Source organism: Megalops cyprinoides, chromosome 16 (assembly GCF_013368585.1).
Source record: "Megalops cyprinoides isolate fMegCyp1 chromosome 16, fMegCyp1.pri, whole genome shotgun sequence".
In the NCBI taxonomy this organism is placed as follows: Eukaryota; Metazoa; Chordata; class Actinopteri; order Elopiformes; family Megalopidae; genus Megalops; species Megalops cyprinoides.
This window is the reverse complement of record NC_050598.1, coordinates 12,265,164-12,337,252: the sequence shown is the minus strand read 5'-3', so window position 1 is coordinate 12,337,252 and position 72,089 is coordinate 12,265,164. Positions and strand designations below refer to the sequence as shown.

At 40.9% G+C, this 72,089-nt stretch overlaps 1 protein-coding gene across 1 annotated transcript; it reads left to right on the top strand.

Moving 5' to 3' along the window:
- Window positions 1–35,840: 35,840 nt before the first annotated feature.
- LOC118790561 (melanin-concentrating hormone receptor 1) lies at window positions 35,841–50,671 on the top strand. Its single transcript, XM_036547507.1, has 2 exons — window positions 35,841–36,244; window positions 49,991–50,671. The coding sequence occupies exons 1-2, from the start codon at window positions 35,841–35,843 to the stop codon at window positions 50,634–50,636; spliced, it is 1,050 nt and encodes a 349-aa protein (XP_036403400.1). The 3' UTR covers window positions 50,637–50,671.
- Window positions 50,672–72,089: the final 21,418 nt, after the last annotated feature.

Genomic DNA, 72,089 nt, shown 5'->3' with positions numbered 1-72,089 from the left:
TTCAGTCCGCATCTATCCAGATGCGCTGAGACCGCACACCCGCAAGGAGGATTGTAATTTTCCCAGGACAGCGGCGCGCACCAAAGCAAAACAAGTAATTCCGCTACTGTCCAAGGACCCACCTGCTTCCATTGGATGTGCTGCTGTTGGCCATGCTGTCAGTCTCCAGTGGAGTGCAATCAAAACACCAGAATGATGTCGTATCTCAGAGGTTGTTTTTTGATTACATAAGGGTGATATAACAGCAATAAACAGCAATGGAAATATCAAGGGGGGAGGCAATAAAGCAATGCTCTGACATTGTCCCTATAGCTCTTCATTGAAGCTGTGGATGGAAAAGCTCCAGCAAGACTGGTCTCCATGCACATCAGCGCAGATTCAATGCCCTGCTCTGACATCTACATCAGTCATCTCATCTTATGAAGTCACGCTCAGAATCAAGGGACATGCATGTACTATATATTTATGTGCCATGTGTGTCTATCAATAATTTGAATTTGATCCCCTTTAGATTCAAGGTTTGATCATAGCTCTTGTAGAATGCTTATATTGTGAGGCATTTAAATTGTGGGGTTTTCTGTAAATAAGTCCACTTTGTGAAAGAAACAATTATTGCCACCGTTATTTATAGAATGAGTCACCTGTATTTCTGTGAGAATTAGTCAGTTAGTCATTAGTCAGCCTACACACTGTGCATCCTTGCTGTTCACAGAGAAGTTGCACCTTTAGCAAATAAACAGGGTCGCATATCTGCCCACATGTTTGTTCTGCATGTACTATTTTCCACAACAAGAACTGCAGCCAGCCATCCAAATATTATTGATACCAAAAAGAAACTGCACAACAGTATCTCAAATGTTCTGGGTTCACGTACTGTCTAAGTTTTGCCCAAGTTTTTGTGAATAGGATGAGGAAAATCCTTCATGAGAATGATTCCCCAATTTTAGCTAAAATCACACATTTGTTAATCTGTCCGGTAAGTCAGAGATAGTACATTACATGGCATTGCATCAATTTAGTCAGACGCTCTTATCCAGACCAACTTCTATCACATAAACATATAAGTGTATCCATTCAAGCTGAATGAGCAACAGTGTCAGACCAGGATAACAACATTCCCATACCAGTGAGTGTGAGCTTAACACCATTCAAGCCCAACCACAAGTTAAATTGTGCAACCTAAGTATACGACCACGAATCAGTCACTAGAGCAGAGTCGCGGCAGCCAGGGCCCAGAGGCTGGTGGGAGGGCCTCAGACCTGAGTGTGCGCACATTGCCGTCTCCTGTAGGTCAGTCACAAAACAGATAGAGGAAGAAGGGGGAGGATGCAAGAACAAAAAGTGCAGAGTAGCAAGCAGATTATATTGATTAGGTTAATTGATTTGGTGGAAAACTTTTCTCGGGAGCTTGGGTATTTCCTTCCCCCAAAACTTTTTGTCTTTTTTTTTAAATAAATAAACTCCATTAAGAGAAAAAAAGGAAGGCACCATCAATTCTTTTCATTAACTTCAATTTGTGATAAACAAATGGTCTTTGTCAATGTCTGGTCTCGAGCTTTGCCAACGGAGGGAGCAGCGATGCAGACTTTGCTCCTCTTGTAATGGCCGCGAAAAGACAGCTATACTGTTTGTTTTCAGCATGCCATCTGTAATGCCGTGCATTATTTATACCAAGAAAATGCAATTTGCCGACTGCAGGTTCTATATACATCAACTCGACTGAGGATAAATGTGTTTTTAAAAGAGGCACGACAAGCAGTGAAGGCACCTGCTGTCCTGCTCGCTGAGTATCTCGGCGAGTCCCGGGGGCTCTCTCCACGTCTCATCTTCGGGATCATTAATTTTGTAGAACGCACACCGACACAGGTTGTCATGGATGGATCGGCCCATAAGTGGGAGGAAACTCCGTCCAAACTGTGCAGCTGGGCTGGTTTTACAGCGCCGAATAAACACATCCCAGACAAACGCGGCAAGCACAGGGGAAGGTCTGTCAGTCAGGCTCTTCTCTCCCCTGCTCCCTCTGTCTGAAACATGCTCGCAAACGGCTCGCTGATCACTTCATTTGACGTCAAACCTATCCTGTTTCATACTCTTATTTTCAAAGGCAAACAATGTTGGGCATACAGTTTAATCAAATATGAGAGCTGTACTAACACAAACCTGCCTTTTTAACTGTTGGGAGGATTCCAGCTGATGCTACACTGCCTCACCCAGGCTTTCCGATGCCTAGATATCCAAATGGACTTTACGGTCTGGCAAGGAAATTTTGGAGAGCCAGCCCATGGTTCCAAACGCTCTGTCATCAGATGACTGAATACCAATGAGAAATTTAATGAACAGTCGTGTGGGGGCCAAGTGTTTGTGTTTGAGCTTAATGGAGTGGGGAGGCAATAAACAGGGGTTATAGGATGGGCCAGATGTATTAAAAATAAACACACACAACACACATATAATGGCCTCGCAAAAGAAGGATGACTGTATAGAAGGGAGCGTGCTGTCTCCCTCACAATATGTTGTTTTTCCCACTAGACGGCCTGCTTTTTTTTTACTACACAATATGGCCCATCCTCATTTTCTCTTTATGGCGGCATAAAAAAGAGAGGTAAACTGACAGCTGTGACAATTTAGCTCTCAAAAATGTCTCTTCTCCATGGGACTTGAGAATCATTGTGATATTCAATAAAATCAGCTATAAGCCGCTGTGCTTTGGAGGGAAAATAAATACAGAAATGTGTCAAAAACGCAGGAGTCAGGAGGTCGTAATACCAGTTACATACAAGGAGGAAATTGCTCAGAGAACCGAGACAATGATCTGAAGTCAGCAGCCGTAGGCTGGGGAGTACATTAACAACAATGACTTTTCTTTTTGTGGCCGTCTGGAAAAAAACGTGGCACAATTAACTGGCTGTTGGAGACCCTGATTAAGACCTTGCAATGGTTCGGAGAAAATCTACAACATGTGACTTAAATGAGAATGATGTACTTTGGAAAATTATACACGCAGGGTTGTTAATTTAGCTGGGTGACAGTAACTGTAACAAGATAGAGTCTGATATTTTTAATATATTGAAGATTGTACAGTGTGTTCCAAAAGTCTATTAAAAATCGGAGGTTGTTTTTTTCTTTTTCCATTTTTATCACTCCAATCACCTCAGTTGTGTTGATAGGCTACATCACCCCCATCATGTTCCTCTTCGTTGTAGTCACAGTATCCTCCAATCAAAGGCTCCCTGCCTGCTTCCCCATCGGCATTTCTGATTGGATACTATATGCATCACGTTTCAGACACAGCAGCTGTTACACCTTTTTTTTTAAGATGGAACAGATTTGAATGTGTTCAACAAATATGTCATCCATAGGCTACCTCCCCTTCCCAAGGTCTGAGGACAAAGTGGCTTCTAAGAGAAATGATACAGCCACCTGATGTCTGGGTGAGTAACTGAAACCATTTCAGTCTGGTTGTAGAGGGAGGCACAGCAGTCAGCCTGCCCTTGTGAGAGTGACTAATGGTTTCCAGCTGTCCGCATATGCTGTCCCAATGTCCTCCTACTCTTAGACCCCCCTCTGGTGCCTTTTGCTTTAGCAGATAATATATAATTTCATATTCTTCCCTTCTACTTCCTCTACTGCTTCTCAGAAGCAGGATGAGGACATCTGTCTCATCGGATGAAAGATGAAGATTGCAGCAATAGGTTTATAATTGAAAATAATGAACTTTCCCAGCAAACTAATGACAGTTTACTGAGATGTGTCACTGTGGAGCCAGCTTCCGCTGGAACGGTTAGAGAGGGATTACTCATTCCTCTTTCACTCAGTTCCACTAGAGGATGGCCCTAAAGCCCAGCGTACATCAAGCCAATGACTGCCGACTAATGGAATCCTGACGGTCTGCCAGTTCATTGGGACAGATTAGCATTTTTAGTATCTTTCAGCACAGCTTACATCTACCTCCGCAGTCCCAAATGGCTCTCCCCACTAAGTTTGTGTTGAAGAGTGAAATAGAAAAAGTTCAAGAGGTGGATATTGTTTTCAAATATAGGTAGCAGTTTCTTCCCTTCATCTCTGGCCAGCACACACATGACAAATATAATTACCACTAATTTTCTTTCTTTGGATAACTTTGCTTTGCAGTATGTTCTACCAATCTAACACTGGGGTTTCAGACAGGGTCTCGGTCTAGTCATTTTTGCAGTGTTGCAAAGTGGTAAGGGGTGTGGCATAATGGCAGCGGTGCAGCATAGTGGTAAGAAGTCAGGCTCGTAACTGAAAGGTTGCTGGTTCGGTCCCCTCTGGGGCACCGCTGTTGTACCTTCGGACAAGGTTCTTAACCCACAACTGCTTCAGTAAATATCCAGCTGTATAAATGGATAATACTACAAAACGGTAACCTATGTAAGCTGCTCTGGATAAGAGAGTCTGCTTAATGTAATATGTTGCTTTTTATGCTGAGGCCAAGCAGGTCAGCCATCTCTTCTTCCTGGTCATCACTACAAATGTTTGCCTTTTTCTTTCACAAAACTGTACCAAGTCAAACTAAGGACTTGGTACAGAGAATTCCTCAATATGGTGCTGCTGTACTGTATGCTGCGTTGACAGTTTCACCAACAAAAACATTATTGGTTCCCCACGTGTCCCTCGCATTTATGATTGGCACAGAGGTGATTGACAAGTTTTCAGGATTCTGCATGTAGAATCTGGGATCTGGCAAGATTAGTCTCCTGATGTCTCATTGGAAGGCAGTGTAACATGTGGTGGTTAAGGAGCAGCACTTGTATCTGAAAGGTTGTCGGTTTGATTCCCCACTGGGGCACTGCTGATGGATTCTTGGTATGTCCAACATTCTGCCTTCCCTGGGTTACTTTTTTTTTCTCACATACCTTTGATGACTTCATTTATTTTTGTCTGATGGGTGTACCATGGTGTGATGTGAATAATTCTACAACATAAGCAAAATTAAGATCTCTTTAACCATGAACATATAAACAAATCTTCTAGGGTTGTAGGGGTTACATAGACTGCTTGTTATGCAGTGGGAGTCTTTGTCATGTCTTTGTCACGAATGTCTCCCAAGGTGAATGTGTGTGTATGTGTGTGTGTCTCCGCCACGCCCAGCTGACTCATTCCCGCGGCCCCGCTGAGACCGGTGATGTGATCGCAGACAGGCCGTTATCAGCATGACGTACTCATTTGCATTGCTACAGCAACTCCGGGTGAGTCAGCTGGGTGTTTCACAGCGCGAACAGTCCAATGGGAGCGTGTCTCAGCACGTGCAGAGGGCTGCTGTGAATGGACTCCGCTCTGTCCATTACAGCGCATTCACGGCCGCTTCACACCATTCGGCTTCTTTAAAAAAGCGTAAACTACCATTTGCCAGGCAAAAAAATTGTGTGATTCATTACGTTTTTATTGATTTGTTAGGGGATTGCAGATCTGTATCGTCTCCCCCGCCCGCGTCCGGCCAACCACAAAAGGGGAACAATGACAAGACAAAGTCGCAATTCAGCGAGGGAGGTGACAGTAATGGCATTCGTGGATTGGTTGTGGTGGGCTCCACTGCCAAATCTCTGTGAATCTCTCTGACCTTTTACACTGACTCCCACCACTAATGCCTGCACAGCTAATAAATTTACACACGATTTGCTGATCGCCACCTGGTGGCTTGAGTGTGTAATCGCCAACGAAGCGCTTGATTATAAAAAACTTACCACCCTCTCCATCAGTCACTATATTTTTATTTAGAAATTAAATGGACATTAAATAAGATGTCTTGTGGAAAATGTCAATGCTGCAAAGTGCAATTTAATAAATACTTTTATTATATAATCAAATTATCATTATTTGTTTAGCAGACATCCACGGCAGCTTAAACAGCTTACATCTCCATAGATGTACATTTAGTAAGCAGCTGTGGTTACGTGCACTGTTCAAGCATCCACCAATCAAAACTGTAACCTTAGTCTTAGTAGCTAGCAGAGTAGTTAGTCTTAGTATTAGCACTGTCAGTCTGGTCCTTTTCCTGCTATGTCCTACTATTACCCCAGAGTTCTTGATGCCAGTGAGTGAAGGAATTGCATTACCACAGACAAGAACCTTACAGAAACCTCCCCTAACAGATCAGGATATGTCTGATTTAGTGCGGCGCTGCAGCTTGTTTGTAACCATCTCTCTTATCACAGCTACCTCAGGCAAGCGGCTGCCTGGCAGTCATATCTTCACTACAGCTCTGAATTTATACTCTGTTCGTGTCAACCCATTTACTGTAACATCGTCAAAGAATATATGAAATTTCCCATGGGACAGAGTTTGGCCGAGCTCTGCCATGTTTATTAAGGGGGAAAGTGTCTCTTTCTCTCAAAGCAAGGACACCTTGATTAATTACACATTGTTAATTCAAAGACATCTGTTATCTGCTACTCTCATTTTCTGCTCTCATTTAGAGCTCCGTCATCGGGATCGTGCGGCGCGAGGCGTGTGCCAATGACTAAAGCACAGTCCTCTGGCGCAGTTTAAACTGGCTGTGTGTGAGCCGGCCTCCCTGAAAGTTAATGCTCGGCTGTGAGGCCCTGCTGGTTTTAACAGGGCACGTTTGATGGCTTTGTGCCTGCAGGAGTGTTCCGTGTAAAGCCTTGATGGGACATTCTGTTACATCTCACCTTCCCTCCTATTTCAAACCCTGTTGGTTTATTTGTTGCCTTGTGTACTCCGCCGCCCTCTCTCCTCCCAGCAAACGCAATTATCCTCCGGTTCAAAACATCAATATGCTCCAGAGCTGTAATGTAGCCACCTGGTCAGCCATGTTTATTTCATTCTGTGCCGGGAATCGCAGACAGAGGATTGTCCCGGGTCCCTCAAGGTTGGACACAGCGAGCAGCTGTTCGTCTCACAAAGAAAATAGACAGAGAACAGAATGAACTTTCAAAATGTTTTCTGTAACTCAGACTAAATTCACATACAGTACATTGCTGCCATGGCCCTAAACAAACAAACCTTGGCCCAGCACAGGCACAGTAAATAATAACACACAGAACAATTATACCATACTGGCATTAATAGTTGCACCATACAAAACACATAAACTTAACACAACAAGAGTCATACCTGTACTGTGTAGTCTGAATCCAGTCCAGGACTTCCACCTCCACCTCTTTTTACAAGAGAAGAAAAATGAGCCTGTGTGGCAAAGCTGGAGTCTGCGTGACCCTCTCGATCAATGACAACTGTAGTTTTGTGTTTGCACAATACCCACTGTGCTGTTCAGTTACAGCTATCCTTCAGAACTATATTCAAGAGAATATAGCCTTCGCTGAACATCGTTTTGTGTAGCTGGGTTTCTCGTGTTTCGATTGTTTCACTAACAATCCCTGCTCAAGGAAATGATTTAGAAATGGTATGAGGGGAAGGGGAAGTGAGTCACTGCGGTCCTTTCTGCTCCAGCACGTTGCGTTAGACGGTGAGAGAATTATCCGGCTGCTTTTTTTGACGCATTACCGAACTCCTGAGGAGTGAAGACCTGTAGGAGTGTTCTGCTGTGACTCTGACCTGGAGGGCATCAGCACTTAAGATTTCTTCTGTTACCTGTGAAATAATAAAAGACAGAAGATTGGGAGATAAGAAGGAGATCAGAGTGTCTTAATGTGTGGCAGTGAAGCATCCTGTTAAAATGTTTTTGTTTTGTTTTTTTTTTTTTTGTTTTGATATCGTGCACTGTAATAGATTAATTTTCTACAAATGTGTCAGATGAATGCAACAGAAATGAAACTCGAAAAGTGAAGAGAGACATGAATCAAATAATTCTATTAGATTACGCTGTTATTTCTCAGTGCTAGTCCTTGGTGCAGAGGGAGAGAGGCGGAAAGCGTATCAGACTTCATCCTGTTTCCCTCCTTCAACAATGGCAATCAGTGGGCTTCAAAAACAAAGTATGCAAAATGAAATTGTGTCAAAAGGCATTTAGCATTTTGATTCTTTATGTATACACCGATATAAGGTACATATACCAATCATCTAATACATGATCGCCTCAAACAACGTGCTCACAGTGGAAGAATACCAGGATGTCTCTGTCCTCAGTGGTCACAGCATTGTTAAAAAAAGAATCATTAGAGAAGTACAGAGAAGGGCAACTTGTTTTCCAGATTTTAAAATGATGTCTTATGAGGGGAGACAAAAGTCACATAATGTTTTTAATATCAGTAAAAGAAGGCTGAAGGGGATCATTGGATTGAAGTATATACAATATGTACTTGTACAATACATAATCTCTCACAGAAGGGTAATAATGGGACTGTGGACTGGAGATTATTCCAAAAAATACAGAACAGAACAGGAGGGCATGAGTGAAAGTTGGTTAAAAAGGTAAATGTCAAACTGATACAACAAATTACTACTTCACACAGAGAGTTAAGTACATGGAACATCTTGTTAGGAACTGTTGTCAGGTGAAAGGCTCTGGGATCCTTCAGTTCCAAATTCAATGCAGTGAAAGTGGGGCTGGCTGGCCCATTCTCATAAGTAGGTTTCTCTTGAAGCCCTGTGTCTCTGTCCCTGTAGGTTACAGAACAGCACAGGTGCAAAAGGGCTGGACGGCAGGGTTAAGAATTGAGATATGGCGGTGAGTTACACCCTGACCAGATAACTATAAATGCCCAGTCACTTCTATGGCTGACAGTGTTAGACAATTCAGCGGTGTTTGATGGTTAGCTATCTCCTCCATCATCCTGGTGTGACCACTTTTTAATACACTGTCAAGTGTGGTTTACAATGTTCTATTTTAACCTGACAGCCTTACAATAAGGAGAAACTCCTCCTCGCTCAGGCAATCGAAATCTGCTGAGGACGCTGGATACAGAGGAAACTCAGGGAGGGGGAAATCAGGGACGTGAAGATTAATTGAATTCCATACGTGTAAAATATGTAAATATGATTTTGAATGCTTGGACATGGTATCATTATCTCCTACCATGACTATAATTACCATGGTTACACTTACCCTGGTTTTTATTCTTAGAGGTAAAATAATACAGCAGTTAGAAAAAAAAATCATATAATTTTATTAGCCAGCAGCCACACCGCCCCATAGCCTCATACCAAACAGCTGAGGATAAGCGCGATAGAGCTTCACCAGTATTAGGATGGACGGCCTCCTGGGGAAAGCAGGCTGCTGTTGGAAATTGGTGTGCCAACAGGGAGCACTTGTCTCACACAATGCCCCAGTGTACTGTAGAAGGTGCCATCCTTTAGGCGAGGTGTTAATCCAAGGTCCTGACCCGCTGTTGGCCATTCAAGATTCCATGACACAGAAGAAGGGATGTTAACCTTGATGTCCTGAGCCAATTCCCAGACTGGCCGTCTTCTTCTAGCCTCCAAATATTTGGCGGTAAGGAGCAGCGCTCATAACTGAAACGTTGCTGGTTTGATTCCCCCCTGGGGCACTGCTCTTGTACCCTTGGGCAAGGTACTTAACCCAGAGTTGCCTCAATATATATCCAGCTGTATAAATGGATAACATGTAAAAATGGTAACCTATGTAAGTCACTCTGAATAAGAGCATCTGCTAAATGACAGTGGTGTAATACAATTGAATATTTCCCCTGCATTTCATTTGTTATGCCATCACATGCATTCCCTATGTGCCTTGATTCCTTGGCTCATCACTGCAAAGCAGAATTGAGTTCTCCCTTGGTCATCCTTAAACATATTCTCTCTGAAACAGGCAACCAGATTTCTACCACAGACACAGCCATATAATTTTATTTGCAGCATTAATATTATTGTTATTATTGTGTTGTTATTATTATCAGTAGTAACGCTAGTAGTAGTAGCAGTACTCATAGTATCATCAAGCAACAGCAGTGATAATCACATATTATTTTGATTGTGTAAAGTCATGCTGTACCAGTCTCAGGGGCCTCAGAAAATGACTGCACCACAGAAGATTGTGAGTCAAACTCTGCCATCTATTGGTACATGTACAGTATGACATCATTCTAAACTACAGAATCCAAAATTATATAAATGTTCTTATCAAGGCCAAAGGCAGGCTAAAATTTGACTTATAATTTTAAAATGTGTATCAGATACACTTATATGCACAATTTAGCATACTGTGATGCATCCAGTGAAACCTAGAACTCGTCCCATTCCGTAAAACTTTAAGCTCAATTTAAAAAAAACGGACGTTGCGTTTTTTTGACCGGAGTTCACCTCGAGGAAAATCTGTTAAATCAACCATCTTTAACAGCGATTGTCCAGCAGAAGAAAAGAAGTACCTCACATTGTTTCTGAGAGCCCTGCACCTTTTCTGCTCTCCCGCAGGCCTCTGATTTAACCTGAGTCCTACAGAAAAGCCAATTAACTCTGCTCAACCTTGAATGTTAACAACTTTTAGGTATGCAAAGAAACTCAGCGCAATAATGAAGTGTAATTTAAATTACATGCTTTCATTAAATTTTATTGGATTTGCAAGAACATTTAATCGCACTTAAAACACAATTATTAAAAATGCACATCCAAAACCGTATCGGGAAGAATTGATTCCCACCTGTCAATTCTCATTTGCCAAAATTGAATTTCGTCCAATCCATAAAAATACAAATATGGAATGATAAAAGGTTACCAGAACTAATCACTCTTGCACGCTACCGCTGAGAAATAAATAGCAGCAGACACCTTCTCTACTGGGAGAAAGACCGTTGCACATTCTCCACAAAGATCAAAGAGTAAATTTAATTAAGGTCCATTGTGACCTTGATTTAAAAGAAGAAACACATGGAAACTAATTTTACATTTCCAAAATGTACATTGAACCAAAATGGAATCACCAGAGTTCCAGGGCCAGGCAGCCATCCACACAAGTTGGTTTACATAGCCTCTTTATATTTATTTACAGATTGAAATTTATCAGTCATTAGAAAGTAGTTGTCTACAGGTCAGGAAACATGTTGAATGCCAGCCTTACTGTGCAGGGCAAAAACATGGCACGCAGTCCTATCAAAGATTAGGCAAGGACACGTGAGACTGAAGATTCTGTTATGCAAATGCAGGTACATCTTTATACAAAACCTTGCAATATTTAACTGTAATCTCTCATCATTTTGTTCACTAACCAGCATAAGTTGAACATATCACATTGCTTTTTAATAGCATCACCCTAGGTGATTCCTTCCGTGTTTCCTTTGCATGATTGTTCTTTTTCAATCCGCACGCTGGTGTATCTGTTGTACTGCGCTTTGTCTGTCTTCAGCGCACTCTGTGAAGCGTCTGTGAAGCGTCTGTGACAGGTCCTTTGTTGAGAGCACTGTAATAAATAATACCCGATTGATCTGTTGCATTTGGGAGACGTGTTTGCAGAGCGCCTCAAGCGCGTGAGAGTTTCTGTAGAGAGAGAGAGAGAGAGAGAGAGAGAGAGAGAGAGAGAGAGAGAGAGAGAGAGCTGACTGTCCACCCCCCCACCACCCCCGCGTCCCACAGACATGCAGCTCAGCTGGGACTCTGCGTTTTGCCATGTTTACCATACCTGTCTTCATAGGAGATGGTTAATGTTTCATACGCTGTGTGATGTATGGCCGCACAAGTGAATCGCATCGCTGTGCAACACTTATGCGCCCGGCTGCCTTCATCCTATAAGGCCATGTGCACCTTTCAGCTGATCTGATTCACGCATGACGTGCTGCGAGGTGTTCATCCACCGACAACTGCCATCCAGCAGCGGTAGCATGAAAAAGGTGTGCTTTTCACATCCGCAGAAGTTATAGCAAGAAAGGGCCTGACAGCTGCAAGAAATGAGCCAATCTGGCTCTGCACTATGAATTGTGATTAAATTGGTCTAATTACAGGGAGATGGCACTAAGTCAAACATTTTTTTAATGGCAGCTTGAAGGGAATAGTATTTCATGTGACAGGGTATGTGATGTTTTTATAAACCTAATTCAATTTCAAGCTGAAGTAAACAGACAATATCGTGCAAATAGGTTTAAATGAGCAATATTTATCATCAAAAGATCAGATCAGACCAAACCATTGGAACCAATGGGTTATTCGCAAGCTATACTTTTGATGTACAGATAAGGGCACGTTTCTCTTCACTTTCCAAGCAACAGTCTCTCCTCTGATTGGTGTTGGCATACCCTGTCAAACATCCAGGCCAATCACAGAGTGAGTTGAGTGTGAAGAGAAGACCAACGCACCCTAATATAAAATGCATGAATGTCACTGCCACACCAACAGCCAAAGCCACCTCACACAAGTGACAGAGCTCACAGAGGATTGATTAATGCTTTCTGGAAATTCTGTGGAACTGAATTACTGGGTAATGTTTTGCTGCTGGGTTATTAAGTGGATTATTTTTCATTACAGTCCCAAATGGAATTTCCTGACAGTGTTTGATCATTTAAAATTGCATATTAACAAACACTTTTAAGTGGTGCACAAATTATTCCCAGTATGACATGAACTCCAATTTACAGAGACATGGGCTTGTTGTTGTTGTTGCTTTTGTCCTATTCCCAGCAGTAGTGGAATAATTATTTTCCGAATAAGTTTGCCTCATATAATGCTATCATATATCACGCACAACTTGTGTTGTGCTATGAAAAAAAAAAAACAAAGTCAAATATATGTTTTAAATTGAGTTGTTTTTGGAGCTCAAAGCCTGATCAGACAGAATAGGGATTACACTAGTATAAGCAATCCCAAGAGCTTGCCTTGAGAAATGTCATACACAAACATCCTTCAAGACACAGGAAAGACTTTCATATTTCCTGTCTACCACAGAAAGGCAATATATTTTTTACATTGTGCATATGTCCTGTTCCTCTGCACAATGCTAAATCAAAACCAGTTCCTTCCTTGTCTTAATAGAGCAACAGAAATACAAGCACACAAGTCTGTCTTCTACACTACTCAGATGAATAAAATGGCTCCAATACAAATTGAATTTGCAATATGTGCCTGCCGGGGCATTGGAGGAAGAGGTAGCAATCTGGACAGGTGATTGGAATGCCAAACAATGAGTGGGTTTCAGCAGACGGCTCTCACTTCATATTTCCTCCTTGCCGCAAGGTGAGGGGGGAGCAGCAGAAATCAATGGAAATGTTCTTTCAAATAAAAGCCTCGAGGAGCAGCATGTATTTTGCACTATTTCTGTGCCTTCATATGAACACTAAAACAATGGGTGAAGGAAAAAAAACTGTACCAAACTGATTCAATTCACTTAATTGGTCTGTAGATTTGAAATTTGGCCACTCCTTTCAAACAAACAAAAACAACAGAGCACTCAAAGCACTTAAGCACTCAAAGTATGAGCAGTATCCCAGCAGTATGCAACTCAGCAGCATAAAACTACACAGAGCACTGGTGTCACGCTTTGAAATTGTACACAGAGTACTGGGGTCACACTGTGCAGCTCAACACAGAGCATTGGGGTCATGCCCTGAAACTCTGCACAGACCTCTAGAGTCATGCCCTGAAACTCTGCACAGAGCACTGGTGTCATACTCTGAGGCTCTGAGGTGGGCAGCAGAGAATATCTGACCTTTACTGTTGTATCTCCTTTCCTGCCCAATCATCATGTCCTAATCATTTAAGTTACCTGGCCATCCCCAAAGGCTTGTCCTACTGTAGCAGCCGTTTCCTGTATTGCTGAACCATGACACATATGTGCAGAAGAGCACAATCGTGCAGATATGCACACACACGCAATCTCACACATACGGGCACACAGGTCTGTGCACAGAGGCATATGCAGGCACATGTACACATATGCATGCTTGCACACATACATGCACTCACACGCGTCCGTGTGCACACATGCACGCATGCATACATGCTCATGCACTTCCATCAAGAACACAAAGAGACGCTTGTTTTCTGTGAGCGCTGACAACCACTGGTGTCACACATATTCTGGATACCTCTCCTCCTTCTCATTGCACCCCTCCCACCGCTGCTGCAAAATGTTTTTTTATCCATTCTAATAATTACCAGCGTGGGCTGAAGCTTTAATTCAGATGCTGAGGAGGTTTGTGCTTTAAATGGTCTATTACTACTGAAAGACTCAGACGCCCAGACAATCAGAAATCTTTCCCCACCCTCACAGCCGTGCTATCAGTCATTATTAATCTGTATGAGATCTGCTCTCTCTACATCTCTCTCTCACACACTCCCTCTCCCTCTCCAGCTATCTCTCTCTGTCTCTCTCCCTCCCTTTCCCTCCCTCCCTCCTCTTCCTCTCCTTTCTCTTTTTGCCTCTCTCTCTGCCTTTCTGTTTCACCCTTTCTAACCCTGCCCTTCCCTCGCTCTTTGCATCTCTCTTTCCCTCTCTGTGGATTTTGCAGGTTATTTATGAGTTTGTGTCTTGATGAATTTGATTGTGCAAGAGCTTGTTTTATTTTTTCCCCCCAGAATCCCAGGTTTTTTTTTGTTTGTTTTATCTCATTCTCAGTGTTTCTTGCAGCACAAAGAGGATGATATTTTTAGAGTGGGTGCAGTGCCTCCCCGAAGACCGTGGAGAAACACAGACACGTGAATCGGAATCAACTCTGCAGAGAATGCTTCTATTTATGCAGCCACCGCAGGCCCAGCCGAATCCAGCGGTCTGTAAAAGGCAGAGCCAATCTCGACTGGGACGCACAACCAGCAATCTTCCCCACCTTCTGCCGTATGGAACGGGACCGCCTGATCCACCCAGAATTTCCTGTCCAAAACCCACATCCTGGCAAGCAGTGGCAGGGTGCACATTGCCACCCGGGACACCAGAGCGCCACAGCGGGTAGTGTTGGGTATAAGCTGGCCGTTGTGGGGTATAAGCAAGCCAGTGTGGGGTGTCAGTGGGGCAGTGTGGACTCTGAGAAGGCCAGTGTGCGGGCTATGAGCAGGCCAGTGTGTGTGGGCTATGAGTTGGCTGGAGTGTGGGTTATGGCTGGCGCCCAGGCCAGTGCTTGTGATGGCAGGGGCAGCAGCTCATCCTCCCGCGTGTGAAAGCTTACTCTGCGTCCCGCTGCACCTGGGCTGATTATGCTGCCGCACAGCAATGCATCGATTCCCACCAAAAAGCCATTTTCACAATCACTGTGGCAATTAGGCCGAACGTGAGGAAAATGGCAATTACACACACGCATACACACACACACACACACACACACACACACACACACACACTCACACGCACTCACACTCCCACTCACACGCACTCACACTCCCACTCACACTCAATCAGAAAGATAAAAAGACACACAAACTGTCAACAATAATCACAAACTCACAAAGATAAAAACACACAATATTAAACAAACACACACACATACACACACACACACGTTCACATTCACAAAGGAAAAAAATACATTCTCACAATGAAAAACACACACATGCATACACAAACACACACACATGTTCACATTCACAAAGGAAAAAAAATACATTTTCACAATGGTAAATCCATACACATACACACACACACACACACACACAGATATTCACAAAGACAAACTGTCACACACACAAACACACACATATACTCCCAACATACATATGCTGATGCCACACTGCCACATGTCCCAGGGCTCCTTCAAGCAATGCGGTGAGGCTGCTGTGCTAAATGCTGACTAAGTGATAAACCGCAGAGCTATTGTGCTCTGCACCGGAGGGCCTGCCATGGCTTCAGGCCTAAGTCATTGGGGAGCTCAAAGGAGAGCTATGCAGTGCACACCCCACCGGGTCACTGTCACACAAACTAACCATGGTGTCAGAGTCGATACTGACCCCCCTATAAATACAGACACATCAGTGTGCTCTGCCTCTCCTGTGGGCTAAGGGGAAGAGCTGTTCAGCGGAGACCCTTAATTTCTGACTTTCCCACAGTGATGCCTATGCCAAGGAGACCGACCGCACCCAGGGGTCTGACCCCAAAATTCATACAGCAGCCTGGCCTTAAAATCGCATTACAGAATCTGCTGATAAATCATATTATCCCTGAGCCCAGTCTTCATATTACATTTTATTTATGGTCTGGATAAATCAGGGAGGTATTTGGAGACAAAACGCAGTGGATGGTGAGATACTTGCTTATATGTAGTAGCTGGCCTGGGAATACTCTCAGGTTTAATCTCCCAAAGGGCTTTTGTTTGTTCACAGAAAATGTTAATTTTACATGTTTCAAAAAGGATTACCGAAATGAAAATATCTCAAATGATTGGGGAGATACCAAAGCACGGCATGTCAAAAACACAGGGACATCGTTTCACAGATGCTAAACAGGCCTGTGCGGTACTCCGACCTACCACAAGAGGGTGCAAGTGGTCTTTCTTTTCAACTGTTAGTGAGGAAAAGACACTAAAAAAACTTCAAAGATATCAGTAATAGCCCGAAGCCACCTCCCTCTACTACTATCACTATAGCTGTTTTTAGAGACATTTTTTTCATGCTTGTAATGTTTGATTTCAAAGTAGTTGCAATCAATAGAAATCTGATTACGTAATGAAGAGTAAATGTACCTGATGCAGTACGCACTTTTCAGAAGTGAAATATTAGAAAGCTCCCAAAGCCAATTAGCTCCGCGCCTCTTCCCGCGCTCTTAATATTGTGAAACGTCAGACCGATGGCTGTGACAGCACTTTGGCGGATGAGAGCTCACAGGGCACTTTTCCCAGATTACAGACATCCGAGCACGAGGAGGAGGCGACGGTGGGGTGACGGGGCCTTGGTGGCGGATTCAAACGCAGTTCAAATATTTTTGGATGCCAGGGAGGGAGACAACAAGCAAATGATCTCATTACGGGGCAAATTGCTTGGCCGGGAAATGAGAGAGCACTGCCTCTCAGCTCTATAGAATTCACACAACCCTGCCAGGAATATCCCACGATTCCCTCCCAAACCCAAGGACAATACACTCCATAATGCAAAGGTTTATAAAATACAAAATAACGCAGTCATTACCAGCCTACATTTACCTATGCATCTGGAGCTTGATTTCCAATTTCTGGACTCACGTAATAGTGAACAAAAGTAATAACTTTATCCTTCTTTTGCATTTACATTTACATTTATTCATAGCAGACGCTTTTTATCCAAAGCGACTTACATCGGTTACAGTTCTTTACAATGTTATCCATTTATACAGCTGGATATTTTTACTTTTGACATATATATTATTTTGTATTCATCTTTTAAGAAGGAATCAGGGATTTTTCTTCTAGTTTCCCTATGTTCACTAAAAAGTTTTCCCTCTAGAAGCATTCTACAATAATTTGATTGTAAATGCTGCCATACTGGATAATAAAATGTAATTGATTGATTGAATTTGGTAATTACAAAGACAGCCATCTGTTTTATGAGTAGTACATTGACTGTAATTTTTGTCTGTCTTTTACAATAGCACACTGGTTTCATGAGACACAGAGCTACAAAATGGTGGAGTGCAACTGCGTAGCATTGTAACAAACAGCCACACTGTGCAGCCAGGGGACCTATGCAACACAGTTTACCAAGAAGCAGAGTCCTTTGCAAGGGTTGCATCTATGCATCTGTGGTAAAAAGAGAGGATCATGTTGCACTGTCGTAAAGTCAAGCAAGGCTAACTGTTTTGCACAAAACGTAACATAGCACATCACTTCATCAGATGGAACCTTGGAAGGTCAGACACAACTGCATTGTGTGCATTGATGATATGGTATTTAAATACCATGCTGGCTCAAATACAAGGTGGTCCTGATTATAAGGCGTAAATATAGAAACACTAAAAGCATACTTTGCAATTCTGTCTTCTTCTCCCAGTGCTGAGGTCCATTCAGGTTAAGTCTCTTAACTTCGACTTCCCAGGATGAAGTACAAAGTTTGGACACTTCCAGTCACGCAACATCATTTCAGCTGCAGAGATGTAGGATCCCTGCAAGAGGAAGAGCAGACATTTCCAACCCTGGGGGGAAGGATATTCACTCCCTGTGATTGCCAGTGTCTTTACTAATCCAGTCTTACAGCTATCGATAGCATGCTAAATATTCCATTTCATCTGAACTATTATATTCACTGAGGACTTACATGGATGTCATCTAAGGTCAGCCGTGTGCCTCTAAAAATGACAACCGACAGCTCAGTATAACCCATCCAATCCTGGGGACAGATTTTACAAACTCAACAAGATGAGAAACTTGTTGAAAGGGTTACCTGTCTTCCCTATGGAACCTGTCTACACTAACGCTCTGCAGAACATGTATTATTTATAGAGCTCCTAATATTCTCCATTTCCCAGTTCTGACCTTTACATCAGAGGGATTCCAGACTCATAACCTAGTGCAGACGTAGCAGGTGTGTCTGTATATATGTAGTAGTGTGGAGTACGGTATTAGCTCAGATCTTAAGCCTAACATCACAAAATCAGTTTTATTGAACCAACAGACAGGGACACGGTAGGTGACTTTACAAGCCACCACAAGACAGCAACATGGACAGGGTCATGTAATGTCACACGCTTCCAATTCACGGTCGGTAACACTTAATACATACCCACAATTCCCCAAGACGGATGACTTAATAGGGGGCAGCCAATCAATTTGTAGACAGAATGAAGACAGCAGTAAAACACTTACCCATCCCAACCATATATATGGAAATGTTAGGGAATATCTGGAGGCTATGAAATAGATGAGGATGACCCTCATGGTAAAAACTCTGAAATCCACAGCCTCTACCACCAGATTTATAACATGGAGGGAGTGGAGACTGAGACACTGACGGGGGGAAGCAAAGCTCCTCTACCTCGTACTCCCTCCACTCTCAACATCCCACCCCCACAAAACCAGGCCTTGACATTACAGCTCGACCAACAGTCTGCGGTTGGACATTCCTGCTGTCTCTCAAAACTGGGGGGTGACCGCACTAGGAGGACTGCTATAGGAGAACACTGAATTGTTCCTGGGTGATCCAAGATTGTGGGCTTAAATGTGCATAGTCAAACTATTTCTTGTGATATGGCAGACATGCGCGCAAAGTTTCACGGTTTTACTTCGGTCCGGTTAACATTAAGGAGTGTTTGATGAAATTCCACAAAATGCTGCAAAATCCCAAATGTCAGCTCTGTTGTGTGACCTGAGAGTACAAAACGCACTGTCAATGTTCCCTTCACAGCCATCCGCAACCACGCCGATCCCTATCAAAATCGAACAAACAGCATGGACGTGGTGGCCATTTTTCAACACACGGCAGAAGAATTCTTCAACTAACGTCCAAAATAGGGTTCAGACACCTTTACCTTTGGCCGCGATTATGCCCACTCTCATCCACACTCAAGTCTTTCTATGATTTTACACTTCTATGTAAATAAGCTGAGATGGGTTTTGTCAAGGTTGCTCTTGACAGCTAAAAAGAGGAGGCCTCTATCTGGTGGCTGATTGTTGCCCATTACAGAAGCTGAGGAGGGATTTGCCTTCGCAGAAGACACCTCAGCCAATTCCACTTCTTAGATGCTGCACTTTCCATTGGGGAAAAATAGAAATAGTTTCATGTGCAACAGTAAAAAAAATCATATAGATCATAATGACAACATATATATTTTTTTATCTTTGTCAACTAAATTTAAAATTGAAAAATTGTTCACTTTAAAAATGTGTGGCACTAAGAGGATAGTCAGATGTTATAAAACTCTGACATAAGGGGAGATATTCTGTCCTTTTCTTCCTCTATATCATGTAAGAGTCAGCCACAGAGGACAGGTCAGGAGGGCTGGGATCATCATTAATGGCCAATCTGGAAACGGCGAAGTCAATCCTATCAAAGGAGCAGATTGCACACATCAATTACACTTGATTGAAACTCCTGAGAGGTTTGAAGGGGGAAAGGAAGTGATTACAGGTGGTGATTGTTGAGGGGGTTGCTTTGAACAGTTTAGTAATTATACGAGCACACATTATATTGATCTCTGTGAGCTGGACTGGAACTGGTAAAGAACACATTATGATTGTGATTCACAGTATGATTCACACTTGTGAAAGAGCTGATATTCTCACCTAACCAATAACAGCGAGTGTGTTATTATTAGAGTTCAGTGCAACTAAAGAATCTCAGGTATCTAACATCTCACCTGCTGTGATGGATGCATTTTAGCAGTGCAGTTAGATTCTCTGAACACAAACAGCGCTGTTCTTTCATTCAAAAGGCACAATTCAGACGTCCCTCCATGTTTGGAACTGGAGTGCTTTGATGCACAGAAAGAAACGGCCTTTAATCAAGTTTACCTTCTTCCTGGGGGAATGAAAGACGCGAGCAGGCCAGAAAGCATTTAGGTGTGTGCGTGCGTGCGTGTGTGTGTGCGTGCGTGTGTGTGTGTGTGTGTGTGTGTGTGTGTGTGTGTGTGTGTGTGTGTGTGTGTGTGTGTGTGAGCGCGTGTGTGGTGTATGTGTGGTCCCTGCTTTTTTGTCATCTGTTAGGGTGAGCTATTCTGAAGGCGCTGGGCTGTGAACACTCAGACGTGATGAGTGGACTCAAGCTCCTACAACACAGAGATACGAGTTTGTCTCATCTATTCAATTTCAGCACTTATTGTAGAAACCGCAATTGCAAAGACAAGCTATACATCAACCCCTAGGAGCCAAGACAAGAACAGAAAATTTCTTCCACCAGGAATTCATATAACACTGTACACAGTGTATCAATTTTCTCCGGTGGCCACTCTATAAATCAGCTTTTTACACCGCGCCATTAAAAGGATGGATTTGGGGAGACAAAGACAAGTGAATTCTGGGTCTTGGCACAGACCCATGTTGTGTGCCCTCTAGTAGTTCATCCCAGCCTCCAGAGAAACAGGACAATTTTGTTCTTTTACCGCCCTGTTTTCTTTGAAAACATTCAAGTGCAGCCGACTTTTTTTTTGATGGCTTTATATGACGACCTTCATCAGGTCACAAGTCTAAGGGTTTGTCCTGAGGATTTATTGGTTGAGTCTAGCCCTCTAAACTAGTGGAGCTTAACACAGACTTTTTTAAATTGGTGAAAATTACTTCTAGTCTCTACGGCAATGCTTACTCCGCTGAATATTGTTCACTGTGGCTGACACTTGATAAGATAAAACATAATGAACAAAAGCATACAGTACAGTCACACAATGTGCCCCCTCCTTATAATTTATATTCACCTGCTCTTCCCTGATAGGAATCAGTAGATAGGGCTATACAACATCCTTAATTAAAATTCTCATTAAGTCTCCAACAGCGACGGCCCTCACCATCCTCAAAAGGGTATAAATTCTGCTGGATGAAAGTTGGCTGTTCAAGAAGTATATATATATTTTAGTCTTCAAAAACCAGGTCTCTGCTATCACAAATGAAAGAAATCATGCACTCCCAACAATAACGGAACTTAACCAAGGATTCTATAGCAGCAAGGTTCCCAACGAACTGTATGTGCATTAGAAACAGTATTCTATGTGAGATGGCAGAAACTCACTGTATACACACAGAGATAGTTCTCATGGGGAAACAGAAGTGTCTCTAAAGCGTGCATATGTAGAGGTGCTGCTCCTCTGAAATAAAGCAGTTTTTTTTGCAGACCTGACCAACTGTCAAGTCAATATTTTCACTTCAGTTCATTTTCCCTTTATGTTCTGTTTCAACTTACACACTCTTCGCTTTATGGTACAACTGGGCATGTAAGTTTTTTTTTTCCCCTTTTCTGCAACGGTGTTTTTGGAATAGCAATTGAATATTAAGCTGGTCTCACAGCTGCACCTGGCCCCAAGCACTGAGGAGAGATGAATGCAATACCCTGGTACATGTACATGCAGCCAACGGCTATTTTTCACACTGCAGACCACACAGTGCACCTTGGTGAAGTGGGCACTCAGATGGTAGGCACTACTCCAATGACATCATCAGCTCGCGGGCGCCTGACACATCGCACGGTGCCTGGGAGCAGTGAAACCACGTCCGACCTGCCCGTGCCTGTCCCCAGCAGGGAAAAGCCAGCTTCTGCCACTGTCCCATCTTTGCAGGCAAGTCTGGTTTTCAAACCAGCTTGCTCTCAAGGCAAACGCTTTGCCAGCTGAACCACTCAGCTGGCGGAGCATGCAGAAGACGCATTCTATAGCAGCAAGGTTCCCAACGAACTGTATGTGCATTAGAAACAGTATTCTATGTGAGATGGCAGAAACTCACTGTATACACACAGAGATAGTTCTCATGGGGAAACAGAAGTGTCTCTAAAGCGTGCATATGTAGAGGTGCTGCTCCTCTGAAATAAAGCAGTTTTTTTTGCAGACCTGACCAACTGTCAAGTCAATATTTTCACTTCAGTTCATTTTCCCTTTATGTTCTGTTTCAACTTACACACTCTTCGCTTTATGGTACAACTGGGCATGTAAGTTTTTTTTTTTCCCCTTTTCTGCAACGGTGTTTTTGGAATAGCAATTGAATATTAAGCTGGTCTCACAGCTGCACCTGGCCCCAAGCACTGAGGAGAGATGAATGCAATACCCTGGTACATGTACATGCAGCCAACGGCTATTTTTCACACTGCAGACCACACAGTGCACCTTGGTGAAGTGGGCACTCAGATGGTAGGCACTACTCCAATGACATCATCAGCTCGCGGGCGCCTGACACATCGCACGGTGCCTGGGAGCAGTGAAACCACGTCCGACCTGCCCGTGCCTGTCCCCAGCAGGGAAAAGCCAGCTTCTGCCACTGTCCCATCTTTGCAGGCAAGTCTGGTTTTCAAACCAGCTTGCTCTCAAGGCAAACGCTTTGCCAGCTGAACCACTCAGCTGGCGGAGCATGCAGAAGACGCAAGCTTCTAACCATGAGAAAACATCAGCACTAAAGACAATTTCCTCTGTAGACAATCTCCTATTCACTGCACTACCGTGCATAACGTCATTCTGCATTACTCTACAGAAAGCCTTGAAGGAGGCGCGAGCTGCTTCTTTTGCGTTCTATTCTGTCTAACTTTACAGTTGCCCATAAACCTAATGGTTCCCGTTAATCATTTTACATTAGCAGTCACTGGAGATATCACTCCTTTATTCAGCTAAATGCTTCCTGATGGAAATCAGGTTATGCACCTGGCTGGAGGGTAATGCAACAGTGCCAAGCAGTGCACTGCTTGTGGGCAAAAGTGAAGTTGATTAAATAACTACAGTTGTGCTATGAAATTGATGTACATTAAACCATACCTTTGTAGCAAACTATGTTATCTTTAAACAATGCTAGCTGAACAGTTCATACGTTAGCTACATTATTAATGTGGGATTGATATGGCTTTAAGACCACAACCTGAAAAAAATGCCCTAAAGGAGCAAATGCTTCATTGAGATGATGGGTACTTTGTTGGTTTTTTTTTTTTTTTTTTATCTCATAACTTTGCAGGTTGATTTATTTCATCTCACATTTGCTGGAATGTTGTTTTGAATTGTGCTTTTTCAGTGTTACAGCCTTGTATGGCAGTGTAACAGCTTCTACTCTTTGAAAAGACATGCGTATAAGAACACAGTTTGTATAGGTATAGGTATTTGTACAGGATCAAACCACAGTTCTTTTCAGTGCAAAGGGGCAGGGATGTTTGGAACCACACGTCCAACAGGGGGAAATGGCCATCATTGACTCAGAGATGTACGCATTATTCCGCTCTGGCTTAGAAAGGTCCAATCGTTGAGATACAGTGCTGGATTCATATGAGATTATCTCTTGTTGGTTGATTTGGTTTTGATTGAATCCTGGCTTAAGCCAAAATTCTGCCCCGTATAGTACATTGTGTTTCCATCTGAACATTATAACTTGGTCTTAACACCTTACGAAGTTCCAAGGAAAAAAGTCTTCAAAATCCAGCCCCACAATGTAAAATGAGAAGAGGCACATTCAGTGTCTGAGTCCCACATGTATGTCACATGGCCGAGGGAGAACATGGAGCCCATCTATGTTTCAGCTCTCTCACCTTCTTGTCATACTCAAAGTTCTTAACCACATCACAATTCTGTGCTTTATATTCTCCCTACAAGAAATGGAAGCTCCAGATGAGATGTGGTCTTTCAGATGGAGTAAATGCATTTCAGGAATCAGTTGTCCCTATTGAAACTTGGACACGTGGAAAAAAAAATGACTGAAGTATCTATCATTTAAACAGCTTACAAATGAAGCAGAGCACAGAGGTTATTTCAAGCTAAGTTCCATGAACAGAACAAAAGGGAATATGTGGGAATTTAGAAAAGCATAAATTTTCACACTGACATCAGAAAGTACTTCATATGTCTGAGAGTGCAGTTCAGTGCATAGCAAAACTTGTCCCAGTGACATACTCACTCTAGATTACAGACAAATAAGGAGCTGAATGGCTTTGTCTCATTTTTGCCTATTCTCTTAAGAAAAATATATACAATGGGGCTGATTGCAATCACTTCAAAGCTCCTTTGATGCCATTGTGTTTATAGGTAGTTCCCCATTAAAAAGAACACAATTCCCTAAAGCTTGTTCTGACAAGTAAAGTAACACATACTGATACTAATACCACAATCCTTCTCTTTAAGCCTCCCACTGTCTTCAAATGCCCATTTGTGTGTTTATTTCTTCTTTCCCAGAAAATTATCTCCATTTATTTTATCTCGTTTATTTTTTACACGTGAAAAATACAACGGTGTCTCCATGTGACCTGTTTGTCAGAATTACAATTTTCCTTAATTTCATTATATCGCAAACAAGACTCAACACAACAAACCAGAATAAAGCCAAATCATCTTTTTTTTTTTTTTTTAAATACTATTATGGGTGATGTCAGATGGGGCATTTTAAAAAACGATAAGACTTTGTTTCCACCCCTTGTGGTTAAGCCGATATGGAAGTGGATGTGGATGTGATTTGATAATGCGCAGCCTTGCCGTGTCCGTCTGCGTCATCCCGGCTACATTTAGACGCATGTGAAAATTCCATGCATCGGTTTAGCACGGAATCAATTGAGTTAGCACACATGAGGGAGCATGAGATGAGAGAACATGGCTGTTCCTGCAGCACTCATGATCTAAATCTGAGATGTGCGTGCGACGGGCGGCTGACAATGGAAGTGAGGGGTCGTTAATAAGCAAGAGGGAAGCGTGCTTGTCTACGGAAACCTACCATTAACGTGCAGAGATAAACTAATGGGTGAGCGCTGAATTCCTGAAACGTGCACATTTGTGCAATTTCTAATTAGCACTTAAAAATACCAGGAAAATGATGGTAAGAGTTGAAAAGCTGCTTCATTAAAGCTGTCATTTTCAGAGACTGGAATGCTTCCAAAATTACTGTTTTTGTTTGTTGATTTGTAAAGGGTAAAAATGTGAGACCTCTTTCACCATACACTATCATCCCTGGCTGGCACCTTAATCTTGGTTGACTTCAACAGGAATATTCTGTGTTTCAAAAAATACTAAGATTCTTCCAACATCCTATCTGCCCAAACTTGTCTCAGCCAATCCATACGGTAATAAATTCAAATAATCAAAATATATTCTCGGGCCGACATAAACAGGCAGGCGTGTGTGATACTTTACTGTCTCCCTCTAGTGGACACTCAGTGTAAGTCACCGTGAGTGGGTAAACCGATTGTTTTTCATGTTTCCCCAATTTACTTTTTCCTCAACTTGAATTAGATTTGGGTGGCTTCCACAGTCATATCAGCTCTTGAAGAACATGAGGTGCCTGCTTAAATGAAAATCTGACTAATGAAATCTGCAGAAGCTGAGTGGCAAACTGACAGCGCTAAATGTGCTGCCATCTGTCTGGCTTTAATTACTTAAGACATTTTATGCACAATTTTCCACTCAAAGCTGTCTTTGTGAACTCTGTTGGGTTAGCCTTTGACATTGTCGCTGGCTTGGATTTTTTTTTTTTTTACTTTTTTTTTCTTTTCCTTGAGTGTTGAGAGCCAACAGATAACCTAACAAATACATAATGAGCTCACAGCTGTAACTGCAACATGCACTTTCTCTCTCTCAAAAGGGATTTATTACCCACAGTCCACTATTACAAGGAGGTGTATTACAGTGTGACACCATTTTCTTAGTGTTTCTTATGTTAGTGCATAAGTGTTATTCCTGTCTGAAACAAATAACCATCTGTACTCTTTCACATAGATAATCTAAATAAATAATAATATATTACATCACATGACATTCACGTAGCAGACACTCTTATCCAGAGTGACTTACTGTTATCCATTTATACAGCTGGATATTTACTGAAGTAATTGTGGGTTAAGTACCTTGCCCAGGGTACAGGAGTAGTGCCCCAGCAGGGAATCGAACCAGCAACTTTTCGAGCCATTTTCCTTACCACTATGCTACACTGCAGCCCTACACTTTACCCCCAACAATAATAGTAGTAATAATAATAATACTATAAGGGTCCTTTGTGGCTCAGTGGTTGAGGCGCTTGCCTTGAGCACAAGCTGATCTCTAGAGCCCAGCCCCTGTCTGCAATCCCTGCCATGTCTTCAGATGACGACGATGTCCAGGAGCCCACAGTGGGGGTGGAGAGGCCTCCACTGTGAGGGGACATTAGAATACCAAGAGGTGATTCCAAACTTCGGTCGCATAAAAGGAAAACAGCTATTTAAAAAGGAAGGAAAAACTACTGTTTTTGCCAACTGACAACCCCTCATCCAGGGGACTACTGGATCGAAAAAACACATTGCCCAACATGTGAAGCCCTCTGTCTGTGACACCCTAACCCCCCCCCCCCCCCCCCCCCGAAACACACACACACACAGACCCACTAACCAAGTACACAGACTTGGTAACCTACAAATGAACAAATGGACGGACAGATAGGCAAAGAAATAGACAATACCAGAAAGATGAGCAAATAGACAGGACAGAGTGCACAGATGGGTTGACTTACAGAAAGACAGGATTAAGTCACTAGACAAACAGGCAGATGGACAGATAAACATTAAAATGCATTGCAGAATACATGAATATGTATATTTTACATTACATTACATTTTTTAAGTATTTTTTAAGAAAATGAACATTTTCACAAGGGTTACTTTTCAGTCATGTATGCAAACAATGAAGTCACTAAACGAATTCTAACATGAGTTCGATATAAAAAAGAGTAATATATAGAATTTCAGTATGAGCTAAACATAATTTCAAATGCAGGTGCATTCACGGAAAAACTTTCAATCAAAATCTTCATTCAGCCGTATGGTTTTAATGTGGTAAGTCTAACCACAAAGCCTCTTGCTCCAAAAGCAATTTACTGATATGCCCACTCTTTATGGGCATATCACCATTTCACAGTTTGCATATTTCAGTGTGTTCACATTATGACAAATTTGTCGATAAATGAACAGTTTAAAGCCTATTTTTCCCAAGCTCCAGAACATATTATGTTAAGTTTCAGTATACCAGTGTAGTTACACCATAACTTACAATTATAGTGTATTTTCTGTGTAATGGCTTGTAGTTACACTCTTGTTAAATAACCATTTACAGTACATAACTCACTTGTTGAACTCTATATAACAATTACAGTGTAATTTTTGTAACGGTATACAGATACACTCTTGTTACCAGATTAATTACAGTGTCATTACACTTGCATATGTTTTACTAATGATGTACATACATATATTCATATCCATGCTCGAACATTCATTATTTCATAAATTGGTTGATTTACCATATTTATCATGTATACATAAAATTTTTAATCACCATACATATTGATTGTGTGTGTTTGCATTTTTGTGTGCAACGCAAACAAATATCATCTACTTTCTGCTCCAACTTTCAGCAAAATAAGTAGTAATTAGCAGTAAGCAGTAATTTTCATTCATTTTCTGCCTTCACTTTGTGTGACAATGAGCAGAGTGAACCCAAATGCAGAGAGAACTTGAGCCACAAGAGATTTGGTTCAAAGAAAATAAAGTTACCTTTGCTACAAAACGAGCTTGGACAAGAACACACACACGTGCGCGTACACACACATACAAATATGCACGCATGCATGCCCACATAAGCATGCATGCACGCGTGTGTGTACACACACTAGGCATGGCAACTCAGGACTGAGAAAACACGAACAAAAGGTGGGGCTTAAATAACAGAAAACATGGGCATAAACAATGAACAATCAACACAGGTGAAACACATTAACTAAATGAGACACAGAGAACACAGGAAGTTATGTGCCCATCTGGTTGCCAACCCAGGAAGCAGCAGCCGCATTCCCGACGCTTTGATGTGCATTGAGACGAACCTTATCCAAAAATTTCACAGCAATTTCACGGCAGTTACCCTAGAAATCAAACTGGGAAATGCTGACACACAGGGCGTAGACAAAGTAAGGAAAACACAGAAAGAAAAAGGACTCATGTTTTATTTGTATGTTAACTAAATCGATGTTGAAGCTCACAGACAGGGATAGCTGGACATGCAGGATAGTAGCCAAAAAACACAAAACAATGACCCCAAAAATTACCACAGAACTGAACGCATACCTCCACGGCCCAGTCTGAAGAAAAAAACTGTGCATTGTGAGCTTTATAATGCTGATATTTGTGGTAGGGCTGCCATTCGGAAACCACTCGTAACCAAGACCAAAGCTCAACAATGTCTGTTTTACTTGGTGTAATGAGCACAAAACCTGGACTTGTGAGTAACTGTAAAATAATATGGTCTAATGAATCATCTTAGCTCTTTGTCATACATTTGGATGGACTTTTGGAGAAACCCAATGCCACATTGTCTGTTCCCAACTGAAACATGGTGGTTGATCTGTTATGGCGTGGGCAGCCATCTGGTGGGAGTCATTGGGTTCAATTAGTTAGAAACAGTTCAAACCATGTATATACTTGCATTCCAAGGAGAACTGTGCTGAGGGCAAAGTACTGTACTGTACTGAAGGTTTGATGCTTCCATGATTTTATCCACACCCTGTACATCTGTCAACAAATACCAAAAACTCTGCACTGAAATATGAAGAATCCTGAAGGGGATGCCAGGCACTCACCAATGCTAGGGTTTGCTACTATTGGTGACTAGTGAGCTACAAAAGCACTGGCATTGAATAAAATAATTCTTTAAGAGTTTCTAAATAGCTGCTCTTGTCCTGAACCCCTTACATATCTTACAGGTTTATGTTATCCATTTATACAGTTGGATAATTATCACCCCTTTTTTCTACCCAGTTTTAGGAGTGAAAAGGAGGCCTGTCACCACCTAAGTGACAATGACCGAACCTACATAGGAACACATGGGTAGGTTGTGTGCAATTCTCCGATATACATGCACGCCTGCTGCTGTTTTTCGTAGTACAGTTTCCCACAGTGCACCAGGAGGCAAATGGAGGATAGGTGCATCCCGCTGATGCTATCTCATAGGCACCCAAGCAATTCTCAGGTTGCTGAGAAAGAAATGGCAAAGGGACCTTGGCCAACTTACCCACCCTTGTCCAGTGTGGGTTCCTTGTTGGTGAACGACTAAGCCACAGGGATCAGCCTGCACTCGAATGAAGCCCCTTTACCATCTAAGCCACTCAGGAGCCCCTGCAGGTGGATCATAGCTTAAATGAGTGTAAGCTGTTTCAGGTATCTTCAGGCTGCTACTGAGGGCGAACAAGCAAGGAAGTCAAAGACCTGTCAACATGTTGAGATACAGCTTCTACAGCTTTCATTAAGCTGACTGCACATTATAGAACCTCCGAATAACAGCGATTACCATTGTTATCCCAAGCACCCCATCACTTTAATCCGTCTGCACTTTCTCTAAGAAAATATTTGCCACCCCCCTCCTCCTTAATGTATTCTGTATTTAGAAAAGCAACACATCATGGATTCATTTTATGTCACTCATTTCATTATCACTATACAGTACCCCGATATAGTGTAATATTTCATAGAGTATATTTGGACAAGCACTGGAAAAATGTTTCACTATTAATCAGAGAATTTCGATATTATCTTGAAGAAATAAGCATCCGGTTTAACAGGCTGTACCATACTGTTTTATGAAAAATATACAGACATGTGAATGTGACATTGTTATGTTCCATTTTATCAGCAAGTCCTCCCTTAATGGTGGATATGGTGGAGTCGATGTTTGTCCTTGACATGTGACATGTGACAAGATGAATATGAGTCTGAATCCTAAATGGAACACTGCCTTTGTAATTTCACTTGAATGGAAGCAGTAATAATCTAAATACAGAAAGTGGATATACACAGCAGTTCTGGACTCTGTTCTGCTAACTATAATGATCATCATCATCATCCTCATCATCATAATCATCATCATGACTAAAGAGAATAAGTGTATCACCAAATAAAATCATTACCTTACAGTTTTATTGCCACTGCTGCAGAGTAAATAAATTTGTGGATATAAAAGAAATTAATTTTGGTCTATCATATTATTTCACCTATTTATGTGTTCTGTACAGTACTGTGTTTCTAAAATGTGTCCTCCTTCTGGTCATGAAAAATCTTATGCAGCATATCAACCATTCACAATCGGTCCATTGTAACATTACAAAAGCTAATGTCTCATATTAAGTGTGCCCTCAAATTCACATATCTGATATGTCTTGCATAATTATTCATATTTTATGTTAATTACATTATTACATAGATAATCACATAAAACACGATTTGCATAGAACATTGAATCTGTACATTCTGCTCCTCTATATTTTATAATCAAGTATTTATGTTTTTGACACTTTTTTAATATGTGTTTGCATTTTTTGTTGCAGTTGCTGCGTTTCGTTTCAAAAGGGTCGTCCAGTTTAAAGAAGCACAACTGTCCTTCACCAAGTTGAATGAGTCACGTCCAGAGGTCATGTTTATGCTGCAATTGTTGAGAGTTTGCTGGGAAACAAAATAAACCCTGACCCCGATGACATAATGTGAAGCCCTGCATTTTGCAAAACTGTCTGTTGAAATATAGCTGCCATTGAGACAGATTTATTACAATACTTAATCCCTCTGAAAATATTTTCCATTCTTATGTAAATAAAACAAACATCGAAAAATATTGCTAATGAACCCCCTGACATAAAAACTCAGGTCTTAACTGATGAACTAGAAGTCGTCTGGGGTCCTTCAAACATCCCCTTGCAGACATGGCCCCACTTGAGAATGTCTAACATCAAGGAGAAATTAAAGCTTACACATATTATGCTTTTGATCACAGCCTCTTTTAATAGCCACATTAATAGCCATATTGAGATTGTTAAGATTCTCATTTGAATTCAGAGCATGTGTGCTGTAATGGTGCATCAGCTTTTGCACCTTAACTCTGTAGTTAGTCAGGTACTTATGAGTGATGGCAGCTACCTCTGTGGGTGCCCACCTGCTGCCAGTCAAATTCTAGCACACTGACAACCAACGACAAATCATGTTCGGTGTTAGGTTTCAAGACACCCGTGGAACTGCCAACGGCCAATGAGACAAATAACTATTCCATAACACAATGGGTAAACAAGATGCAGCTCTTTCCTGAAAGCTATGCCCAGCAGCACAGCAGGAAGCAGTGAGAATGCCGTGGAAGAATGCAGACCTAATGGGACAAGACGGGAGCAACAAAGCAAAAACACACCCTGGAACAGAAGAGGCAAATGTGGAGCTTATTTGAGCTGTGGCGACAGCATGTTTGCTTGATCCATTCCCAGATATCTACCACAACAAACAAACAGAAGAATGATAAGTGGCCAGAGCTGCTTGGGAGGCATGGAAGAAACTATCTCTGATATAATGTGGACTGGAGGTGCGTTCACTCACTCTTCAGCACTGTAAATAACATATATTTGTAAGCTCTTAGACCTCATTGTAGTTGTTTCTAAAGTTATCCCCAAAAGAACCACATTTTCCATCCTGTATAGATAGGCAGGCAGAATATAGATAGGCAGAATGGTGCCCTCAGTCCATAACCTGGCCGGATGGTATGCCTCCGTTCCCAATCTACAGTACATCTTTCTGATTTTTAATGTAGCTACCTTAATACACATTCGTGTTTTGATTAAATTCAGTAATAATAGAATGGAATCCTCTAGTTTTGGTGGTTGAGGAGAAGAACTCGGGGGTATGTGACTGTCTGCCACAGTTCTCCTGTTCGTCTCTCTCCGTCTAACTTGTATCACGTTCTGCTTTGAAATATTCTGAGACATTTTCCAAACAGCCTGTACATCTTTCCCCCTTCTATCTGCTGAGGTCCAAACACAATGTTTTTTTTTTCTTTTTAAATCTTTTTTTGTTTAGAGACACAGACATACAAGATTCATACAAGATCAACTGTAATCCTCCTTTATTTGAATTATGCAGTGTCGTAGGTATAACACATGCAGCTACGGGCTCATGGGTTTTCAAAAATTATAATACCCCTCTGAATTATCCGTCACTCCCTAACCGTAAGCAGGAAACAGTCTGAGGAGAAGGAACATGAGAGACACAAAGCACTAAAGAAAACAGAAAAAAAGCATGCTATATTTCACTATACACGCAGAACACAGATTTATCGGTGTGTCCAGTGTCCACTGTTCTTACCACTGAAATTCTTGCAGACCCTGAAATCACATGATATTACAACCATGTGACAAGACACAGAAGAGCCTGAACACACTGTTTCACTTGTTTTCCGCTCTTTGTTTGGCTCCTGCATTAAGACCTTTAAAACAGTTTTTTCTCTTTTTTTTCCACTGGGACCAGAATAGATATAAGTGAGAAATCCTTGGCTTCATTAGCTTGCCTCTAACATGGCATAACAAGACACAACTAAAGAAGAAAGAAGAGACACTGACCTGGATATTTTAAATGAGCAACAAAGACCCTCATATTCATGATCAGTTTCAAAAAACCCAGCCAATCAAATATGTTATTTCTACCAACCCCAAGAAAACAAACAACAATGGTAAAAGAAAATGTACCTTATATAAAAGTTCAGGGTGACTTTCTATGAAATTTCAGCTCTTATGACTGTGAAATCACTTTGTGCTTGAAACCAGCTGCTTCACATAAATGTCACAGATCACAACTGTAGTGGATACATTTCCAGCAAGATTTCAGTCCTTTCATACACTCTTCTAGGAATGACTATACTATGAATTGGACAGTTAAATTCAATATCTCTGTGGCTCACTTGACCAGGTACATTCCCTGTTTCCATTCCTGTCATAAGGGACAATGGAACTGTACTGCAATACAACAGGTCTGTTTACCTTGCCACACTTTTCTCTTTTCTTTGTATGGCAAATATTACATGTTGTGTTTTTTACAAACTGCCAAACTTTCACGATTCCACAAAAACAGATCGGCATCATTAAAACATATTATAGATTTCATGGGAAAGTATAGATCAACCCTGTGGTGCTTTGCACACACAGAAACCATCTGCAATGCCAGGTGCATGGAGAACAGCCACTATTTCTCACTGTTTCTGCTCAGTACTGGTTATACCAGTGATTTCTTTGACGGAGAGTAATCCAGACAAGCCTGCCGGGTCTGGGTCTGGTATCTGTTCGTCCTCTTCTTTCCTCTACAGAGAGGTATTCCCACAGCACTGTTAACTGCAGTCTGCTCACGGGGGATATTTGAGATTTTTTCATCTTTATTTATTTATTTAATCAAAGAGCTTCCCTGTCTCATCTCGTTTCTGTTCTCGTGTGGCTACCTAACTCTTAAATGATTTCATTTGCCAAGCCAGTTGATCTACAACAAGAGCAATAGCTGAGAGTTAGAGCACTGAAATATATATCTTGAAAAAGATCTGGAGCTGATTAAGTTGGCTTGAAAACGCCAATTTACTGTACTTGTTATCCCTTCTTTCTCTTCATATTCAATTGATTGATTTTTTTTTGTATATAACTTACAAAACTTCTGCTAGTATGGAATTACATTACTTGTGCTTTTTTGTATTAATATCTAAAATATTGTCTGAGGTATTTGCAATTTTATATTGAAAAATTTCCCTCGGCCAAAAAGGATAGGATGTTCAGAATCTGAACATTCTGACGCATGCAGCTGACGTCACAATGAGCCCACTACATTGGCCACATTTTCAAGCCAAATTAAAGTTTGTCCTCAAACTATCTTTTCTAGTTGACCTACTTATCTAGCATTCGTTTCGTCTACATTTAGGGAGATCAGCTACAGTCCCAGGCATTTCATTGAATGTGTTCTCTGTATCGGTTTGAATGCACACTGATTACAATGTTTTGTCATAACTTACCTTAGGGACTCTCCTCAGTAGACGGTTGAAACTTAGCAAGGGAGATGGCACATTACAGTAGGGAGACCATCTCCCCTTTCGTCTCAATCATTGTCAGTACCTGTAGTGTCCTTACAATATAAGATCTACAGTGGCTAGGTAGCTAGCTAGCATGTTACCTGGCATGAATTAGGTGTGTACCCATCCTGCTGTGTAAATATCACTGCATGTGTGTATTTATACTGCACCTGTACTGTGCTGGTGACTAGTGATTTTTTCTGAAACAGCAGGAGAACTTCAGCAGTCAAATAGTAAACTTTAGTTATTGTTAACACAGATAAAGCCATAGCGCCAAATGGGTGGCTTTAGTCCACAAGCATTCTTTTCAATATGCTTTAGTAGCTAGTTAGCTAACAATAGGATAGCAATGTGTACATACTGAGTCCTTGCTTTTAGGATGTATTTTTATCCATTCTATTAATCTGTCAACTGTTGGATTTAACCATGGACGTTTATGGACATCTCAGTATAAACCTCTTTGACTGAGAGAAGGTTAGATGAAACCTCACACTAAGCTGACAAACTATGAAAACCTTTCAATGGTTGGGGGTGCCTGAATCTAGCTCCCAGCATCTGTGTAGTTTTTTTTTTTTTTTTTTTGAGCCAGTATTCCACACTTTCATGATGGGTGGTATTTGTTATAGAGGATGTCACATCAAAGCAGGTAAAATTATTGCATTGTAGGTTTGACCGAACATGAAAGGGGTCACCAAGATAGCAACACTATTTCTATGTACAGTACAGGTAAAAGAAAATTCTGTGTTTTGGTTTGAGACATCTTATCTCCCTTTTGGGGGAAAAAAAACATGAAACACATACATATCATGTTTGTAACTCATGGTTAACAAACATTTAAACATATGTGATCATTTATGTTGCTAATGTAAGAGGAGACAGACAGGCCAAATTTTAATAACGGAAATACTGGATCTTAAATGTAGCAATGTGTTCACTAGGTTTCAGCCAGCATGGTCCTAAAGTGCAAAGCCAGCAGAACATTACACAGACCTGAAAGTGGCTATTGACCAGTTCGCTCTTGGATCATTAATCTGTTAGTAACTTTCGTTCAAAGACCATAAGCCACTTTGTGTAAAAAAAGTTACCCTTCCCCTTATCAGGCTGAGACATCACGTTGATATTTATTTCCTCCAGTTGTTGGTCCAGTATTTGTTTATCCCGGTCATCACGAGTGTGATAGGTCCTGCAGTTTTCTCTGAAAGGAGGACACTTCCTGCATCTGATCCATTCTAGGATCTGCGTTGGCTGTGGAGTCACGCGGCAGGTTTCGGGGAGGCAAATGGTGTCTTTATTGCTTTTTGGTTGCGGCCACGTCTCCGTTTGCGCAGCCAGAGGCATTCGCCGGATCTCAAGCTGCGCTGGAAGAGCGCTTCAGCGTTATGCCATAGCAAGTGCTTAACTTTCTCTCGCTCGCTGCGCGGCACCCGAGGAGCGAAGGTGATACTTACTGCAAGAGACGCTGCCAAGGAGCACCAGAGTTCATTCAAAGTAGCCTAAGGGGTATGGTCTGCGTTTATTTTCCAGCCCCTGTCCGTCAGTCATAGCAATTACTAAATAGCAAACAATTAGTTAAAGTTATAGAGAAGCTTGTCAAGAACCGCTGAAAATGAACAACACGGACATCTTCTGCAAGTACGAGGAGCTCGGCGACTTCAGCAACACCTCATGCTCGAACAGAAGTGCATCAATTTATAATGTTATTGACATTGCGTCTTTCATGCATATTTTCCCATCTGTATACGGCATTCTCTGCACAATTGGGGTAGTTGCGAATGGTTTGGTGATATACGCGGTGGCAACTTGTAAGAAAAAGATGGTGTCCGACATCTACGTGCTCAACTTGGCCATCGCCGACATGCTCTTTTTGTTAGTGATGCCCTTCACCATCCACCAGCTGGTCAGGGATCGACAGTGGGTCTTCGGGAACGCAATGTGTAAAGCTGTGATGGTAGTGGATGTCAGCAATCAGTTCACAACTGTGGGAATTGTAACAGTTCTGTGCATTGACAGGTAAGCAAGTTTCTCTTCAGTATTTCTAAATTACATGTACTTTGGTGCAAAAAGTACACCAATTTCCCCGAGTGTAGCCTTGCTCATCTGACGACGTCACTGTGTGGATCATATGATAGATGACTTGTCCGAGAGCTTCTGCACAGTTAAACGTCGACTATTGAACAGATGTGGCAGTTGTCAGTTGCCGCTTCTAAAGGCGCTTCTGCGAAAACTACTAACGCAGTGGCGAGCAGCCAGTGAGTGATACCCAGATGTTTGAGGCTATAAAGCATAAATACAAGTAAACAATAAGGAAAACTAAGGTTAACTACGAAATCAAGCTCTTAATGTAAGACTCAGCAGACTACTTCAAACGTGTGCCGCTGCCGGTGTGCATGAGCGCACAGGTGTGTAAATCGACATATGTCAGAATAATACCCACGCTATGCTTACGCTCAAACATCGATGCCCATTCTAAATTTACAGGGTGTGTTGAGAAATCATTGCCCCTCTCATTGCCCCCCTTATAAATGAGAGAAGAGTTAAACTGCGACAAAGATAACGTTAACTCTAAATATTATCAACAGGTTGTTTTTTTTTTTTACATTATCATACCATGTTAAGCTACAAAGTGAACGTTACCCCTAAGAACCAGATTCCTTACTTATGGTCGTTTTTCCAATATACTATTATAGACAGTGATTTGTCTGATAGCCACTTGTGATCCGGACTTGTTTCCCTGGATTCACCCGATTCCGTTTTTTTTTTTCATTAAACAAAAGCGCAGGATTATGTTCGCCTGGTCAGGTCATGATTACGAAAGCCGATTTCTGAATGATTCGTCATTACGGATGTAGACTGTCGAGAAGTGAAAGGGTACCATTTAAATACTTGTAAGAGAGTGTGTTAAGAGATATGACCATTTCATTCGTTTACTTTAGCCACAGTTAAACGGAAAGCGCAGAACAAACCAGCACAGGACATACAGTACAAACGAGCCTTCCCGAGGGCGTCCTGCAGGTCATAGGCTGATTATAAAGACACTGACTACTAGTATTTCAAATACACTTCACCTCTGGCCATGCTAAAACAAAATGTCCGTTACAGTGTTGTGTAAAATCGTTTAAATTACTTTTCAGTGCCATGCCGCAACAATGCAGTCTGATTATCGTATGTCTGGTCCTACACAATATGAAACGGAAGGAACTAAGCACTGACTATGAACACTGACTCGGAGGTCCCTCACACATGCTGTAGGTTATCTCCGAACTTTTTTGATAATTTTTTGACAAGTTTGAAACGCTGTTCCATAGGTAATTTTAATTTCAAACATGTGATTGTAATTTTTTGTTAATAAAACATTAACCCTTAACATTGCATTTTCTTGGTGGCAATAGTAGGTGACTAAATCGTGCTCCTTTATTCTCCAGCAAAATTGTTAGTATTAATTTAATAAGCAGACGTCTAAACAGACATGTTTTCCATCATAACTCCTACAGTACATCATTGTTTTTTTTTTTTTTTTATCATATATTGAGATCATTGAGATCATGATTAAATGTCAAATCACGACATACTGATCCTATTTTGATTTCTTGAAAAAAGGATTTTGAGAGATAATCCCAATTCGATGGCAGAATCCAATCTCAGACATTTTGAAAAACAGGTGCATTACTGGCCAGTCATAGGTGAACAGGAGTTAGGATTTCATTTCAAGATCTTTGACAACACTTATATTTACTGTAGACTCAGAGGAGTATTTAAAGATCTGAACTCCATAAAATCACCACGCATATGTGGTTTTGTCAGCTTTGAGCCTGGAAGTCTTATGTCACTATTCATTTCCTTTCTGTCTCCCACCTTGTTACTGTGTTTAAAAAGGTGCCAGAAATGAGCCCCAGCCATGGACATGAAGTGTTCAACAAAAATACCTGTATGGGACATCCTAAAATACTTAACACTTAAACTAATTAGCACAGAGAGGCCCTCTTGAAATGTTCTTAGCGAACTACCTTTGCTGTATGCTAAATGCATACCACAAACTGTTTAGGGAAATGTGGCAAAAGTGGAATGTTCCAATGAGAGCAGTATTTGCTGTTCATTGATGGGTTCTATTACCAACAGTGATTTTGATAGTATCAGAAGTAGCGATAAGCAGGCGTGAAAGAAGTGACACTGGAAACTGCTGTAATTTGCCTGAAAATGCTCCACTTTCTTTAGATGTGAAAATGGTTGACAAAGCAGTAAGAAAACGTACACTTACAAATTATATATTCGTTACGTACACACTTGTCTAAATTGCTTTTCCAGTGCGAGAGGCAGTGTTATCAGTAGTGATGCCATTCAAAAACAACTTTCGCCACCTACACTGTGTCACTCAAACATAATGTTCAAAGATTAAGGGACCATTTTTGTGTACTGGCGATTTTTTTAGATACTTTTGGTGTACCATATGGATTGGAATGGGAATACATACACACATACACACACACGTGCACACACACACACACACACACACACACACAAACATACTGAGTGAAATGGATGATGGATACATTTGTATAATGGAAGCATGGAACATGTGATGCAATTGTACAGTCACTGTTGCATCACATGTTCCAAATATTCCAGAGGAGAATCTGTATGCAATCAACCAAACGTAGGGAAAAACAGGTCCCATCCACAACTATAAAAGTCCCATGAACCACTTCCTTTCTGTAGCTGTTCACAGCAGGCCTCCTCCACCCCATCTCACCCTTTCTCTTCCCTGTTGATGATGTGCAAAGGCTGTTGATAGGCAGCTGTAGTTTGTATGAGCTCAGGCTTTGACATAAATACTAATAAACAAGACATGAAGCAGGAACACTTGTTAGCGTCATGTAATCAGAAACAGAAAAACAAATATTAGCTGCAAGCAAATAGAAGAACTAAGTGACCAGCAAAATGAAATGGAAATGGGAAATGGAATAGTGGATGTGCCACCTACCCCAATCCTCCTGTGCAGAGGTGTATTTTATGATATGCAATATTTGCATCAAACCTGAAGGCAGTTGAGTGAGTTTTGACCATTTAAACCAGCTGTGGGAGATGACAGCTGATGGGTAAATTGATAGGATTGTCAGGTGTGAGACTACAGATCAGTCAATGATGACTATTATTACACAGAAGAATGAATTGGTATACAGCTATGTGTGTGTGTGTGTGTGTGTGTGGGGGGGGGGGGGGGTTGTGAAAATGGTATAAGAGTTGTAATAGTTGTCCAAAGTTAGCTGTCTAACTGAACATTACTACAAAGCACACAGTCTTAGCTACTTTTTTCAGATGAACAGCAGGTCCTTCCATTCACATTGTTTCCTTTAACCAAACTTAAATAAAGCATGCCTGGGTCAGTCGCATCTTTGTAGCCATGGAGATGAGGATGCACTCATGGCAAGAAGCGTGATGTTCCTGCCTCTTACCCATGAATCCCGGGTATAGAAACAAAATGGCATTATTGCCCTAAAGAAGAGAACAGGCCACCGGAACAATAAGGGTAGGAATGTGTCTGTTCAAGGTCATCAGACACAGCTGATGGTGTGCATCACTTGACAACAACCACCTGACGTTACCTTGTGATAGACAACGGCCCAGGCCGCCACGTTCTCCCATCCTTGCCCCAGATCGGGCATATTCATTTGAGGCTTCCCAGGGATTGACCTGTACTTCTGTGGAGATACCGGGATGTGGATGTGGCCAGACCACTTGGCATATGATGGAAGTCTGGTTGAAGGGATCGGAGCTTACCATACGTGTTGGCTTTGTGCTGAAAAACTGCGGTTGCGCAACACGTCAGGCAAGGCTCATTGGTGAGTCTTGATTAAATTTGGACTGGAGGGACGGTAGGCGGAGAGAATGCTGCAGATCCAGACCGAGGTGCTGCATGCATTGCACTGTGGAAGTCAGCCAGTTTGAGGGTGACATCGTAATGGTTTCACCAAGGATGGAGATCAGTTTGTTCCCGTTAATGGCTCCTTCAATGTTAAGTCATAGAGACTGAGCTCTCACCCTATAGATTGCATCTTACTTTGCACAAAAGCAACAAAATCACATTTATGCAAAACAGCATATGGCTACATGTTATATGCATTTGTCAGCCTTTTCCTGCCAAGGTCACCCTATTCATTCAATCCTACTATGTCCCTTTGGGGTGCTATGAATTGACAGGGAATTATTGCAATCCACAACTAAATTAACTTCCTGAGCTTCTCTCACTTCTCTCAGATTGAATTGTTCTATAATGTTAATGCTAAGCCAGGTGCAATTGCTTGCAGCTAAAGGAGAAGGAATGACGGGAAAAAATGAATTTCTTTGTTATCCTTGCTCCTTTGACAGTGGGTTTGAACATTTGTGTGTTATGTCTGACCCCGTTATTACATCCAGTCAAATTTTTTCTGCCTAAAAAATAAAATAATCTGTATTTTGTTCTTGTTTAGTAGAAATTGTAGCCAAAATCATTTGTTAAATATTTATAAATATATGCCTCTCAATGTGCATTACAAAAAATCAACGTCAGTTTTTTTTTGAACATGTATTGGCAAGCTGCTAAAATGGGAGAAAGCCATAAATACCACTCAAAGTAGTAAACATCCTGCAAACAGTTCTTTTATATAATTTCATGCTTGGTCATTATTCGAAGCATGCTGAAATGATTAAATGGTAGATATTTTTTTTTGCGGTTCAGTATCTTTTTCCACTTAATGTTCCCCTTTTTAAGTAGATAACACTACTAACCTAAACAGATATTTATATTTCCTTTAGTCTAATTAGACATTCAATTAATGTTCTATTTTCTGTCTAGTGTGCTTAAGCGTATACCTCCTCGTAAAACAAAAACAAAACCTTCATCCAGATTATGTCCTACCATAGACTACAGCAGATATAAGGTGACTTTTTCTAGAACAAACACAGTAAATAGCGAATTACAATCAGACCGCCTGATGGATCGGTGCACTTAAGATGGACATAAACTGCAAATTTAATAATCTTAATATGGTAACCTCTTTTGACATGCCCTGTCATTTTAAACAATATTATTTTTAATAGGCCATTTAGCAAAAGCCCCTTTCCGGCGTAACATAGAGCAGATGACATTAATATAAACATTAGATGAACGTAAATATTGACAAATAAACATGAATATCAACAGTTGATAAACTTTCACTAGTTGATAAACTATCAATATATGACAGTTTATCAACTAGTGAAAGAGATCCTACTCAGTTACCGTGCACAGAACCTAATACAGTCAAAAATAAAATACTGAAGGATCAGGATAAAGACTGTGGCCCCCACATAGTCATTTCCATCTCCTCCACAGTCCTTATGCCTTGGGGTCTGAATGGTGTTTATAGTGCACAATTCAGACAGGAAATTGGTACTGTCATTGCGCGGCAACACATGTAATTGTGTCCCCAGTTAAATCACTAACCATTTCTGGGGTAAATTACAATCTAACAAAGGACCAAAATCAATACACTCTTTGCTCCCAAAACGAATTATTCTGGTGGGGCACACACTGACATGCTGCCTATGAGAAAATAGGAAGTGTGTATTTTTTTTCTTTTATTCAGTTTGATCCCTTGAATTGTTTACAATCTGTGTATGTGAGGGAGTGCACTTGAAAAACGCTACACAATGCCACAGTCACAAGCATTCAAAATTGTAAGACCTAAATTTTCATTTATACACACACACACACACATCTATATGTTTAAGCTCTCATTAATTCCATGCCAGTTGTCATTAATTACCTGTCATTTAGCAAATGTGGATGAGCCTAATATTCTTAAAAACTATGCTAGATTCCTGTTTTGCTTCAATTTTGCCCACATTTTTGTGGGATTTTTTATAACAACAGCTCATTCTAATATACAGGGGCAAGAACAGGCAGGGCACATGATGGGGACGTATGATCTCATATTGCAGATTGCAGAGTAGTGTGGCTTGGCTGGTGTGTATGAGTCTGGTGGTTGCTTGTAAATACACAGCACCTCATAGACTAGCACCAGCAATCTGAAATGGATTCACACAGAGTCTTAGTAATGTACTTTTATGTAGTTTAAATACACAAGGATTATTTCTTACATTTCATGTTTCAATTTTGCTGTAATATTTATAATTTCAACAAAATGATTGATAAATGAGGGGGAATTGAATTGCTTATAGCCTCACAGCTATGGTTAGCCTGCAATATATATAGTGTGTCTGTAATATGACACAAGGATAAGGCTTGGAAGGCTAAGACTAACCAGAATAAGGGCTCCTATGCTGAGTGAATCTGGGACATCTTCCTTAGGGGTAGATGCTGCTGATAGATTTTGATGACGGCATCTCCCCTGCTTCCTAAAAAAAAGATATTTCTTTGAAAGCCCTGCATTTTATACACAACTCTTTCTCAACAGCCTCATCCCGTGGATGGATATCGGTATCAGCTGGGCCCTGCTATTGATGAGGTTAAAATCTAAATCTGTGGGGTACATTTAAATTGTTATGTGCTTGCAATATATCATCACCCTATAACCATTTCAGCATAAGATTCAAAAACCCAGTTTACATTCATTTACATTTGCATTAAATCTTATTCTTCTTTGGATTCCAATGACAAGATGCTCCTATACACTTATATGAGGTTCTGGCATTTATGAGTGAGATTTTTGACCATTCCTCCTGGCAGACTTACTCTAGGGCTAGGCCCTTCAGATCTTTTTGTTTTCCTTTGAAAAGGAAAACTAAAGCTTCAGGTTTAAAAACTAGGTTTTTTGTGTTTGAACCATTAATGGTCGATTGGATTGTGGTCTGGAGACCGAAACGATCTGTTGAGAACATTATTTTGTGCTCAATCAACCATTTGTTTGTGGATTTGAATGAATACTTTGGATCTTTGCCATGCTGGAACACCTACTTTCAGTCAAGTTTGTGTTTTTTGGCAGAGCCAACCAGGGTTTTGCCATAGAAAAGACTATTGCAAAGTGATTGTGCCTGGAACCCTTGAGCATAAACTTCCAGGCAAGTGCTCAGTGTACGTACATTGCTTTTGCATGTTCCATAGACTGGAAGCTGTCAGTCTTGCTATGTCCATATTTAGGAATATTTGTCAAAGAATGGGACCCCATCCAGCCCACTCCAGGGTACGCCACTGCATGCCATTGGTGGAGAGACAAAGGTGTCAATGGCACGCACAAAAAGACCACCAAAGACAGCACATTTCTCTTTGATTGGTCTGTGATGATGCTTTGCAAAATGTTCTGTCTGGAACTTAGTGAGGGCCACATCTGTTTCGATATGACTTGCTAACTTGACCCTCTCATGTTAGAGACACCTCTTGTTAGTTAATGTTACTGCCTAGAAGCTGAGCTAATTAATGCCTCCCAGGCATACGTACAGAGCAGTTGTCTGGATGTTTAGCCCATGGGAATCATATTCCAGGCCTGGTTGTTTACTTACTGTACTTCGTTCGTTCAGATGTTCTGGTTGAAAGTTATAGGATGAGTATAGTGTGTGTCACAAGATCCAAAACCCCACACAAAGGAACTAAAAACTGAATGGGTGAGAGATGTCTTGCATTTCGTGAGCCACAGTTGTTTCATAGTGTCTCTGGAAGTGGGTGTGGAAACCACTATGAGAGTTGTTGAAACGGGTAGTACAACTGTTTTTACCTCTTCACATCAACAAAGCATCTGCCAGTGTAATGTAATATAATGTAAGTAATTATTGGCTTTAATTATACATTCTAGCGAATTACAACTGCAATAACAAATGCTGAACCCATTCGGAAATGTGGAATGAGGTAAACACAGTCGTGCAATACACACATGCCTATTTTGATTATTTTCCACCTTACAGATCCGACAGTGCAACAGGAAGATGTTCATGTTCATGTTCACATGTGCATGACTCTGAGTAAACTCAAAGACACCGAAATCAGTCCCAGGGTTATGAGAGGACCCAATTTGTTCCGCCAGTGTGGCCCCACGGACACAGCCAGCCTGGGGGGCTCATGACATAGGTCTGAGCCTAACCTATCTAGCTTTCTTTATATTAGCAATAATCAATCAAAATGAGGAAGACATGCATCCTAGGCAATGCAAAATGGACCCCACAGGTAACACTTGTGGATTCCAGTTCCAGTTTCCTTCTCTCTCTGCCCCCCCCCCCCCCCCGGTCAGTGTGATGTTCGTCGGTGTAAATTGTTCGTACAATGGAATCGACCCCGCTGGTCACACTTGTGGATTCCTGCTTCCTTCTTTCCCTGTGATGTTCATTGGTCTAAATTGTTTGTCAAACGAATATTAAATATTAAACATCTTGGAGACAATGTAAGCATAGTTAAGCATACTAAGAAGTTTTGTGATCCAATTAATATGAAACTGTTGCCCAAAACTTACCATCATTCACATGCAAGCCACATGTCACGCACTGAAAATGTTTCACAAAGAGAAAAACAAGTCCGCTACACAAAGGATCCCACTTACTGACATGCGCCATCACACAGCTATGTTTTTCAAGCAATGAAATATCGCTTTGTTTCAGCACACAGCCACAGGACACATGGAGAGTATGAATCTTAATTTAGTGGCTGAACACAGCGCTGGCAAAATCAACAGTTGTTCCAATTTGCGTAAGAAAAAAGGGGAACGAATTCCTCTCTTGCTTTGCCTGGGGATAGGCTAGCACTTCTGCTTTCTTATGAAGAGCCATTTTGTGTTCGCAGCACATTCTTTTCTCCACCTAACTTTTTTTTTTTGATGAAGTTCTAAGTATGTATTTTCAAATGCCAAAGACGAGGAACATGCTTTTGAAAAGATGTATTTTTTGGGTATCCATCTGGGCGGATGTTAAGGGGACATACTGAATGTATAAAAATGTATACCTGAGAGCATTATCATTATAGGAGTAATTTATATCAGAGAAATGCCACATAACCCAACAGCATGCATTATGGTGTTGATAGAATCGCTGGGCTGACCACACTGTGGTTTGAATATCAGATCCTATGGTTGCCTTTCTATAAACAACACTTCACTAAGGAATATACACAGTGCAGCGTTAGCCTTTTGCTGTAGTTTTCCACCATCCAAATACAATGACACTTTGACCTGAGTAGTAGCATACAGATGAATTTACCCATCTATTCAATCAATATTTATCCTTAATTATGTCCTTACATTTAAATTCAAGTATTTTCTTCTTCACAGATGGTGATCATCAAGCTTAAGAAGAATTATTCTTCTATCCAAAAAAAATATTGCATTTATTTTCAGGTGAAAGTTAAAGCCAGAGGTGGACTGAATCCAAGGGTTAGTCTTGTCCAGAATTTGTATTTAGTTCACACTGAATATACAGCCTACATTAATGTGGTGAAAAAATTCAGTTTCTTAATGCTACCTTTTGTTCATTCAGATTGTGAATGATAAATACAAAGCAATGCAAGTTCTACTTTTTTCAGTACAAACACAATTTAAAAAAAATGATTGAACTCATGATAATTTGTTTTCAAAGCAGAAAAATAACAGTTTCATTTAATGGTGTGTCTATACTTAGGACAGATGTTTGTTTGTTGTTCGCCTCAGAGGCTATTAACCTCACGATTAAGTTTAAGCATTGAGGGAAAATGTTTAACTTCATTACTCTATTAAGTACGCAGCACCCATAGCAGTTACATTGAATCCCCCCTAAATTAGCAGATGTTTAACTACAAGCTGGCATGCTTTGTATCAACACATGTCCATGTAGAGAAGCTGGCCGACACTTCTCCGATAAATGAGTCGAAAAGAACAAAAGGTTCAAAGAAACAATAATTTATTTTAATACCAAACAACAAAACAAAGGAAACCAGCCTATGCAAACCACCATCAGGGGCAAAATGAGCCTTTTGTCCTGATGTGCAGCCACAGCTGTATTTAATCTGCCTTCAATTAGTAAGGTCTCATATGTTAGCCAATAGGCTGGTTAACCAGTTAACAAATTATTGACAATTAACAATTAGGGAGAGGTGGTGAAGGCTCTCCTTCACACTTCCTTCCCTTCACAAAATGTGAGATGGCCATAACAGTAACTCCAGTACAATGTCCCATGACTGTCCACACAAGCAGGCAATGGTAGAGCCAGAGTCCCCACAAACAAATTAACAGGTGAACACAATTAAATTACTGAAAACAATTAACATCCAGTTTCAAGGGAGAGGTGGTGGAGGCTCTCCTTCACAGTCCAGTATTTGTCAAGATGACAGGATTGAAGGTTAAAGCTTTCTGCTAACAGCATTATAAATATGACTGATGAAAAGATAAGTCAGTACTGAGTTATCATTGTTAATATAGGATAAATGATGGGATGATAGTGTATAGTATTCATTAGACTGAGATCCAGCAATTTTCTTTTTAATAGTGATCATAATGGCAAATATTGTGAAGAGCTGAGTGAAGAGGTGCCTGATAATCCAACTGCCTCTGTTGTGGGTACACAGATTTACCAAGAGAAATATCATTTGAAGATGATATTTCTGAATGCAAAGTAAACATTACCCTGTGGGTAATGTCAAGTCCCATGAGCTGCCCACTGTTCCTGCTGATGTCACATCCTGCAGGAAAGGCAGTCACTAATAAAGTAATGATAGAACGAAACTAAATAATAAACTATTTTTTTTTGTTGTTCTGTTTTGGGACTGCCATCCGCCAGCTTCACCACTACAGCCACTTTAGCTTAGACAAGATGCAGTTTTGACCGTTTCCGGCACTGTTCAGTCTAACTACATTGTGTTTGTTCTTATTTTTCATAACAAAATTAAGAAAGTGCAACTTTCTTTCATTTCCTGCATTACATTTTTTTCTTGCATTTCCGTGACCATCACATCCATCATGTTGCAAAAGCTAAGGGAAAGGGTCAATTTGTGTTACATAAAAAGGAGAACAAAGCACATTAATTACACTGAATAGAACCCCTCAAGTAATATGTGATGCACAGATGAAAGGCCATAATTTGAGATGAAAGGTGCACCTTAAACCCAAATCCATTTTTGCTTCCCTTTTACCCCTTAAATACATTTGCCACTCTCAGGTTCCCATATACTCATGAAACATTTGGGTGCCTTGCTATTATTAGTAGCATACCACCCTTGATGTACAGGTCAGATTGGGTAAGTACATAAAATAAGCTAGGGAATGTTTTGTTGTTGTTGTTGTTTTTTGCATCATGGGTAGTTTTCAGTGTTGATAAAACCACCTGAGCTGAAGCTCCTGTTCCCTTTCTCAGAGATGGATTTGTACAGAAAATCTGTTTACTCAGTTTTGCTCTCTCTCTGCACTCCTCAAAACCGGTGTGTGAAAGAGATCATGACAGAACAAAGGCTATGGAAACGTTTTGCAGTCAGCTGAACTGTAAGCCATCTTGTGGCTCATGCTTAACAACTGCCTGTCAGAAGGTGCGGCCATAACAATTATATGGTCACACTATCACAGGAATTCGGAGTTATGACAAATAAGTGCAAGGTCTTTAAAACAGCACCAGTACATGTTTACACATCATATAGCTCAAGGCTATGTGTAGAAGTATGTATTACATACTGTACATTTTTCTGCTGTGATGCGGCATTTACCTCAGCAAGGCTATGTTTGCCTATCTGAAGACATCTTACATGAGAGAGTGCAGTTCAGGGTAAACCTTTGGTGCATTCACATGTACACATAATTGCATACTGGAAGCTGAAGGAGCCATCCTAACATGACCCATTTATCTTCACGAATTCCTTGGAAATTGACAGTGAGCATTTATTTTTTTCCAGCGGTGACACACTACTTCAACATGCTTCTTCTTAATCGAATCTGTCCTACTCCAAGTTACAACCTCTCTCATGCTACCTCCAAGTTCTCCTGGCCCTGTTGCCTGTCGTACATATTGCAAATCACAAACAGCACTCTCAGTCTGGCTTGACAAATTAACATTCTTTTGAATTACTGCCATACTTTTGAAGTGTCTACGCATACAATTAGTAGAGTCTATTTCTCTCCAAAGGTTTTCACAAGCCTGCAATGTGACGCTGAGACACCCAAATAGAACTAGAACTCACTTATAGGCAGGGCGGTACTGTTGTATCACTTAGCAAAGTACTTAAACTTCAATGGCTTCGATAGAAACCCTTTTGGATAACGAATGATATGTAAAATGTAATTTGCTGTGGACAAGAACATCAGTAAAGTACATGAATAATGCAATGAGCTGAAACACGCGCCTGTTTCATAATGGCATCCGGTCATGCCTACGTTTTTGTGATCATGCCATTTCTATATAAACAATCACCTGCGCATTTACCAAAATAGACGAACCTCAAGAGCGATGTGGGAACAATTACGAAATGTTTTTTTGATTTAAGCACACAATATCCTGCTTCAGATTCAAGGAAATATTTCAGTTATGTTCTAGTCTGTTTTTTCCACTAAGTAAATTATGTAGAAATGAACATTTCTTTAGTTTTAAGTGCCTGAATATGATCGTGAGATCATCTGCAGCATCTGGATTCTCTCTCTCTCTCTCTCTCTCTCTCTCTCTCTCTCTCTCTCTCTCTGAGAGGTACACAGATAGTCAGCTGAAGATGGCTGCAGATGGCTGGAGAGTCTCGCTGCCTAAAAAGGAGAGATGTTGCAGAAACATTTGTTCAGCGCTAACAGGCTCCATCTCACAGTCCGTCGTAATCTAATCTGTGCTTTTCCAGCCACGGTCAACAGCTCTCGCGTCATCTCAAAGAGCTCATTGCTGCGCTGCCAAGCGAGCAAATCAGAACTCGGAGATAAGCCGTGTTTTCATTCAGGTCTGACAAATAGCTTTTTCAGTTAATATGGTGTCTGACTACAGCTTGGTTTACACCTGCGTTTAGTCCCAACCCAATAATCTGTCAAGATAAAAGCATAGCAAAATATATATATATATTTTTCTGGTGGAGGCAAATCAATATCTCACTTCTGTATGAAAATCATTGTGGCCATAACCATAACCCTCATTCTTGCACACTCACCTACGTAATTAATTTGTAAATAATAAGGGCCATCATTAAGACACCAGAATTAAACGGCAATGTAAAATGTATACTGCTTGATAATAAAAATAAGTCAGTCAGCCAGTCCTAAAACTTTACAGGACTGATAATCCAGCGAAGTGAAAACAATCAAATATAAAGACAAAACATTCAAGTCATCACTAAAGGAAAAGTGATTGTAAGGCCAATGCTTGCAGCAAGGAGAGCTCTTCATACAGGGATGGTGTGATTATCTTGCAGTTTATGAGTATCGGATCCCTTTACTAATAAGGCTTGTACCACGTTGCACTACATGCAGTACCAATCTTTTAGCATGGAATCAAATGGCATGTTTCAAGCCAAAACTACCTTGCTTGCCATATGGAGTGAATTAAGTATTCAACCACTTACTATTGTTAAACACAGTGTGATAGTAAAATGTTTTTTTTTTAAATCTTCCAATCAATACCTGCTTTTCATGAAGTTACTGAAAGTAATATGCAGTTCCTTGAAGAGCTCAGAGAGATTGTCTTCAGATAAGAGTGATCTTTGAGAGCAATATTGATTGGATTTAGTGGATTTACTCTTGGTGAGTTAACAGAGCTGTGTGGTGAAGTGGCAGTAAAGGCCTTGCTGCTAACTGACCTGAGGACAGCTGCTGAGGAGATTCGAAGATCAGAAATTGGAGGGTGCGCTCACACTGTCCTCTGCTCGATCTGCAGGTACGTAGCCATCGTCCACCCCACCTCTGAGAAGAGGACCATCCAGTGGACCATGGTCATCAACGGCATGGTGTGGGTGGGCAGCTTCCTGCTGACCGTGCCAGTCATGATGTACACGCACACGGTCAAGAAGAAGCAGGTGGAGATGTGCATCATGGACCTCCCGCAGGGCGCCCAGGACATGTACTGGTACACCATCTACCAGTCCACCTTCGGCTTCATCATCCCGCTCGTCATCATCAGCACCTTCTACTCCCTCACCCTCTACCACGTCTTCCGCTCCGTCCGCCGTGTCAAGCGCAAGCAGTCGGTGTGGGCCAAGCGGGCCACCAAGACCGTGCTGATGGTCATCGCCATCTTCCTGGTGTGCTGGTCGCCTTACCACGTCATCCAGGTCATCAACCTGAGCATCCGCTCGCCCACCAACACCTTCGTGTACGCCTACAACATCAGCATCTGCCTCTGCTACTCGCACAGCTGCATCAACCCGCTCACGCTGCTCATCTTTGCCCAGAACTACCGCGAGCGCATCTGCCGGAGGAGGGACCTGCGCAGCGGCCAGCAGAGCTCCTCCAAGACCACCGTGGTCAAGGCCGACGGCTCCACTGTCACCGCCGATACCAACTACCGCTGCGCGCTGGTTTAGCTTTAGCAGGGGGGGCCCGGACCTTCGGCCGCGGAGCGCGGTGGCGGCACTGTCACGCCACCGAAACAGGTCGGGTCACGAGCAGCACTTTACCTACCCGCAGACTCTGCGTGCCGCAAGGAGCCCCGGGGCCCAGTGCTCGGTGCTAAGGGGGAAGAGGACTGAAGCCCATTTCAGACAGCTGGGAAAAAAACCCATAGGAAATCTGCTTCTCACATGGGTTGTACAGCGGGTTGAGAGGCAGAGTTCACACTCCATTTCACAAATTCAAGAATCCCTCCTTGTTTATTTATTGCCCAACCTAAATAAAGATGCAAAAAGGATGCTATTAAAGAGAAAAATGTACATATCGTAAAATCTTTTTCCATTTCAAACACTACTGTCATATTTTAATCTTGGAAGCATTGCACAGAGCATAGTCATATTGGATTAATGGATTTCGTTCCAGAAATGACGAGTCACTTTTATTCACATCCCTGTAATTAATCTTTGGTAAATCCTCTTTTGGCCTGGATTTGGCAAGAGTTTTCCTGTAGTGTATAATGAGGTTCTGGCACTTCACAGTGGGATTTTTGGCAGAATAGCTTTCTAGGTCCTACTACTTTCTACAAATACTTTCTTAGATTCAAACCAAAAATACTCGATTGGATTGGTGTCTGGAGGTAGACGTGATCATGTGAAAACATTTATTTTGTCCACAATGAACAGTTTCTTTGTAGGTTTGAACACTTTGGATTATTGTCATGCTGAATTTTTATTTCAGTTAGCAGAATGTTTTGTTTTGTTTTGTTTTTGTTTTGTTTTTTAAAGATTAAAGTAAAGTAAAGTAAAAAATTCATCTGACCCTCATATTTTCTGGATTAAAACTGGTTATTTGTAAACAATCAGACTTTGCTCCAATTTGATATTTGATCCAATATGGACAGTTTTTTCTTTCATAGCAAAATTTTTGTTCTAATGTAGTCAGTGTCGTGAATAAATATGGAGGGATTTGTGATTCTTGATTTTGTGTAATGGAATATGAACTCTGCCTCTCAGCTATATATACGTATACATATATACATATATAAACACAGACACAGCATTTGACAGAAGGGGATTACTGTGTTAATATTCTGTCTTGGGAAATGGATATGAGATATTGTCTGGAGTGTTTTACAATAGTATATATCTGCCATTTTGTTGTTGGTGTTGTTGTATGTAATGTAAATTTAGTTTCCTATCTGTATATGTATTTTTACATATAGCTGATAATACATGATTGCATGCACTTCTCAGAGTTGGTACAAAACGGAAGGTGTGAATGGAACAGTGGTCTACATACTGATACTGTATCTCTTTTAGAACAATGACAAAACGGAAAAGGGAGGAATGCATTACTTAAAACGTTGTACATGGAACGAAACATTGAAAAGGTCAAGTGAAGTCGGAACTTGTTTTTTATGTTGATGTTATGATGTTCGGTGTGGCTAAATATATTAATATATATACAGTATATGACCAATATATTGATGTAACATGATGTAGTTTGTCTGGGTAAAGTTTATTCAGAGAGAAATATAAAGCAGTTCTTCATATGAGTGTTTTCATAGTAAATAGGCAACACATTGAAGTTGTTTGCAGTATCTGAAACTTAAACAGTAACAGTGTTTGGCAGTTTCATTTTCAGCATTGCAACAGAGAGAGAAAAACAATGAAATCCCCTATAATGCTTATAGTGAACGTTACAAATACACATGGCATGATCATTAGTGTGAGCTGCTGTTAAACTGTCTGTCTTACAGCTAAGTAATGCAACAAAAAACAACCTCTCCCAAAAAATACACAGTATTACATAAGTTTTTATGTATTACATTGTAAAGATGTGTATACTATGTAAGAATGTGTATTCCATGTAAGCGCGGTGCATATCATTTACAGCATTATATCAGAGTAGGTGAATGTTTAGTGAATTAAATTGTTCTAAATGATTTGCCTCTTATTGTGTTCTAAAATTTACTGTAACGGGTAGTGAACCGAGTGGTAAATTCACAAAAAAGCAGCATTTGCAATTATGTATATAAAAAAACCCATTTTATTGTTTAACGTCACATGGTAGCTCCACTCATTATGGGATTCTTGAAGTCTACAGCCTCCTGTAATGGCAGGTCTCAGTCCAGGCAGTAAAAGCAGTTGCCATTTCTGTTCATCTGTCATTACACCTCAGAGAGAAATCACTTAATGATTAAACAGCTCAATAATATTACCATTAACCGCTGCAGTGCATGGGTCACAGACAATCCAATCCAACTGAACAGGGGAGAGGGCGACTCAATATTTCAGACCATTTTGATACCCCAAGACGAGTATGCGTTAGGAGGCAATAAGCAAGCGATGTGGCGGTGGTTATCTGCTGCAAACCCAACCAATTACTTGGTGGCTTGAATTAAGCAATAAACAACACGAGTGAGCAACAATGCCCTCCAGTTGGGAGAGACAGAGCAGGGAGGTTCGGGCGGGGGCGAAAGAGCAAGAGAGAGATAGAATGACCCGTATTATGCTTTTAAAAACACCACCAGAGGCTTCATCGTAAAAGCTGCTAAATTTTAAACAAAGCCGCCCTGTGCCCTCGGTCCTCGTGCAAGCCCACCACAAACACTACTACAGTATGAGTCATTAAACAAGCACCCAAAACTGGGCCACTTCTATAGCCTTTGATACATATGTCCCTTCAGGTGACGCTTTACCAGCGTTTTGGGGTGCATGTAAGGAGACAAGGTCCTCCTGAGGCTTTTTACTCCTCAGGGTGTTGTTATGTTAAACGGTGACACTATGCTGTACCATAGAGTCAGGGCTTCTCTAATATTCAGCATGTAAAAGACAGGAATATGGTGCAGCCAAAAATACAGCTCAGGACAGCAGCCTCTCGTAAGTGGGGTTTACTATTTCCACTGATGCTCCATTGATACTGAATGCTTTATCATGTTATAGTGACTTAATTTGATTGCTCTATTATTTCTATGCATTATATGTATGCAATAAGAACTTACCACACATGATGTTCCTAAAACACTTCAGTTATAGTGTTGATGCTACCAGCTGTGCTTTCAGAGTTTTTTCAGCAAGCCATTCCCAGTTTGTACCTCTCTTCTGGGTCACACCTATGGTGGTAACACCTCACAGTATCAGCCAACAGGACAGCAGGTCTTTCACTCTCTCTCTCTGTCTCTCTCTCATGATCATTCACCGTCTGCTAGTAGAATTACAACATAGAAATTTTTTTAACCAATTAGTGGGCTATCAATTTGGGATGATGATAAAGAAAGAGATTTTAAATCATCATTATCAGAGCCACAGTATTGGAAGGGTAACAGAATATGGGCAGTACGGGCACAAGGTCCTACAGGCAGTGAGGAAATCTATGAGCACAGGGTCCTGAACATCTATGAGTGTCTATGTCCCTACCCCTCTACACAGTGCAACATGCTTGGAAAATTTTTTGTTGAGCATATCATCGTTCCCTTGAAACAGGCTATTTGAAAATATGTTCCTTTTAAGAGGTGAGTGTTCATTGCAGAGAACCACTTGAGTGAACTAGGCCCTAGTTCACTGAAGTGGTTCTCTGCACTAGTTACTAGGGCACATACACTGTAAGGTGCAACATAACAATGTTGTTGTATCCATCCAGTGCATGCCCACAGGTTGGTTTGGATTTATTAATATTACATATACATTGTGGATGAGCAACACCTTCCTGTTTACCTGTGGGTATTGCTAGACAGATGGTGCAGAGAACTAGCAGGGAGCTCAGCTGGACCTGTAAGTAGTGATGGAAGAATGAGGCTTCATTAACACCATAAAGAGCTGAGCAGCCATGTACTGTCAGTCATGACTCCTATGGCCCTTTCTAGAGCAAGACACTATGCTTTCATCAGAGTCCTTCTTTGCATGCTGCTGAAACAGGTATATTGACCTATCACCTAACTGCAACTGCAAGTAGAGAAATCTGCTTGGTTTTATGCAATGGATAAATTCTATTTATTCGCAGCCCTGAGATACATGATGTTATTTTCATATTGATTTGCAGAACTGAAACATGAAAATATGCCTCTCAGAATCATGGGATTTCTACAAGTTCTCAGATCACTGCAGGGAAATTGATTCTTCTATTGATTACTCTGTACTGTGAAAATCCTAATGAAAGGAATTTCAGCCAACAGCCTGCATTGTGCATGCTATGCTACTGTATGTGCATTTGGGTATCAATACTATTTGATGTTTCAACCTTGAACCAACATCAAAACCATAGGCTAGCTCATGTGCAATTATATGTGTCCTTGTACAACTTTATAGTAGCTGTTGAATATTGTAATACTATAAATCATCCACAGTATATTAGTAAAACCTCCAGCAATGAGGTATTTTCGTAACAGAACTGACAGCAACAACTCATAACAGCTCTACACATTTTGGGATTCTAGAAGCTTCGGTCTTACATCACTGCTTGCAGTGTCACATGGTACCTTGACCACAAAGACTACCTTGGAAGCCCCTCTTGGAAATCTCTCTCCTAGGTCCATTCAAGGGTCACCTTATGCACTTCCAGCATCCCACGTGCTGGGTGGGCCCTGGTCCAACTATAAAGATTGCAAAATCAGTCTCATCCCATCTCAGAAGAAGAGATCAAAAAAAGCACAGCAGCACTTAATCCAATTTGTTTTCAAACGACTTTACACCTTGTGATTGCAGGATCAGACCTCTCCATCCGAGAAATGAACCAAAACAGAAATGGGTTTAACATTTGGGAAAGTAAGAAGCTGCTAAGTTCTCTTCTCTTCCCTTGCTCATCCTGACAATCAATGCACAAATAACAGGGAAGCGCTTCCGGTACAAGAAAACAATATAATAACAATATAATATAGAGTTTTATTACATATAAACTGTGTTTGTCATCTGATATGATTCCCATGTGATGTATTAAATTACAACAGCCATCCTATTCATCAACAGAATTGCAAATATAGTGACTGTCACATTATTAGAACGAGAAGAAAATTTTATACAAACACTCAGAAAAGACACTGAAACATAAATTTGAAAAGGAAAGTTAACAGCTCTGTAAATGTTTTTGCTGGAAGACTATAATAAATTATCAACAAATGGATAACATTTGTCTTTGTAAATCAGAGATTTTTTTTATTTTGTGGCTTTTTCACACAATTCTGTCAAGAATGCTTAAAACAATTTTAGCAAGGAGCATAGCTGGATGAAAGTTAAATTACGCTGCATGAGTATTATACAATAAGACTGATTTAATTTCAGATTCCATCATATTGGAGTAAAATTGCAAGTGTCCTTTGATTTAATCACTGAGAGGAAAACGGTAGTCAGAAACAAGTCAGAGTTAATACTAAAAGTGCTCTAAAGTTATATTAATTCAGCAATGTTGATGTTTGATAAAACATAATAATTATAAATGATGCAATGCAACAAGATTAAGATGCATTATTGGGAAGAGACTGCATGACATCCACATAGCCTACCATTCATCCGCACACCAGATCAAAGAACGCAAAGTCAAAGCCTACTCCAGCTAATGCAGAGAAGATGGTTCCCAAGGGGTTATTATCATATTGTGGGTAATATGTTTGAAATAATTATTGTGTTTCTAGCAGAATGAAAGATATTCTCATGAGGATTAGCTTTAATTAAATTCAGCAGGGGATTTGTAAAATGTAAGGCCTCACACTGAGTCAGAGACCAAGTAGCATTTATTTTGCTTCCCGGCAAAACACTCAATACAGGCGAGTCTAAAACATGTCATATGGAGCATGACTAATTCAACTTAAGGTCATTTTGCCTCTTCAGACTTGAGGACTCTTAAACACACACACACATATGCGAACACATACACGCACAGAAATTCAGGATTCATGTCTATGGGAACATGTTCTATACAGCTGTGAATTTATTCAAGCAAAAAAATGCAAGTATATTCACAACATCCGTTCAATAAATTGAATGCTTAATGTGTAGGTATAGGAGGCAAAAACATTAACTATTTAATTATGAATGCTTGTCATGTCACATTTTTAATGAGCAGAGTTTTCTCAGTGGAGAACGGTGTCTGAGAAGTCAAATAACTAAAAGAGAAAACTATGTGCTAAAACAAGTGCTTTTTCATGAAACATAATTCATTGTGTTTTCCCACATGGAGGATTATCAACAAGCCATCCGTGCAACATGTGATGCCTCTCTCAGTCATTTTTTCAAAAGAGAGAAATGACCTGTTGCACTGTGCGCGTATTTTTTCCTTTTTTCTCACGGACAAATGATGCAATGAAGAGTGCAAAAGAACTGCATGTACTGTGCAAGTCAGTCAAGGATAGGACTGGCTGAATGGCATGAGCGTGAAAACACTGAGAGGGGCTGTGAATGTAACACCAGTCTACAGCAACCTCCTTCCCGCATAACCTGCGCGAACACCTTCTTAGGTGCAAACTAAAGCTAAGTGGAGCTGGCCTTTTTTTAGCGCAGATTGTTACTGCAAGTGATGTTGGTAGGCAAATAAGTTATGCCCCCCCCCCCCCCCCCCCTCCCAGTCCATTGCCCTGGCACAGTGGCAGGGGCTGTGTCATAATAGAGATTTCATCGTTTGTATGAAATGTTAAACCAAGGTCCTAACTCACTGTGAGATAAAGATACCGTATTAAAGATATCACAGCACTTATTGGAAAGGCAATGTGTTCCATCCGTCTGTAAATTCCCAAATCTGCCCCTCCCAATCTGCCCATTTTAATATCCCACAGATTACAAGGCTAAACAGTCCTCTCTCTCTTCCATTCAACTGATGCGTGGAGACTGTTCTGGCGCACAACAGCAGTCTTTGCCTTCCTGTTATGAAAAAGTCTGATACTAATATGTTAAGACGTTATATACAATGTAAATGGCATATACTGAGAGGTATTCAGCATGCAACGAACGATTAGGATTCCCAAATTTACCCCACGGTATATATTCATAAATCATCATGTAAAAAAGGTCAGTTTCAAGCAGTCGATTAATCAAACATAAACTCATGGGTTAAAATGAGTTTGTGAGTTGCTTAGAATGTTAGTGACACTGATGAAAGATGTCGGGAGGACAGGAATTTCCTATATCCACACCTACTCTCCCGAAACCAATCTAAACCAGTGAACAGTGTACATAAACCACCAACTTAACTCTCCTTCCCCTTGCATCAGCTGTCTGCATATCCCACCTCCTCTCCTCTCTCCTCCTTTTGCCCCTCTCTTCCTCACTGCAGGTGTCTGTCCTCGGCCATATTTAAGGGTCTTCTACCTGCCTTTGCCTTATGGCCAAGATTGGCCCCTTCTGCCCCTGGAGTCCCGAATGGGGGCTTCTCTCGGTCCCATCCTACGGGCACACAGATGTGCTTGCCTTCTTGGGGGACTGGGCTCCAGGTCGAGCCAAAGATCCTAGCAGACCTCCTTTTCTGTCAATTTAAGATATACTTTTTCAATAAATACCCTTACGTTTATTTCAGTCACCCTGGAATTTCTTGTCCTAGTGAAAGCAGATCATTGGAAAACATGTGAAAGGATATCCCCTGTATCTCTAGACTTCATTTTCTTTCAGCACGGTGTGAAAAGTTACAAAAATGTCAGCTGAGCTCAGTTTCCTATTTCAAACCAGTTTTGCCTCCTGAATGCTCCCCGGGTTACTGCGCCCATGAAGAGAGCGCTGTTATTTTCTCTTTTCGAAGAGGAAGAAAAAAAGGTTTTATCTGCTGGCAACAGCTGGTGTTGACACATGGAATGGGACCAATACATATGCCTTCTGAAGCTTAAATCAAATCAAAATGTGGAAATGAGTTAATTTCAAAGGAAATAAGCAAGAAATTGCACTTCACACATGTGAGTAACCTGGATAACGCATACCCAATTATTACCTCTCACACATCAGCAAAGTCCTGTACCCCCACCTCCCACCCCCAACCCCAACCCATCCACCCTGTGCTGCATTTCGTATTGACTTGCAGATTGAACATCCATCATCATAACATACGTTCCAATAATTGCTTACTGGCTACCTTTGACCAACTATAGTGGAAACATTGGATCATAATTTCTTCCAGCAAAGTGATAACTGCTTTTCCTCCTGCATTCACGGGGGAATGCCTTACATTTTCTGCATTTAGGCAAACTTCGGAGCGTCAAAAAACATTGCATATTCTTGTCTGCAGAAATTGAGATGAGATTGTTCCCATGTTGGATGAAATTACATGAGATGAGAAAGACACAGAGAGAAGTGGGAACTGATGAGCATATGTACTTCAGCAATGAAGCTGGTACAGTTCATTTGCATGAAAAGTTTCTGAATCTATTCATAACCCGGTACAAAACAATTTGGACACGGGGTGAAAATATTAAAAAACGGATACATTGTAACATAGGAAAAGTCATGATGGAAGATATTGATAGAGTAGGAATAATTTGTTTTTTTTTTAAATATGAGGATGACATCTAATTATACTTTGATATTGATACAAATGTCAGTATCAAATGAAGATGAAAACAAAACAAAAAAAAGATTACCCATAACATTAATCAACTTCACCACGACTTGATCTGAAAAAAAAAATGCTTTCTGTAAGCATAATTGAACACGAAGGAATTGTCAAAGAGCACTTCACAGAGTTCACTGCATGGAAACTATAGGAGTTATGGTGGGCATGACATGATTGGAACAGCAGTGATGGTTGGGCAACAGAGAAATTATACAGGGATATAATTACAGCTTAACATTTTTGGAAGATACTGTATGAAAATGTCTGCAGTCTCATTGCCTTTCTCAGGGAGCAAACTGATATGTTTGCATTCACACAACAAAGTATGGACAAAATGAACTTCTTAACACCCACAAATCCTACTAAGCAGATGACATTCAAATCATACCTCAATATAATGAGATTTCAAACAAACTATTTACAGTAGGTAGTGTGGCACTACCTAATTCTAACCCTAACCCTATTTTTTTCAATGGGAATAAACATGTAAATGAATTATATGGACTCACTACTTTGTTAACAGTGTTTCAGTCCTGTTGCTGCTTTAGTTTTGTTTTACAACTTCAATGTAAATGACAAGGTTTTCATGTTTTATAGCAGACTTGGCTTAGGGATTAAAAATGTGTCAGAGCACAATGAACTTAATTACCTATAGCGTACTAAAATTCATAAAAGCAATATTATCTGTAACAAGTACGCACTCATATTCTGAGGAACTGCATACCCCTGGGAAATACAGAACATATTATGGAGAGGGAAATTTATTTAACCCTTAGAAAGGCTAAAGAGATGGCTTGTAAATCTTTAAAAACCCAGGTGGCTGCTGTTTACTGCACATGATGATATATTACACTTAATGTTTGTTTATTCTTATACTGAATTATTACACTTTTCCTTTTACTACTTTGCATTGTTTTACCATTTACAAATACTCACAGATTCAATTTTTTTTTTTAAGCTGGTTATTTGAATGCAGGAAATGGTTTTTGCAGTAGCATTTTTGCAAAAAAAATTTTCTTCAAAAAGGGAGAAGATATTTTCATTTGCATTTAAACATATTCGACCCCAGGCATTCTGGGTAAGGTAGATATGAATGCAATGCGTTCGTGTGAACCGCGTATCAGTCTCTAACACAGTGGACACAGGGGCACATCACAAGGGGTGATGTTCTGATGTCTTTTATGTGCAGACAGCCCTGAGGGTGACACTGCAAACATTCATATTCAGTCCTCTGGTTACACAGCACGCATTTTGTGTGAACTACACGTCTGTGTCAGTTCAAAATTACCACAACCCTGAACACAGCTGTATCATGAATGAGTCCATGCAGGTCTCTGGCTTTCCCTCATCAGTCACAAAACATCCTCAGTGGTGGCCTGAGCTCAAAATGACCTTATTTTCCTTTGTAGAGCAATTGCTTTTAGGCTTTAAACCGTGAACATCAGTCTGTGAAATAAGAGTGAGGTACTCTCAATTTGTGTGTTTCTTTTTTCAGTTAGCCAAAGGCAGTTCAGTGAAAGAGTCTCTTCTCTCGTCAGCTGTACAGCATGCAGAGACGTGTTCATTTCTGCATGTTGAGAGTATCATCCAGTCGACCCGCTGAAACCGTCATCTGGTAGGCCCATGAATGTAAACGGCATCAAGCCGCACCTCCTCTGACGATCCAGTGTGGACCAGACATCACTCCAATGAAAGGATTCCGGGGCTGTGACTATCTGGTTGTCCATGGGAGAAGGACACCTCTACTGAGCCTGGCTCCTTCAAGATTTGTATTCAACTGAGATTTTCCTCAACACCGTCCCCCCATGCCCCTTATCTTGCCTACCAGGGTTATCTGACATTTCTTCCAGGTTTTACTTGGATTTACTTTGGCACATCTTAGCTATGCTTCAGCCTCTGTTGAATCTCTGGTAGTGTTGACATTTGCTGTTGTCTGGTTTCAAACATTCCCACTGTGTCATTGACTCCCTCATTTTTTTCTTTAATCCGAAGTTTAAGTTATACAGTTTTTTTGTATTGTTCACTCTGCTCTGCTTTATGTTATTGTTTTGATTATCTGCTCAGTCTGTCACTCCCTCGCTTGTATGAATCTGTCTGTTTCATATCAGTCATTTTGCTTTTGGTCAATAATGGCATTTGTTTGTTTTCTGTATGGTTTATCCTGTTTAAGTCTGTGGCTGTTTTGCTTCACTTCTCTCTTTCATTCTTTCTCCCTCATCCTGTTTGTTTCCTTTGTGTCGGCTCTGTCTCATTCTATCAGTTCTTCCCATCTTTGGCTACCTCTAGCTGCTCACCGTTCTTTAACAAATATTGGATTATAATTGTATTTTGATTATTGTGCTCACTTCCCTGTGCTTTGTTAAGAGCAACTGACATGAAGGGCATTTTGCTTCTCTGAAATGTTTTCTATTTCCTTGAGTACTAACTGTGTCACCACAGTGCATGTCAACGCATTACATTACATTCATGTCACGGGGCAAGTCAGAGGATGAAATGCCCTGTGCCATCCACTACGGGGCAATTGCACTGGCCCGTTCAAGGTCTGTTCAGAGCAGTTAAGCACCAGATCATCCCCAGGGTAGTTTCTATTTCTGATCCCATTTGCAATGAATGTTTGACTTGTTTCTGTGCTGTGAAATCTTGTAAGAAAGCAGTGATAATTTGCATCTGCATATCAGTCGTACGTCTTGCTTCTGCGCTACCGCCGTGTTTCTCGGCCTTTTTCACACCAAGGGAAGACGTGCTACGATCTCGAGTCTTTGAGGACCGTATGAAATGTAGTCTTGTTAAACCAATTGTTCTGTGACGCTTCTCTTCCCGGTCCCCCCCCGCCCATATTTCTCCATGGGTCTGCACTTCTTTCCCTGATTCTGTGGTGTAGTATTTCTGATTCGGTATGTGGCTCATGCTTTTTGGCTCTTTGTCCTTGGATGTGTTTATGTGTGTCTTCCCCTGAGAAATACACTTCTTGTCTAAGCAAACTATCATTTTGTATCTACGGACTGAATATGCTGGTAAGAGGTTAAGTTTGCAAGTCCTGTATAAATGGTTACATTCAAGTCAAAATAGTTTACTCTGAAATGCATTCCAAACTTAATTAGTTTCTATTTTACTAGCAACATTCAGTCCCAAAGAGGAGGGAGTAGGGTTGGGGATTAGGTACAAAGAGACAAAGCTGCAGAACAGCATTATTTGCTTGAGCCTGAATGAGAGCGAGCTACAAAATCAAGGACACAGAACCATAGAAACAATAGTTACAGAAACAGGGAGAGACAGACACAGAAATGGGGAGAGACAGCCAGAGACATAGAATAACAGAACCAGGGGCAGGGAGACAGTGCCATGCAACCAGGAATAGAGGCACACAATTTTGAATAGTGATAATTTGGACTAAAACACTATTAATTACCTATTTATTTCTGCTGCCTTTGATCATTTGAATTTTGTATTTTATAAAATGATATGCTACTTGCATTTACGATTAGTGATTTGTAAGATTTCTATTTATGGACCCTTAATGAAATAAATTGATGATATTGCAAGTTACATCGAAGATCAGTTTTTAGATTAATTTAAAATTCTAGTTACATGCAATGCATAAACATTGTACTTCCTACTTTACTGCGATCACATGATAAAGCATTCCATCTAGCCTACTGTGTCTCCTTTATACTCCACACTGAAAAAAAAATACAATGCATGCGTTCAAAGTTGTTTTTACTGTAGCTTTTTGTCATGATATCCCCTTGAGTGAACGGCAGGCTACAATGTAACTTTGAAATGCTGGAAACACATATGTCTTTCAATTATCAGCTACATAGCTGCAACACCCAGTAATGCCAAAGAGGGGTAAAAATACTGCATAAACAATCAAAGTCTATTCATTTTACCACACCTCAGCTATCAGTAATGATTTACGTGACCCATAAAAACATTGTTATTGTTATGAACCAACATCAGCAGTAAGAGAACACTCCATTTCCACATATATATATTGTTTGTTGAAAAGATATATAGCTCAAAAATTCTGCAAGTAAATGTCACAAATATTGGTTTACATGTTTCCATGATACTCCCAAAGGAGCACAGAAAATACAGTTCGTAGACTATTAAATAAAAAAAAATGCATTTTAATGAGGGGTAGAGTACAAATGTTCAGGAGAAGAGGTTGACTGATTGAAATGCAAGTTATGTACCAGATCTTATTATAATAAGTTGTAGCAATGAACTTTTCTTATAGTGGTTATGCCCTTTTAAATTGGTCAAGAAACAAGTGTGAGCCAGGCATGTAATATCACTGGACCACTGTAAAATCTGAATATGTAAACTGATGTAGAGTAGCAGTGCTATGCTAAATAACAATAAAATATGTTTGGGGGGAGGGCAATGGTATTTTTAGTCACTTTTGTGAACGTTATTCCTGTGTTTCAGGGGCTAATATTTGTAGGATTAAATTTAGTAATGTAGTGCATATGTTGATAGGTCACTATGTTTTTTTTTCCTCTGGATTGGGCTAGATTAAGTGTCAGTTTTATACTTGCTGCTTTTGCATTAATGGTTAGAATATTAGAAGTTTAACTCATATTTGGTAGATTAAGTAATGTTATACAGTAATTTAAAATACTTTTAAAGGTGATTACTGTCATTTTGGTGAATTCTGTAATTTCTGCTCATTCAGCAGTAAATGTAATAGTTAGTTTCTGTTTCTGGGGGTGTATCTAAAACATTGTTTAGCTAATCAGTGGCTTGGATTACACATTGCTAGGCAATCAACAATTAGTGCGCACTCAAGCTTTCACATCTCTCATAGTGGCAGTCTCATCACTCATCCTCATAGCATGACTCAGTTTTGCGAGCACAAGGGAGTCTGTATAAGGGAGTCCCATGGAGGAGGGAGAGAGAAAGGGACACTGCATAATGACCTGAGCATACCTATCAGGCCGTGGCCCCCTTCCTCCCATTCACCCCTCCCATTTTGAAACACTGCCATGGGGCTGCCATTAGCCATGTCTGCGTGTTTGTACTAATCATGTGTCTCCTGCCCATCCCCCAGTCTGCTAGCAATGACAGTATATGAAAACAGCACTGCAGCTCCGCCCACCATCATACCCTTTTTAATTGGACCTAACCGCCACAGTCCATGAAAGCTGATCTGACGGTTTATTGGACAACTTTCCTACTAGGAGGCTCGACATCTCCCTAGGAGACTTCAGCCTCCACCCAGATGTCTTCACGTTGCCTGCTGTATTCCTGATTCTCCACTCCTTTGACATCACCCTGACGCAGTCTTCACCCACCCATATGGCCAGCAACCAGCCAGGCCCTGTCTTCATGAAAGGCTTCACCGCTTCTGAGCTCACAGTGACTTCTCTCCAGGCCAACATGAATAGCCCCCCTCCCCTCCTTGATTGACAGACATTCACAGACATTCACATCCAAATTCACAGAGACAAACTTGAAAGGCTGCGTTCTTCTCAGCCTATGCCTCTCTTCTCTCCCGCCAGTTCCTTGCACTCTTATGAAACGTCAATCATTCCAGACAACAGTACCATGCCCGCTGTCCCATCCTCCCCATAAACCTTCACCTACACACCCAGTCCTTCTGAGCAGGGTGGAGACACAGCAATGCTTATCTGCCTGAATCTTCTCCGTTCTTCCTCCATTATCTCTGTATGATGAAAATTATGCTCTAACTGTCACAGACCCAAATGTATTCTCCATTATTGTCCTCTACTGCCCATCAGTTTCCTTAGAGAGCTTTCTGGATGAGTTGGTCCTGCTTAGCTCCTTCCCAGCTGGTGGGACCCGGCAGATTCATCTTAGATCATGGGCTTCCTCCCCCTGCTCCATTCCTTTTGACCTGCAGCAGTCGTTCTCCACACACAAAGCAGCCAATCTGTTGGAAGTGCATCACCTCCAGTCACACCTGTGCTTTAGAGAATAATGATGGACTCCTCTGCTGTACAACAGTTGCTGTGGTCTCCCTTCCTCCTCTCCTCTGCGAAACTTCTGAAAGTTCTGTGTTTGATTAATTTTTAATGAATGGATCATTTTTTTTGCTCAGATTGACCTGCAGGACCACATCCAGCCCGGCTTCCCTGCCAGAATAGTTCTTCTCTCTGCCACAGGTGAACTTTGCTCTGCATAAGCTGCCTCTCACTCTGCTGTCCTGGTTCCTTCAGAATTCTCTCTGGCCTTCAACATAGTGAACTAACATGTCCTTCAGCCTACCCTGGCAGCGAAGGGCATCTCAGGCGTGGTTCTTAGCTGATCCTCACCCTGCTTCTCTTGGCATTCTTGCTAGGTGGCCCAGAGAAGGACCATATCAACCTCTCACAGCCTCTCAAGGAGTCAGGATGACAGGGGTCATCCAGGGCTCTGTGCTCGGCCTCCTGCTGTTCTTACTGGACATGAGATCACATGAGACTTCCTCATATCACTGCTATGCTGATGACACACTACTGTTTCACTACTCTTTCACACTACTTTTTCCCCTGGTGTCAATGCGGCTATCTGGGTATGGAGACACCATTTAACAGTGCACAGTGTTGCTCTAATGAATCTATTATGATTTATTGGAGAACAGGCTTAGGAATTTACCAATGCATTTAAAGAATTCAATCAAATGAAGAATTATTCCTATCTGAAGATAGAGTACGTTGAGTTCGTACAAATAACTTACTGGGTAATCAAACAGCACAATCATAAATACAAATGACATTAATTATGAAACAAAATATTTCCAAAATGTAATACAAGTGGAAATGTACTAAATAGGTATTAGTAAAGATATCAATAAATACAACAAATGTGCTACAAATTACATTTTGGTATTTAACACTACAAAAAGAGAGTAGGAGTTAGGATGTTATATACACAATCTTTATCAGTATTCCTCCTGGGCAAGGCTTTTCTATCTCTTCTTAGGTGCGGAGCAGGGTACAGCAGGTATTCAAGTGTGGCTTGGCCTTTTTTGTGTGCTGTACACCAGTAAGTATTTGCTGCCCGACATTGTTAGTCTATCGATGAATACCCATCTCTAAGGCAGCTGTTATTTACTTGTTCTTCCCTCCAACCATATGTGATATTGTCTAAATGATTACTAAATAGGTCAGCCTTTCATGCAGTACCAGGCATTGCACCAAATACCATGGAATTTTCTACCAGGCTTAAGTTGATTAAAGTGTTGCACGGTACACAACTTGCCTAAAGGAAATTCAACAGAATGTCTTTCTTTAGCCTTATTGCATCATTGTGCTTAAGTTCATAATTTTTTATATTTTATCTTGCCGGTGTTTGTTATAATGATATAACAAAACACTACTTCAAACAACTTTTTGTTTGAAGTTTTTTTTTTTATTATCTGAAATGGTCACATATGAAATACAGTAGGTTGCCATTTAGTGCATGTTTGCCATAGTTAAGTAGGATCAGGACAGCTCCATTTTTCATTGGGTGACATTCAAGAAGATATTTGCTAAAAACAAGCCTGTAGGCTTTTTGGTAGAACCCAGAGAAGCCATCTTTAATATAAATCCACTAAATTAGATTTTTCAACAGATTTCCATTTAAAAAAGTTGTTTGCAAGATATTTAATCTAATTTATTTTTCAGCCGCTACAAATCGCAATATTACAAAGTTTGAACTTTGCTGTAAGTTTTCTTTTAAGTTGTGTAAATGAAACATGAGACTTATCTCTTTTAGCCTCTCAAGCTCTGCTCTTGGAATGTCAACAGGGTGTCTCCCTGTAACTTGATTTCACCGTGTCATGAAGTGCTCCCCGAGTTTAACTAATGTTAAACGATCAAAAAAGTTAAATCCATATTTTGCTGCTCCGTCTACTTCAAATCACACAAAGAACATCTCCACACCAGCGCCATGAGCAAACACTGCGAGCAGCGTTCCTGAACTCTGGTTGCCTCTTTGATCCGTGCGTGCAAGCCGCATTTCTGGTAGAATGTCATGTGGTGATCAAAAGACAGTGGAAAGGAACCCTACAGAGACCGAGTGGGGAAATTGCCTACAGTCAATCAAGTGCGAGAGCAGCAGTCAGGGGCGAGAGCAGCAGGAGGGGCGCGGCACGGTGCATGCCTGTGTGTGTGTGTGTATGTGAGTGTGTGTGTGTGTGTGGGTAAGGACCCTGCTGAGATGAGCTGGCTGGGTATATCATATGGACAGGCCAGTTTTTTCGGCGCCCACTGCACAGCACCAAGTGGTGGACCTCCGACACATCCTGTGCTCAGCCCCCCTGACAGAAGAGGAGCTCAGTTTAATGTGATTTTAATTCGATGTGACAACTTCCAGCCTTCATAAAGCACAATCTGTACTCTCGCGTCTTTCAAATTTCAGCTCAATTGTAGAATCCTCTTTTCTTTGTTATCATCGCAGTAAGACTCACACGCAAACTCACACGCAACCTCAGGGAGCCCCCTGAGAAAGTGAGGAGGGCTGGAAGTAGGACAGCCTTGAGACATGGTGGATGATGAGGTCTGAATCACAACCACAGGGGGCAGGAGCATTGTCTTGCATACACACACAGATATTAACTACCACTGAGTCGAACAGTGCTGCAAGTACAATAACCTTTCACCGAACAGATTAGAACGACAAGGGAGCGACCAAATGCCAGGAGTGAAGATTTAAGCCTTTCCTTTCTTCCCATGTCTTTCATTTTAATTAATAATCTGGCGTCAGTATTCTCATTAATACAATTGTTGTGTAATCTGCCCCTTTTCTAGGAACTGTTGACAGTCATGAAAGTCTTAATAATTATCATAATGTGCATTTTGCCATTTTGCCATATTTGCTAAGTTGCATAATATATCACTAATGTTAACATTAGGCCAATATATACACATACATTTATATACAATATGTTTTATGTGTGTGTATGTGTGTGTCTAAGAGCGAGCAGTCCCTTGTCAGTCTTACTAAGCATGAGAGAGAGTGTGAATATAACTGAAAACTGGTATAGACTGTTGGAAGACTTGTATACTGAAGATCTCTTATCTAAAAGCTTACTTTAAACTGCATGGATTTGGGTGCTTCAATCCCGAATTGTGCCCTCAATGTGAACTCAGCAGAAGCCTAAAGTGGAATTAGAATGGATTCCATCGTTCTGTTTTTCTATTATTATTTTTTATCCATACGGGTGTGACAAAAACATCATTGTAATGACAAGCAACATGGATGTAACATCTTGATAATGCCCAATATTAGATCAGGTAACTAAGATTAAGTTGTAGAAGTTTCAAACTAAGGAAAAGTCAGGTGCTCTGTTCAAATTGAGAGAACCTTCATGTTAACACCCCTTGCCTCTCTAGACTTGTCTTCTCTTAGGTTAAAAAATTTGATCTGTGTACCTTTTATTAATTTTTGGGAAGCATGAAAAAAAGATTAACATTATACTGACAATGATTCTAGTGTGGCATTTTTTTCTGACTGAAATATTGGCATTTGTAAAGGAACATTTCAGGACTGATAAGAGTGGAGGCATAGGAATGTGTTCTGCAGCTATATCTGTTACATCATCAAATGTAACTTGGCACCAACTATTAGTATGGACTAGTACTCCCGGCTCAGAATATGTTTGCAGAAGGATTTGTTCAGCAGCCCACTTGTCCGGTGCTATGTGAGAAATACAGTAATTGTCCTGCTCAGCGACTTAAAACTTCCCTGTGAAATGCATATGCATAATCAATTGTCATATTTCTTCCTCTCACCTCTCTGTGTGAAAGGGAGCACGCTTCTGAGGAAGCTTGCAAAGCACACATGAGCGAGCCTCAGAAATGCTGTAATGAGAGAAGATTAGTGGCCGTCAAGTTGTCTACTCTCAAAAGATAGATGGCAGAGCATCAAACACGGCACTCAAATTGGTTTCAGGACTTCACAGCAGCCGCAGTGGTACATCTGAGAACAAACGGTTACATTCGAGGAGCAGAGGATAGAAAAAAAACACACATTTAACTGTCTACATTTTAACGGGCCGATCTATTTTGTGGATGGATTCTTCTGCCTGTTTTAGAAAGAAAAGTCATTCCTCTCTTTGTAGTTTTCTTTGTTTCTGTATTTAATTATGTTATCCAAATACTTTTGACCGCAGTCATGAGGCTTCCACTATAGGTGACCGCTGGAGCTGGGATCGTGAGAATGGTGACTGGAAACTTGGTACTGTCCCCGTCAGCTCCCCTGGGCTCTTCAAGGTGCATTCACACATGATAACACTGAAAGCAGTGTTAAAACAAATCATTTAAGCAACATTTTGCTTACCTCATTGAATGTGGATCATTTGCACTGACTTGTGCTATGCCTAACTTTCACCATACAATCTGCTGTAATGTAAAATCTGCTGTGATGTTTTTTACCCCTACAATCGTATGCTCAGCACAGCATGTTATCTTTGAGAACAGTGCATTGAAATTTCCAAAGAATTGACCTTCTTCTGATCCTTCTGTGACAATGTTGACTAATTACAGGTGTCTCTCCCACAAAGCAAGCACTTATGTTCAATGAAAGAGATTTAAAAAACACACTACTTTGGAAGTCCTAATCCCAAGGTCACCATCAGATTTTTTTATGATTCTTCAGACAAACAAAATTAAAGGAATTTATGAAATGGAAATGACTATGAAATGGAAATGACTCAGCCACCGCTTTAACAATGATAATGAAGAGTAAGCTGGAATTTATAGTTCATGCCATGAATAATGACAGGATCATTATGACTTCAGTCAACTTCATTAATACATTTTTTTTCTTTTTTAGTGAATAAAATAGATTGAGCTCAACCTGTATTCCAAACCCATTAACTGCAAGCATGTACTAACCTAACACAGAGGCAGAAGATAATAAAGGAGATGTATTGACAGGGGACAGGGGGGGGTGGAAAAAAGGAGAAAAGACAGAACTACCAAACAACAGATATCTGTGGGTGAATACAGATGTGTCATTTTCAGTGATATTCATATTGTAAAATACAAGAGATTTTTTTTTGTGTACAGTGTATTGATAAAAGTCTTGATATCGCTTTTATCCTTAACTTAGAGGCGGCTAATAAATGGTTTCCATATGTCATGACATGAACTGGGCTGATTTTTCAGTGACGCTGTGAAGTGATCTACTGAAGCATCCTTAGTCATGAGACCATGATACATTGAGTCAGATTCTTGGACCATTTCCAGTTTATTGGCTTTTTTTTTGCAACAGTTACAGAAGTAAACACAAGCTTATGGGTTTTAAGCGGGATGTTCAGATTGGAGAGATCCCTTGCCAAACAGAGGGAAGAACAGTGGCATTCTGTGGCCCAGCACCTCACTCAGCTTGTCAGTAACAGCCCTCCAAAAACAATCAGTCCGATCACAACCCCACAGAGTGGAAGGAGTTCTGTGTTTTATTGTTATTACAACGTGAGTAGATGTCTGTGTCTTCAAACCCCTTTAAAAACATTTTCTGATTGGTGAAGTGAATTCTATGCAGGACTTTGAATTGTATAAACTGTGATTTTGTGTTACAAGACATTCTTTGAATATTATTACAAACTGTTTTCCACATTAGGTCATCTTTTGAGGCTTCCAGACCCTTCCTTCTGCCATTTTACCATAGAAACGGATGCCTTGGGAGGACAATAAATTTATGTATTTCGGACAGGGGGTGTCTGATTTTTCCTGCAATTTTCACATGCCTTCGATGGCTGTTGTGTGGAAAAAAAAATAATATTTATCAATCAGTGAGTCACATAATTGCACAGCATTAAAAGTGACAAGTGGGAGGTCATTGTTCATCACATCGCATAAGAAATGCAATATCAGTGTAGTTCCCCCTTATTCCTGCTACTTGATTGGGTGCAAGCCCAGCAGCTCAAGCTCAAGGGAAGTTGTCTGTAATCCCTCATTTATTGAAAGCGTTCATCAGTGTATCTAATATCATACCTCATACCCCAGCTCTACCAGGCTGAAAGAGAATTAAGTCCATTAATATTAGAAAGACAGTTAAAATAGCTGATTATAAATGTCACAATAGCAGATCTACCTTTATATTTCTGTATAGATATACATATACAGTTATCGATGCATGCACACAAACAAATTAATAAAAAGATGATAGACTTGATAATTAAATGATTATTATAATGAACGAAAAAAGTGTCAAAGCTCTCATCTAACAAATCTCAACTGATTGCTTGATTCTTACTCTTTTTTCAAAGGCACACTACATCATTCACAGTTATGAATTCAAATCTGACTGATTGCATTGCTGCACAGAAATTATATATTGATTCCCTGTCAGGATGTGGCACCATCTCAAATGTATAGTTCAAACTGGAATTGTTCATTGGTTGCCCTCATGTTACAGGGCCAAGCAAATTATTCAATTTCATCACACCAAAGGAAATAGTACTAGTACAGAAAACACACATATAAATTGCATTAACTACTTGCCAATTCCAACTAGTTGCAATGAAAACCAACTGGGATCCAAGAGCGGTCAACCAGGTTCAATGACGCAAGGCAAAATCGTAGTCAGGGACAAAACCGGTCGGTAACAAGAAGCAGCAGTGCAAAATCAGATCCAGCTATGAGCAAGGTCCAAGCAACAGGCAAGGGGTCAAAACCAGTAGTCAAAACACAGAATGGCAGAGAGCTGGCTCAGTAGTGTTATAACAGACAATACCTCACAATGGGGCAACAGAAACTGAGTCTTTGAGTAGCCAGGACTTGACTGAGGAATGAGTCACAGGTGAGTTTGATGAGTGGGTGTGGTTGAGCCGGGCTGAACTGGGCGTGGCTGAGCTGGCTGACTGGGAGCGGGTGTGACACTAGTAGTATTTAGTATATACATTTTTGTCATTATAAGCAGTGATGGGGAAAATATCCAAGACAATTCGAATTACTACAAAAATGAAATTG

Coding starts and splice junctions, on each gene's coding strand:
- LOC118790561 (XM_036547507.1), top strand. CDS start 35,841: ATGAACAACACGGACATCTTCTGCAAGTACGAGGAGCTCGGCGACTTC. Junction 36,245..49,990: donor ACAGTTCTGTGCATTGACAG/GTAAGCAAGTTT, acceptor CTCGATCTGCAG/GTACGTAGCCATCGTCCACC.